Below are 71,630 nucleotides of genomic sequence, written 5' to 3' on the forward strand. Positions count from 1 at the left end.
CAGCAGCCTTTACCCTTTTCCTGTTTCTGGCAACATGGACTTTTGGGGCGCTGGCTGTGTCACAAGGCCACTTCCTGGACATGATCTTCAGCTGCCTTTACGGTGCCTTCTCCGTCACCCTTGGCCTCTTCATCCTCATCCATCACTGTGCAAAACGTGATGATGTCTGGCATTGCTGGTGTTCCTGTTGTCCCGGGCGGCGCACTAATGCTTGCTCCGGTGCCCATGGGTCTGCTCAGGCACGGCCCAAGGTCAACGTGAATGGAGATACTCCCGGGCATGGCCATGGTCACAGCCATTGCCACCATGACTCACCGTGTCAGGGTAAAGCAGTGATGAGCTGCAATCACAGCAGTTTAGGTCACTGTAAACACGCTGCCCTTCCATCTTCTCAAAATCATGTGACATGCTTGGCACCGGTGACGCCGTGCTGTGCTGCTCTGCATAGCCAGCAGCTCATGGAAGAGGAACCTGCGGCTACTCATGTGCTGCTACATGCTGACCCAGAGGGTTACCGCCCAGGGATCCAGTTGCACCCGTGCTTAAAAAGTGCAACCAGGACTAAAGGACGTCACGTAAGCCGCAGGGCTGGCGCCAGTGCTTGCGGAGCAGGAAGTGAGAGGGAGTACGCTTATCACATCCCCTCCAGCGTGGATGGAGGGAGTGTGCACAGCTCACACACTGACAGCCCCCACAGCACACACGAGCGTCACGCCCACATCTGTCCACATCTGGCCCACGAAGGCCACCATGATGGGCATCACACATGCCACGCTGCTGCAGCCACCACACACGAGGCCCTGGCATGCCATAACCCCTGCCACCGGCATATCTGCTGTGCCAAGGCAGACCTTTTCCCTTCTCTGTGCCCGGCAGAGGCAGCAGAGACGGGGATTTTCCTGTGTGGCTGTGGCAAAGTGGCTGAGGAGGACCCAGTGGCGGCACATCACCATCTGGAGATGCACGCCCCGCGCAGACAATCCTACCCCCAGAATCCGCCCAATCAGAATGGGATTCTAAAGGGGGGCCTGCACGAAGGACTCCTGTACACCTCAGACAGCACAGGGAATATACGCACTGGACCCTGGAAGAATGAAACTACTGTGTAGTGTGGGAAGGAAAAACAGGAGACAGGCAGCACTCTTGCCTCATCCCGCCAAAATAAACCCCTCACCTCCCTTTCTAGAATAAAAAAAAAATGATTGAATAGCATTTTCAACATCACAATCAGCGTGGGATATTTTTATTTTGATGTTGTCATGATTTCCCGTGTGCTGTTTTACTGTACAGAAACCTGATCTCATGTAAATGCTCCCTGCAGAGCATCCATAACTAGAACAGGATCTCTTCCACCAAGAAGATTTGTGAAATGTGTGTCATCATACCATCAGATGTAATTGAAGGTATTTCCATATTACTACAGACCGCTTCATACATATATATATATATATATATATATACATATATATATACAAGAAAATGAATGGTTGTATGTATGAATATGTGTGTTAGTGCTCAAAGACAAACACGCTGCAAGATTTTTTTACACTTTGAATCTGAACCCATCAAATAGCCTACGATGACAGTGAATCTCCAGTACTTTGAAGAACTCTTGGCATCCATGTTTTAGACAACTAAACCAGCAATTTTAGTTAAATTATTTAAGTTAGTGCAACTGAATCTTTTTTTAAATATTTCATTTGTTTCATAAATGCTCCAAAGCGCGCATGCCTTGTTGTATGTCACTATGTGCTATATTTTATGACCATTTATGACCATACATTGCCTCAACCTCGACTGCTGCGGCTCGCCATGCATCATTCGTGTCAGACTCTTGAATAAAAACCAGGTCCCAGCAAATACTATATTATTCCCCACCGGTAATCTCCATTTAACCAGCCTTATCCTAGAATCCGGTCCAAAAATCTAATGCTCCTGGTTCTGCTTTGGTAGATAACTTGTGTCAGGAGAGGCTGAGGTTGAAGTATGGATTGTTTTGTTGTTACCGTGAAGGTCACATTCTCTTTGAAGAATTGCCACTCAGAAGAAAAGGCAAAAGAGGCTGTGTATTGATTTGGACACGCGTGTTTGTTTTCTGAATGATGATTTTCAGTATGATACTGACAAAACCGGTCATACATTTCATCAGAAAAAAGCTGAACTTTAAAAAGTGTTCACCCAAGCAGCGAATATAATCTCACAGCGACCCTGCTCTAGCATGCACACGCCATCTCTTTATCCATGTCGTGCACTCTTGTCTGTGTATATATCGGTTTCTGACGAATTATTTTACATGAGATTTAAGATATTTAAAGAATAAAATAAGTCTATATGTAAGGAAAGTTGTATGGGGAAAAAACAGACCTCTCAATGTTAATACTCAGTATCTGAGTTTAGAAATGTCCTTTGTTGTTTTCAAATGCCTTTTACTGTTGCATTTTTAGTTGACTTCATAAAGTATGCAGACTCGCCACGTGTTGTGAGACTTATCCTGTCATATCAGAAATAGAAATGCACTACCCATAATAATGTTTGACCTGCCACAATAGAATCTGCCACATTCAGTATGTTTATTATAGAAATATTTGTTCAGACAGAAATGTTTAAATTTAAAAAGTGACTTTTGCAGAAAAGAGAAGAGAAACATTATGATAGTCCCTTTTTTTTGGAACGCCAGGCTTTGAGTAGTGAAAGGAGGCCGTGGTAGACATCAGAGATGATGCATGAACCTCATAACTTTGCACAGGGCCAATGGAGTTATTTCCAGCGTCTGGGACAAAATGGAACATTATGGGCTCAACTTATGAGTTATAAAACACTGGCCCACGATTGATCGTACAAGAGAAGCTCCTGTGAGCTGCCTTGGATGTGGCCAGTCATTGGCCCTGGCTTTATAGTTATTGGAATGGGATTTGTAACAGTATCACAACAAAACATTTGAAGTCAACCTCTCCTGCTACCCCCTTATTAAACTCAGAGAACATGTGGTCTAGGTTAATTGCTGTACAACATGTGTATTTGCTGGTGGTGTGTCTTAGGAGCAGCCTAAGCTTTTGAGTGTCAGTGAGACGATGTGTTTGGTATCATAGGCCACCTTCTCTTTTGTCAATAGCAGATTTACTGCCCTCAACAAGCTTGCTCCCTTTGTTTCGGCTCACCAGGCGGCTACTGGAGTTTTCACCTGTGGTACTGTGACAAAACCTAAAGCCAGTTTTCACTTTTTTCTACATTGACACAGATTCCAATAAATGTATTTTTTCACCATGCAACTGATGAGAGCATCTTTGGCTTCGTGTCTGTTTGTGTCCGCAGCGCGTGTGCATTTATCTTCCATGCCAATGAGTGGGAATGAAAGAACCGGCCTGTTCCTTCTTCTCAGTTCTCATCGCACTGTTTATTTCCTCTGACAGCGCGGTGGAGATTGAGATGTCTTACGGAGCCACCACAGGGGAGGAATTCAAATGATAGCAGGCTTGACTGCTGCTGTGCGTTTGTGTGTTTGTGTGTGTGTGTGTGTGTGTGTGTGTGTGTGTGTGTGTGTGTGTGTGTGTGTGTGATACCCAGTCGTTTTACACATACATGCACAACCACATGTGCACACATCACCCAGGAAATGAGACAGTGTGTCTTCCATGCGTCACAAATCACACTCAGGTTTGACAGGCCATGAAACGCCTGAGCACATTTAATATGCAGCTGGATTTTCTTTTTCTTTTCCAAGGCCACATGGCTCTGTCGCGTCACCCCACCCCACCCCTCCGACCACATCAGATTATTTGTCTGACTGAAAGCCATGTAAAATGTCACACCCCATCTCTCCCTCCCTGTCTGATGTGAAGGTTCGGGCGGAACACGAGTACTCCAGGGTGTCCGCGAACGGTGAGTCATGGACGTCTGCCATAATATAGACAATGAGTTTTAGGCTATGATGACTTTAATTACCACGAGTCAATCTGAATCAATATGTGTGTTTTTAAAGGAAGTGCTGCTGCTTTCTGCTCACCACAGAGTCATTAAAGCAAAGGGATGCTTCACCGCGTCGCTGTGAGACTGCAGCCCGCACTATGTTGAACTCAGTGGTTGGCCAAGGGAGAAATTGGACCTGGATGGCATCTGTTTCATTAAAAATTAATCTGGTTTTAGTAACACAGATGTGTGTTTATGATACAATTAACTGTGTTTTAATTTCCTGTGGTAATAAATAGGTTCATAAATAGGAGCATGTGCAGTGGGGAGTGATCAGACGTGGAATAACAAGGATTCACACAGGCGGTCAGATCTGATTTCACTGAGGGTTTCATACAATCATGTAGGAGCTGTACATGTGATTTTTTAGTCTCTTTGTAGGCCTGTCTCCTGACACCGACACAAAATGACTTTGTCTGTCTTGAAGAGGCCGGGCTTCTATCCGTGTGTAGATTAAGCCTACCACATATAGGATGACGGATTTTGCTTTTCTGTAATGAGGACATATGTATGCCTTGTCTCATGTAATCACAAATCATCTTTGATTTCTCACAGGTCATGTTATACTGCGCCTATATGCGTTCAGCTCCCCCTGACTCCCCCCGCTTCGACTTGACTCCCCGCATGTTTCGCTAATAACAAAGCCCCCCCAGCCCCAGCCTCGGCAGACAAGACCTGCGATAGAAGGCTGTGATCGTCATGCTAATGCCATCCTTGACTTAAATAACAGACCCGAGACTCTCGGGGTGGGAGAGCAAAGCCGAGCTGCAGTGGAGAGGGAGGTGTAGGGAGGGAGCAGGGGATTTGGTGAATAGTTTGAGGCATAGGTGAAGAAAGGAATAGAGAGAGAGCGAGTTGGAGAGATCAAAGAGGAAGCGAAGACAGAAAGGGGTGGGCAAAACTTCTTATTAGATCTCATCACTTGGTTTCTTGGACTCTGCATTTCTGATTGGGAGTGCGTGGATTCATGAAATGTCTGCATTGTTTTGGGATGTGTGAATCACTCAGTGTGTGTAGAAAGCTGCTGCAGCAATGAAAATGATCTGTTTTCATACAGTTACTCTTCATAAGCTCTTGGTTAGTAGCCACAACTCAGTGAAAACAGTACTTTCTTCATGGACAGCTTGTATGACAAACTGTTGGCCTGTAGTTCTGCTTCAGGTTTAGGATTCTGGCACGGTACACACGGTCACACTGTCACATTGTGATGATTTACTAGGATGCACGAGGAGAACAGAACCACTGCTAATGTTTAAAGTAACACCTGCGATCTTCCTACAGTGACAAAGGTCGATGCAGAGCTGAAATGAAGCTGGAACGTAAGAGTTACTTTTGAAACTGTGCTGACATAAAACTTTCATGTTTCCATTTGGCAGCCACATGGTAGCATTATTACTTGGAAATGCGTTTCTGACCACTTGACAAATTAAAGTCCAGTATTTCTACTTTCCAGCTCGTTTGGCAGGAAGCGGACAGCAGTTTGTGCTTTAAACATAAATAAAAATATATAATAAAAACTGGCCTACAAGCCCTTTTCATGTTAATATACACTTTACATCCATCAACATAGCAACTATTGATTAGAGCAACAGCTTTAACATCTGAAAACATCTGAACACGTACAGATTGGATTTGGATCTTAATGAAAGTGATGACACAGTAAGCAGATAGTGACGTGCATTGTATACTGTACACCAACAAAGCATGTTGCTCTGTCATCCTCCATTATTCACTTGGTAAAAAAACCGCCTGCTTCCCTACACACAGCCTCGTGCTGTAGTTGTTTGCCTGACGGGCAAATGATAGGATGTATGCTAATTCACAGCACAGGGGCTCCAGACATGGGAATACAAAAACATAACTCTATTGGTTTTTTTGGTTGTCATAGCTATGTTTTGCCTCAGTATAGGTCTCCCTGTGTAGAAGTTGCCTTCCAGCCTATTGCTTTCTCTCTCAGCCTCCCCCTAGAAGACCTCTGAACACTTACATCCTCCCTCTGAGCACATGAAAGTAATGAACAAAAACCCCAACCTATTTTACCAAGCTCAACCCCATTCTGCTATTTCACAGTGGCTTACTGTCAACACAGACGCACCTGAATTTCAGTCTGTGATGTGACAATCCGGAGAAGCTTCTCATTCTGAGAATAAAAAAAAAAAAAAAAGACTTTGACGTGCCGGTGACTGATGCGTCTGAATATTCCCTTTAACTTGTTTTCTTGTCACTGCCGTTGGCCCCTGCTGTGCTGCCGAGTTTCTTTATGCATCAAATCCTTTGTGAGTATTGTGATGCATGCCAAAGACTAAGTCAGATAAGTGTGAATATTACTGCGCTCTCTAACTCAAAGATGTGTGTTGGCTTTGGGAGGGAACCAGTAGCTGCCAATCTGTGTTGTTCTGTGTGTTTGACAGTCCTCCTCATACCCCTGCAGCCCTTCTTTGTTATTTATAGCTTCCTCTAATGGTGACGCAACGTGGTAAAACTGCAAGAGAGCAAAGAATCTTGTGATGGTTTTAATGCAACAATCCAGTGGATTATGAGGCTGCTACTGCAGTCTGTAACATCAACAGGCAGGCAGGCAGGGCTGGAGCCAGCCAGCTCCCTCCCCTCCTCTTGCCTCTTCCTCCCCCCCCCTTCCGTGAAAAGAGAACAGGACAGCTGGGGATGGCATGGTGGGCAAAGGACCAGGGAGCAGGGTGGAGAACTGAGAGGATGGAGAGGGAGGAGTGAAGCCAGAAGATTTTGCTACAGTAGCTGTGTGTTAAGGGTGTAAATCACACACAGCTGCCAAAAACCGGTGCTCGTCTCCGCTATGTACAGAAAATGAAGGTTTGTTCTGTAAACTGAAGAGTCGTTTGACAAAATACACATGTAAACACAACGTGTGAACCACATCGGGCTTGTAAAGTACAGCAACAGCTAAAAACACCCTGATGTCATGACCTGTCCAATTTTAAATCAACCGTATCTTTTTTATTTTTATTTTCTAACATTCTACAATTTTTAAAATGTTACAATAGACTATGGTTGGGCCAACAAATGAAAACATAAATACAGATTAATAATACATAAATACAGATACAGAGTTAGCAATTTACTCTGTGAATTCTATGTATGTACATATATGCTGAGGGGCAAGAAAAAGTATGTGAACCTTTTGGAATTTCATGGTTTTCTGCGTTAATTTTGTCATAAAATGTGAATGAAACATCTGTAAAAAAAATGTATTTTAACTAAATTCTTAAATGGTTAAAAGAAACAACATCTTTTAAATACTTGAAGATTAATAAATTACAAACTAATTTGTTTTACTCTTCTGTTTATTTATTTGTCATTCAGCACACATTTGATTATTTTTCTATTTTCTAATTCAGGTTAGATTAAACGTATGCACAATAACATCAGTGATGCAGGTGATTCTACTTCGCTGCAGCTAACTTTCAACTACACTGAAGAGAGCAGGGATGTTAATATGTATACAAACTGTGTCTCCAAAAAGTGTAACTCTCATTCTCCTCTCACTTCATGGTATCCATCTGCTGTTGCTATCGAGTGATGGAATGAAATGCCCCAAAAAATTATAATTTAGCCTCTGTAGTCCCTTAGTAGGATTCATAGCACCAACTGTATGTTGCAGAATGTCAATCTGTCATCGGTTTCATCTGTTTTCACCAGATGAGCCCTGGGAATGTCAGATTTCTGGGTTTTCTCAGTGCTTTTTTTTTTTTCTTTGGCCTATTCAGAAATTTGCACTTGTCTGTTAAAGGCTGTAAGTGTGTGGCCAAATGTGCAAATGTGGATTCTAAAGTGGAGAAGCAATCTGAGAGCTGGGCTCCACTGGGGCTTTTCCTCTCAGTGTGACAGAAATCACATCTTACTAAAATAAATGTTGTGAGTTGGGAAGAGCCACGAAAACCACTGCCGCCGTTCGCCCACTATATGTAGACAGACAGTGATGTTAATGCGTGGTGTAAGATAGCTGGTAGTCGATTTTCAACAGCACAGACACACTGAAACATCTAATTGCCGGTCCTGTCCTTGGTTTCAGAGTTCCTCTCTTGTCTGCGCTCTATACAGCAATGCCATCTAGTGGTTACAAGTGGTGAGTTTAGGTGTTAAATGTCTGTGAATAGCCTTTATGTACAGCAACAGCACCTCACCTAGAGAAGTGATATAGAAATGAGTTTGCACAGAGGTCAACAGGCAGGTTCATGCATGGGAACCCAGCACATGCATGAACCTTCACAGAGGCTACTCGCAGTCTGCTACTGAAATGACCAGGCTAAGAAAAAAATACCACCCGACTGTCAAGACACGAGTCGATTGTAAACATTCACATGTATGAAAGTTTAATTACGAGACTGGTGTGCTAGGCACGAAAACCCATCCAGGCCAAGTGTGGCACAAACACTGGGGCATTGATCCAAGCTCTCTGAATCACGTCTTGCCCGTACCCAGACAGGCCAATTTAATAGACTTTTATTAAGTGAAAGATTATCCAGCTGAAGTAATTAAGTGTTCAGATGGAGGTGAAAAATGGGCCCCCCCCCCCGCTGAACTCCAGCTCCAAACCAAATGCAAATGCTTACACTCGAACTCTTTCCTTTCTCTCTTCCTGTGACACGTCGTCACGTGGCGCGTCCACGGGGTGAGTTCAGAAATGTTTGTCCCGCTGTAACGCAGCAAGTCTTTCTGCAGCTGTTTAGCAGTCATTGCGGAGATTATGCCAGTACATTGTTTTGTCTGCAAGGCCTAATGAATATGCATCTATTTCCCTCCCCGACGTTCATGCCCAAGTGCTTCCTCTCCGCTCACACAAGCACAGACATACGCACAAACACGGACATGGACACGCTGGTGCAGAACCCAAACTCACATGCGTGTGATGGTTGTTGCATACAGATCAGTTTGATAAGTACTGCATTCAGGAAAAGGAAAGTACATATATGATAGGGTAGAACCATGAGCTCAGTGAATTAGCTGTGCTCTAAACACCATAGACCGCATTTGTTAGCATTTCTGTTGCCAGCGAGGCCTGCTGAAGTCTCCTACACACAGTGCCTGTGCACACTGGTTTCTATCTTGTTTTATTCAACGACGCAGCGCCACAGTGTAGGATAACCACAGGTCACAGGTCTTTAACGACACGGTATGTTTGCCAGCACAGTCAAGCAACTAAAGGTTAAAACTTTGAGTCGCTGCAGTCTGAGTCACTGACTTTAAAATGTGTATTTAAAGATTTTGCAGAACGGTTGGTAGATTGTGCTGCACCAGCTGTTCTAGGGGTGACACAACAGAGACCTAAAGGATCTCCTCTGCTGGTTTTAGTCTTGTGCTTAGAAATAGCTCTATATACCTAATACAGTATAACAGCTAGAGCAATCAAGTCTCTTTCCATTTATTTTCTCCTGCCAATGTTTGATTATGTAATCCCCCAGATATAACTGTAGGTCTGCCCACAGAAAGCTTGTCACACTAAATGAAATTGGAAAACTTAGACAGTGAGCATAGTTGCCTTGTAGCATGTGTGTGTGTGTGTGTGTGTGTGTGTGTGTGTGTGTGTGTGTGTGTGTGTGTGTGTGTGTGTGTCTTCACAGTGTTTAGATAGAAAGGGGCCAAAAAGCTTTTTCCTTTAGTTGAGGTTTTTGGAAACAGATCATTCTGCAGGTGAGGAGATGAGTGTGAACCTGTAAAGCTGCTCATCACTTACACACCAAAGACAGCTAATTAACTAATTTGAATATTAGAAACAAAAGTTCAACAGTGGCGAGACCTAACACTGGGTCTACATGTCATATTACAGTAGTATTGACCACTCCTATCTCTCCAGACTGTCTCCATTTGTGGGACTAGATGTGGATTTCCAGTAGACGCCTTGTCTCGCCCTTGTCTCGTCCGTTAGTTTTTGCTTTCCCTGCCCTCTCTGTCTGTCTCCCTCTCACATTTACCTGGATCAGCTCTCGCTGTTTACTCTCTCTGCTCACTCCCCTCGGTCCACACCATTTTGCCAGTTTGTTTGTTTTCACTTTCATTACCGTGTAACAGTCCAGCTCTTTGCTTTTGCTTCCACTGGTATAAACCAGTGACATAAAAGACAATGAGGAGTCTACATTTACATATTCTGAGCATACAAATCAATATTACATGATACTAAATGTGGTTCCATCTGGTTCTGCACATCACTTGTGCTCATTTAAACACAGCGCTTCAGTAGACTCCCTGCACACCACAACATCCCGAAGCTTTTCTGGCTGCTTTGCTAAGTCTCATATTCTCACAGGAGCTTCCCCGCTGAGACAGCATCGTGCTGGAGCTGTTGAGTCTAGGAACTTTTGACACCTCCGATTTCTTTTTTTTTTTTCAGGTGCACATATGCCAGTGTTCATCATTTCCCAGAGGACTGACAACTGTCCACATGCATGCTACGAGCGCCGTCATGGTCCTGCTCTGTAACAGTGCTGTTCAGACTGCACAGAGCAGTCAGACTAGGAGACACCTGGGATCACACAGAATCATAGGTCACAGCGCTGTGTGCGTGAGTGTTTTGTGCCTGGTAATGCAATTTCCAGCCAGTGTGTTTTTTAAATATATGAGTAAATAGAGAATAGCAGAGCAACTTCAGTTCTTACAGTAGGTTTATTTTGTGCTGTGTAATACAGGCAATTTAAATGATTGAGAGAAGCACCATTTAATCATGCAATAATATTCCTGGACTCAAATAAAGATAGCAAACAACACAACATGTTCATTCTCAGTCGCACGCGGACAAAAAAATACAATCACACACTAATGAAGCAACACGAATAAGAACAGGAGGAAGAAGTGTCAGCGAGGGCTTGTGTCAAAGAAATTAGAATAGACAAAAGTGAGCGGTCGTAATAGTATCAGTTAGGAATGTTAAGCTCATTCCTGCCAAGTGCTGCTTCACTGTAAATGATTCAGCTGTTCCCAGCGGCAAGGAGCTGTGCAGCATTTCCACATTAGGAGCTAATCCTTTTGAAGATGAAATACCTTCTGAATGTGCCTCTCGCTTGGCTACTGTACAATGCCAACAAGCATCAAACAGACTGCCTTGTTCTCAAGTAATAAGTCACCGAGGGGATATGCCAGAATATGTGTGATCACATTAATTGCCTGGCTGCTAAAGTAAATGTATTTCCCTCTATTACCTCAACATGCCAGAACGCTGAGCAATCAACAAATCTAATTGTGGCTCCCCTCCGCCCGGCCAGAGACGCCTCTCTATCACTGCTCGGCAGCCACAGGCCACCGCCGGCATAGCAGCAATCTCATTCTCTGCCACCTCAGGCTCAGCTGGCTCCCTAACAGGCTTTCCATCATCAGCTTGGATGCAGGGTAAGATGTTGTTCAAATGGAGAGGGAAATTAAGACGAGGGAGAGCGCACAAATAGCATCGAGCTCATCAAACAGTGCATATGCAGGCAAGCAAGCGTTCCTCGGGGCTTCACAGGCCAGATACTGTCACTAGAAACTACTGGTTTTCATGTTTCTACCATTCCAGCAAAATGAGTTACATGTGTAGGATGCTACTGCAGTCGCACATGTGGAAGTGGTTTATTACACATGAGGTGGTTTTTCCCAAACATGAAGACTTTGCTTCCAAAGTAGGTCAGCATGTAACAGTTGGTACAGTTAAAAACAAGTGTTTGTACAAGTCAAGGTCCACTCATGGGCTTTTTCTGCAGGCTGACAGGTTTCGATCAGTAGATGAGCTGTCAGAAAGATGGCTCTGCCTTAATCCAGATCTGGAGTTGTTTCCCAAACTGGTATTTCTATCTGTAGTAGTATCTGTCATTTTTATCTTTGATCCAACACAGATGCTATGGTTGGATGAAGATAACTCCACACACTAATGAAACCTGTGGCTATTAGAGGCATTCTTTTACAAGACATTCCCCCATTTGCTATTTTTGATGTTGGTGGTGGAGAGAGCTGTGCAGCATGAAGTTACAAACCTCACTGTCATTTCTAATTCTACAGTGGCAAACATGAGTTCATGTGCAAAAGGTTTGAAGGGCCCAAGGTAAATAAATCAGATAATGCTTATGTGATGATACATTAATTCATGTTGTGCCATATTAGAGACCCCAACAGTAAATCTTTATCTTCATAACAGGACAGTTTGTGTGGATTTGTTTAGATTGTCACACGTCAGCACAGGATGGAAACGTTTCAGTGTGCAGTGCTGGCCTGATTATAATGAGGGGGAACAGGTCTTTCAGCTAAGGATGGATCTCCAGAGTGTGATGGCGTTTTTGAGGTAACTTTAAAGCAGGTTGAGCACAAAGTGTTACAGCAGGGACTCCATCTGTGCAGTAATCCAACTCTCTCCACATATTAATGGCATGAGAGCGAAGGCAGATCACAGGAATAAGATGCGATAATAAAAACTAAGTGAGGAATATGAGTCACTGGAAAAAAAACACACTGCGCTGTGAACGGAGGCGTTGAGCCAACTGTAGCGTGCAGCCAGCAGCTCTCTCCACTGTGCCAGCCCCGGCTCCTCCACCGGGGAGGGGAGGATTCACAAAGAAAAAGCGTGCAGCTCATGCTCGCCTCGACTGTGTCGCCCGTTTCTGTGGAGGTGTAGTAGTCATGACAGCCTCAGACACCGGCCAGCAACCTCCAGCACCGCCTCCGCCCCCCTCTCAGCGCGCGGCGGACGCGCGATCCAGGCGCACATCGCCGCGCTTTCTCGCGGCGGCTTCTTTCCGTTTGCAGTGTCCCGCAGTGGACGCAGACTGTCAGGCGGACTGCAGCAAGTAGTCGATCCCCCCCCCCCCACCTCAGTTTGTGTGCAGTGGAAGCTGAAGGATTCAAAGTTGCCGCAATGGAGACTTCGGGGAGTGAAGCGGCTCACGCGTACTACTTGGGCAAAGCCGAGGACAGGGACGGATTTTATGATGTGGAGCATCTGCCTCCTCTGCTGGAGGATGAGGTGAGAAGTTCCCATTGCAGTTTATTAAAGATAATAACCACGTACGACTGACTTGAACTGATGATGTAGGGCAGCTGAGTCATGGAGAAAAACAGAACAGTTGAATGAAGAGCAGAGAAAACAGCTTGTGGAGACTGACTTCAGGGTTGTTGCATGATGAGTTCAATGTGGGGAGACTGTTTTCAGAAATAGGCCATGAAGGGGACGATGCTCAGTCAAAGTGGTGAGGGGTTTAAGTAAGTTGTCTTAGACTTATGTAGACTGTCCAACAGCACCAGTCCAGCATGTGGACACACCTACTCATCCAGATGTTTTCCTTTGTCTCTTTTGGACTGATGCTGAAGACATTTTAAACTTTAGGTTCTTCAAAGCAGCCCCATTGTTGCCTTGATCACACGTGTGCACAGTCTCTCAACCAGCATTGGGTGGAAGTCGCCTCACCTGCAGTAATCTGTCTTTAAAGTTCCCACTTGTGCTGAACAGCTGCTTTTTCCTTCACTCTGCAGTTCAACTCAATCCAGAGCACCTCAGTTGGGTTTGGGTCAGGTGGCTGCGTGGGCCACATCCTCTGATGAAGCGCTTCACCAGCTCTGTGTTGTTGTCCTGTTGAAGAACAAATGATGGGCCGTCACCAAACGGCGTGGTGTGTCACTTCAGGATAAAGATTGATGCGCTTGGCTTTTATTTCATGTACCTTGGTGGCGTACAAATACTAATCCATAAAGAAAAACAGAAATCCAATCTAATATGAGCACAGGGAGCCCTGGCACACTGTGCCACTGTTAATCTCTGCTCTGGAGTGCGGTAACAGGAAAGACACCACCAGTCTCATTAGAACCAGCTGAGAGGCAAACTTATGTAGGACAGCAGATTTAACTTACGTAGGGGGGGTGAGAGAGGGACTTTTAGCATTCCCCTGCACTGTTCTCAGGGGAAACTGTCTATTTATGGGGCTGGTGCTGCTCTTACTGCTGCTGCTTTTTCCTGCCCTGTAATTGTGCTCCACCGTACTAGATCACATTGATATGCTTAGTTCACAATCTGCTGCGACTCTCCTGAAGCAAAACAGGTTGGAGCAAAACAGACGGACACCTGCGGTCTGTCAGAGACAGTGCAGCTGTTGAATGTCAGAGTGATTACATGAATAAAGAGTTCCCCTGTTACAGCGTAAAGTTCCCACTGAGAGCGAGAAACTAAACTACGTTTATGGTAATTAAACTTCTGGACATAGTGTTTGACAGTTGCTTCTTTGTAATGCCCCCACATCCCACACTTTCACCCCTCTATCTGAGTTAAAGGCAGCTTCTGTGTTAACTGGCGACCCGGACACTGTAGACCCTGTAATAATCAGACTGCAGCATTATGCTGGGAGCTGTGTGGTATCTGAGATCACTGTGTCTACCAGGATAAAGAGGGGGAATTTGGTAATGGTGGATCACAGATGATGCAGTGTGTCTGTGTGGGTGAGTAGCATCAGTCCATGGCATAAAAAGTGATGTCATCAACGTCAAACGGATTTCCTGTCGTTAGTGTCAGTATTAGGGCATCCTGATACCACGATACCTTCAAATACAGTCATTACAAAACCAGGACTGGTTTCTCACCATGGATTTATTGTTGAATATGTAAAGATCTGTTAGTCAGACGTGTAGTGAAATCAAGACTGTAGCTGTGTCACAAACACGAGACCACATCAATGGGCCTGCTCCCCTGGTCCGGACAGTCTCTGGATATCAGTAGCAGCTTCATGACATGAAATCTGGGATTTCCCCACTTCTTGTCTTGAGAGGACCTAGCTCCTGCCTTTGTGCATGTTTAGAACGTAAAGCATGAACTGTCTGATAGCAGTAACTCTGATGCAGTGCATTTGAGGCATTCAGGTACAGTACAGGTCATCTGTGTGTTCAAACTGAACCATGGATTATTAGAAACAAGCATCTCCGTCAGGGACGACCAATGAATGATTTGATGAACACAAAGTCCCAGAAGCTTTTAAACCTTTCTTTTGTCTTTATTTTCAACATAAAGACAAACATGCTGCTGGTTCCCCTGCACACAAACCAAACACCAAATGAATGAAACAATAAGTGGAAATATTGCCTAGTCGTGCTACTTAGTAAATACAAGAAAACAGACATATCCAGTGCATGGAACATTAATATTCATGAGAACCAGGAAGTAGACCTAGATAGAAACGGTGATTAGAAATCAGAGCAACAAAAACTGATTAATGAATACTTAAATACTTAATCAGCTAAAGTGGATCCTGACTTTAGATAATGAAACATGTGTTACTTAACCAAAAGCAAATATTAACTGAACTAATTACTGAGTGAAGATCTTTGATTTTTTTTTTTTTTTTTTCTGGCAAAGGCTGGAAAATCAGAGGCTTTTTATTTAAATAACAGTGATTTAGTAAATCAGTTTCACATGAACTCACTAAAATGCTTTGAGAGAAAATTAAATGAAGGAACACTGTAAGCAGGCAGACTAACTGGGAGGAGAAAAAAATATCACTGTGATGAATAAATTTGATAAAGATTATGAATTTTATGAAAACACAACACACAGCTGCAACTAACAACAAGTAACAAACCCTCAAATTTAGAAAAGACTTTAACAGAGCGCTGCAAAGCAGGAACTAACAAAGTGCTGCAAGGATGAATGAACTAACAAACAATCAAACTGAAGAAACAAACAAACAAACTATTTTAGATATTTTACTTACAAACCGTGGATTATAAAAGCTAGAGGTCGGGAACAGGTAAGAGTCGTCACTACTGTATATTCAAAAAATACTGTATAGCTAAATCCCACTATTGAAAGGACCGCCTAGGATTGACTTTCCTTTTAGTTTCTCCGTCAGGTACAGCTCTAATTAGTTAAGTTCGTTGTTGCTTTCCGCCTCCTTCTGTCCTCCAGTTGACCCATCTAGCTGGCTACAAGCTAATAATGGAGAAATATGACAAACGGGTGAATTATGCTCAAGGCAGGTAATTAGAAAAGCTCAAAGAGAGTTCCTCATTAACATTTGCGAGGTACACCAACCCCTGGAAATCCAAACAGCCTAGTGCGCTTGTTAAAAACCTCTTTTAGTATAAACGGTGTCTAAACCGTGTGTATGCCGTACTTGTGTGTCCACACAGGAGAACGTGTCTCTGGCAGACATCCTTTCTTTGCGGGACAGCTGTCTGTCTGAGGAGGAGGTGTGGGCGGTGTGTGCAGAGTGTGTTGTGGCCCTGCAGAGCATCAGACCCTCCCATCTCTTCCACACCCTGTGTATCACGCCAGACACTCTGGCCTTCAACGCCCATGGGAACGTTTGCTTCATGGAGCAGCTCAGTGGTGAGTCCACAGCACAGACACACCGTGGCTGACATATTAGCACACAGAAACCCTTTCAGAACGTTTCCCATTCTTCGGGTTAACTTACTATAATAACACACACTCTTTTGATTCATTACTGTTTGCCTGGCACTTGGTCTATTGTGTTGTGATACCAACGCAGGTACATTTTTACAACACGAGTCTAGAGCAGATCAGATCAGCACTGCATTGCAGGGTTTAATTGTGAGGTCGTCCTTTAGTAACAACAGATTAAGCTCCGTGTTTGACTCACAGGAGCCCCTTTTTTCTTCAGTGATTTGTTGCCTTGATGTGTATCAGTTTCAATTTGCAGATTCCTGCTTGAAAAACCATATCAGTGTCCCACTGGGTCTGTCGGGCTTTGCCAAGGTCTGCAGGTCCGCTCTCATTTGCACAGACACTAACTTTCTCCTTCACAGTGCATCAAATTGGAAATATCCTATCAAGAGTTATTATCCCTCCTTCTCTTTCCTTTTCCTCTGGCTGCTATTCTCCATTTTTCTTATCCCTCTTTCTATCTCGTTCCCTCTTGTACACAAATATGCATGCGTGCACGCACAGTTAGCAGCACACACTTATTCCATGCCCCGATGCCAAACGGCACAAGTTGATAAGAATTGATTAGATCAGCCGTGTTAGTTGCCAGAGGGATTGTTGTTGTGGTAACCGCTTGTGTAGCCTATCAGCAGTCAACCTAGCTGCTGGCGCACGCATACACACTTGCACACGCACACACTCACACACGTTACGCAGCCAGCACGGCATCCTTTTAAAGTGTTGCATCCATTTTTTAGCTCCACAAAGATGTTCAGTCAGTAACAGAGATGCTTTGAAGTGATGGTTTGATCACTCTCTTGGTTACAATCCTCTGCAGCCTCATTTGTTGTCGTGCTTTATTGGATTGCATTCAGTCCATCAGTTATAAATCATCCTGCGGACAGAGCGAGGAACCCTTTCTGTGCCGGTTGCTCACACTGAACACAGCATCTCCTGCATACCATTAATCATAGCACTGCGCTCTCCACTTTACTTGCTGCACTGTTTCCCCATTGTTTCCATTTAACTGAGCTGTTTGTGCGACCAAAAAATTCACGCTGACGCACGCTTCAATGGCCGATCCCACCCTCCCACACAAACAGGCCATTATTGTAGCGTGACCTTGAGGGCTGTGGTGATGAATCTCGGTGAGAACAGCTGCCGCCAACCACGACTCATCGATAGGTTTCATTTCGGCTAATTAATTACTGCAATAATAACAGGAAGGCAGTTGTACGTGAGTGTGGGTGATGTGGTGGTGTCGGCGACGCCAGCCAGAGTAACAAAATGTCCTCTAATGGTCTTCATACAGCGATGACTAAGAGAAACTGCTAATATTCCCACAAGGTTTAGCACCGCAAGCTGTTCCATTTGTGATAAAAGGAGACCGGCTGTGCTCAGTGGGAAATACAATTGGCCCATTTGAAGAACGTGTTGAATCGTTGATACTGCTCAGCTCATGCTACCTGTTGTGCTAAAATGCTGTGGGCATAAATGACTCACCAAGCTCTCACCATCACCCTGCAGTCAACTGCGTCACTGACAGCCGCTGTCTTTTCTCCCTCTTACTCAGCGCCTGTTTCACTGTGTTGCACTTTTTCCCGACCTCAAGGACTTTAAGAGGGGAGGAGGGTAAGGAGCGAAGGCGGTATGTGAGGAGAGGAGAGGCAACAGGAAAGGAGACAAGAGAATGGACGTGACGGAAAGAAGGAGAGTAAAAGGAAGGCAAAGAGGCGAGGAGATGAAAAAGGAAAGGAGAGAAAAAAAAGGAGAGGGAAGGAAAGGAAATGAGGGATGGATAGGGGAACAAAGGGAAGGAAAAGTGAATGTTAAAGTGACTCTAACATTCATGCAGATGTTAATAATAACTGCCTCAACACTGCATTTAATTCACTGCTAGACTCCAAATGTAAATAAACCCACTCACACGTTAAATCACACCCTTGATCTTGTTTTGACATTTAGTGTTGATAATTGAATAGTTCTTCCCCCAAAACCTGATTCACAAATCCGTAGCTTGAAGCAGAGATCAAAGGAAAGGAGGTGGCGTTCCACTAATTTAGACCAATCTCGTCTGTAAATAGTATGTAAAGCTGGAACCACATATCATTAGCATTTAATAATCAGGCTCCATCTTATCTTAAAGACCTCATAGTTCCATATTTTCCCAGCAGAACTCTACGTTCTCAGGCTGCAGGTTTACTTGTGGTTCCTAGAGTTTCCAAATGTAGAATAGGAGGCAGAGCCTTTAGCTACCAAGCCCCTCTCCTGTGGAACCAGCTCCCAGTTCAGGTTCAGGAGGCAGACACCCTCTCTACATTTAAAGAAAGCTTACAGTGACTCTGAACCATCTCTTAGTTATGCTGTTATAGGTTAGTCTGCTGGGGGGGGCTCTACTGATACACTGAGCTGAGCTCCTCTCCTCTCCTCTCCTCTCCTCTCCTCTCCTCTCCTCTCCTCTCCTCTCCTCTCCTCTCTCCTCTCCTCATGCCACCATTGCATGTCATTAACTTTGGGTCTTTTCTCTCCTGTAGTTGTGTTTCCTCGTCTCTGTCTCCCTCTCTCTCTCTGTACTTTTCCTCAGAGCTGTATATTTCCAGAGTATGAGATTGAAATAAGGCTAAAGAAGAGAAGAAGTTCGAGGGAAAGACAGGAAAGGAGAGAGGAGAAAAATGGAGATCGGCCTCACGGCACCTGGGAGGGGATATCTTAAGTCCAGGAGGCAAACCCAGATCTGTCATGACCTACTTTCCTTCCTCTAGTTCTATACACCTCTCTCCCTCTCCTGCCTTTAGTCCAGTTGTACAGTATGTTTATAGTGATGCTTCAACAGATGTGCATCTTGCTTGTATTCATCCTCCAGAGCTGAGAAGGTCTGCAGATAGCTCCTGTCCTGTTCGGCTCTGACACACAAATTATGCAAATGAAGGGAAACAACTACGCCAGCTCACTGGACTGTCGTGGTTTAGCATGCGGGATACGTATTCCTGTGAAATGTGTCTCGACTACAGTACAGAATAGCCGTGCCTGTGCATACAGAGTGTTCCCATCATGTGACAAAAACACTGTTCTCCTTTGACGACATTATGATGTATTGCTTTTCATACGAGCTTAATGGTGCGGCTAATCGGGATGTTTTTGACCTGCAGATGATCCAGAAGGCTCCTTTGTACCTCCTGAGTTTGACAACACAGGCAGCACGTTTGAGGTGAGAAATTCCCAGTCTTCATACAGATTTTAATCTGGTCACAGTTGCATGCAGTCACTCCTGTGAGTTTCTCAGTACACCTTGTCAATATATACTCAGGAAGAGGAGAGGGTTGCTTGTTCTCTTTTCTTCACCTAAACTGCCACATATATCTGTAATAATAGCATTGTGTTGAAGTGAATTCCTTAAGCCGCATCACTTAACATATAATTAACTCAACAGCTGCTGGTTTAATGGTGTGGTGGACATGGCTCCGTGATGGCACTCTGTTCAGTCTAGGCCACAAAACCCCGTATGCAGCAAGCTGTGATGCACTGTGCGTTCTGACACCTGCTCATCATGACCAGCATTCAATTAGAAACATGCTCAGCCCTGTCCACCTCCACTTTAAATGTTGTTCTGTTGTTCTCACCTAATAGTGTAAGTAGTTGCCTATAAAATTAGTACCACTTCAAAATTAGACTGTGGGCAATTACTTTAATTAAGTTTATTGATATAGTATATGGCACAGCTGGTTAAGAAATCCTTTTAAGTTTTTACTACAAGAAGTGTTTGCATTGGGAAGGAAGCTCGGTTCAACAGTTTTAGTTTACAGCCCATGTAATCATCTATAGTTCTTACCAAGCAATATTCTAATGTAGTGTAAATGTGAAATTATAACACCGTCACTGAGTGGTGTCACTTTTCTCCCAATGGTATGAATACATTTACAGCAGATTAATGCTACAGAATCTACAGAAAGCAGGATCAAAACTTTCCTGTCTTTCAACAATTCTCCATCCTTTCTTGTGCTTTTCTCAAGAGAGACATTACGCACAGTCAGGCATGAGCAAAACACGGCTTAAGGCCGGCTGTGTGTTTTCTCTTCTATTTTTGCGAGCCACACTGGGATCCGCCTCGCACATGTGCGTACCACATAAGTATGGGTATGGTCCACTTCAATTGTTGGGAGTGATCGTTATGTTTGGGATGTGAACTCGAAAGCACCTGTTTCAAATCCGCTGCTGGCAAAGAGGTGACCATAATAACTACTGTCAGTGTAGCAAAGCAAAACAGAAGCTGTGTCATAAATATATACAGGACATGACAGTTGAAAACCGGCGAGAGCGTCATATGTTGTCGTACTCAGAGTTTACCGTACTGTTCTTTTTAAAGTGTATTTTATTCTCATTTATCCCCTGCTGCAGGGCCATGTCTACTCTCTGGGGTCAACCCTTTCTGCCGCGCTGAACTTCGTCATCGAGCCCGAGCTGGAGGTCGAGCTGGGAGAAAAAATCCAGAAGCTGTTGGAGCAGATGCAGGAGGAGAAACCTGAGGACAGGCCTCTGCTCCAGGTATTAAAACCCTGCTGTCTGTTCCACACTAGATAGATTTGAGTCATGGTTTCGCCATTGTCAGCAACATTTAGTTAATAATAACTGTTGTTTCACTTGAATTGTCAATGTTTTAACTGCCACAATTCTCCAATAGCCCATGCTGAAAAAAAAACCCAATGAAATGATAGAGACTGCTCCACAGCATGCGTGTGGTCAGTGTAGATAATGTCCTTAACAAGTAGAATCACATGGGTCCTTCAGGAGAGGTAAATGTGTTTCCAGTAATTATAGCTGTATCATTAATTATAGTTTATTTCTCTCAACACTTGTTTCACAGACTAAACTGTGCACACTGCCAACTGTGCTCTTGGGCAGCATCAAGTGGAAACGCTGTGTCAGTGCAAACTAGGAGTTTCTTCACAGTCAGTCTGTCACAACAGTAAAACACAAAGTAGAAGTAAAAAATGTTTAGACAAGTTGTTATTAAGAACAGTAAAATGTAGTATCTTACAAAATAAAAAGAATTAACAGGATGTCATGGATTGTTGTACAAACAGTATTTCAGTAGATACATTCTTTAGTGTGTAGAGAGAAGGAATTTATCAAACGCTCAATTATAAAGAAGCTGTGATCTTTACACACCTGTGCATAGGTACTGTAGATGGTACACAGGAGAACAAGTGATAAATCAAAGTGACAAGAATCAGCTCCCGCACGCGGGTGACACCTCCTGTAAATTAACTGCACTGACCTTCGTCAGGAATTTCATATGATAAACGACAGCAAGCCGGTGGGTACAGTGTGTGCGTTACAATGCCTACATATTCACAAACAAACCACCAATCCGAGATACCAGGCAATAGCTTATCCATAAAAAAACACATGGGTTTCTCATAACAAACCCAGTAAAAGACAGTAAAAGGGCACCTATGGACATGAATAACACACAAATTACAAACCCTCTAGTGGAACCCACATTATAGAAAACCTAAATTGTCATTATGACAAATGGGTCACTACTCTTTGCACTATACGGTGCAATAATATATAATAAAATGTCGAAAAGAAGTGGCATGTCTTTGTTGAATATTGCAAACCTACTAGTTTAATACTCCCACAGGACATCCTGTCTCTGGCTGAAGCACAGCTGTCTCAGACCTCCTCTGCAGCTGTGTGCAGGAAACTGTCTTCAGTTGGGCGACGGGTGCTCTCCATTGAATCAGTTTCAAACTTTCAAGGTCATTATATCAGATATTATTTTTGACATGTCACTGTTTGGTCTCTGATGCGATTTTTTCAGGTGCTAATTGCCTTCTTTGTAAACCCGCAGATGGACAGGCTTGCTCCTGGGAGGCAAGATGGCAGCATCCCAAATCCAGATGTCTGCTTAAGAGACTGAGCTCGGATGACAGCTCCAAAGACGTGCGCGGTGACTGTTCAATTAAAGCTAATGGTGTGTCCAGGCAGCAGGTGTGTGACAGTGAGGAGAGCTGATAAAACCAGCAAACTAAAATGCTCAGCAAACCAAGTGTTGTTTTAGAAGAGTGATACAAGCACATGCAGCAAGTGCACAGGAATGTGTTTCTATAATTTCTTCACAGCTTGTTTATTTTCAGTGTGTAGACGTAATGCAACATTTTAGAAACCAATAAATTAACATCCTGGAGTTAAGTGTGTGAGCAGCACTCGTCCTCACATGGGTTGGCCCGTACAGTACTATGTTATTGTTTTAGTAGTAGTAGCATCATTTTTCTTATATTACTATACTATTGCACACCCTTATCTCTATTATTGATGTGACTTGATTATCAGTATTAATAATTATTATAAGATTATACTAGATTGTGAAATTCTATAGATTAACATATAGTTATATATGTTATATAAGGTTTTCATTTCATATTATACAGTTTTATATGTACCCATACTCTAATCTGCACAACTGCAGTTTTTTATTATCCCATTTTATAACAGTACACTTCATGTTTCCTTCAACCCTATAAACACAATTGCAAATTTTAACAGAGCCATACAAGAAGTAAAATATAAACCTGGTTAATTGAAAAAAGCTTTGAATGTACAATATAGCAGTGAAGAATACATAGGTGATCAGAAACTAGACGACGTAGAACGTCTGGGATAATTAACTCATAATTAACATTATTATCTGTTTGCCATCAGAACAAAATACCAGATTCTGGAAATTGCTACGTCTTTATGTGAGATGTCATAATATTAGATAATAGCTTGACTTAATAAGCATGATCAAAAAAGCAGTGTGGGCTGCCTTCCTTTGTTTATAACAGCTTCTCTCCCGGCTTTTTTTTTTTTTTTTTTGCTGGAGGAGAGGTTTCTGTGTTTGATATTGAACATTTTCCATCCATTACTTTTGCCATTTGTTCACATTATGACATATAAAGATGCTGATGTGCCCATTAGTTCTCCGTCATTCTGGTTTATGATTCACAGACTGCATTTTGAAATGATTACTTATGAAATCAAACCAAGATTCCTTTATTTCCACTTGAGTTTTGCTGTAATCTGTTAATAATAATAATAATAATTGTTTCTGCATCTGAACAGCTGAAAACAAATGACTAAATAAATAATAATAAAATCTGAAAAATTGCAATCTGCAGATATGTGGAGCCTGGGATTCCTCTCTCTGGGCTGAGGATATGGACGGCAGTGAAGGAGACGGCATGATCTTGGCAGATGAGATGGACTTCAGATCCCACAACAGCTCCCCAGTGAGGCGGAGAGCTCAGCAGAGGCTGAACAGGGTGAGGGGGGCTCTCAACCGCTCCTGTTCTGTCCCAGACTCCAACAACCCCCCCTCTCTTTCCCCTCCAACACATGGAGATATCAGCGTACCTGTGTCCGACCTCACCGAGATAGGAGCGGATGAACACTTGAGCTACAACTCGATGTGGAGTAACAAGTTTCAGAGACTCAACCGGGGGAGGTCCTGTGAATCCTATCCACACAGCAGCCCCGAGGATTATATGAACTCAGTTGTGGATAATCAGACATCACAAGAACACAAGGAGGCTGCTGAAACTTTATGCAGCGGAGACACAAACATTCAGGAGTGCCGTGAAAGTGACTCTAAGCAGTGCATCCAGGATTTGTCCTATACTTCCTGTGAGCACCCGGAAAGGGAACAGGACTCTCCTGCAGACCAGAGCTCACTGAACCACAGCTTCTACATTCCTAATAACCACATGACCAAAAGCATGCTGTGCCTGAATGAAGAATCTCAGGATGAGGTTAGCCCTTGACATAGTCATCATCAAAGTGATATCATTTTATAGATCCACTGGAGGATTAGGTGTATTCAGTGATTCTGTCAGAACGGTCCTCTGTGTGAATTAATTTACTGGGTTATGTAACATTTTCAGAGGGAAGTGTTCACTCTCGAAGAGACAAATGGGCCAAAGTAATGCATGGGAACCATAAAACAAATTGTTACTTAGGGTTGAAAGAGCCAAAGTCAAGTGAGGGCTTACGTCAGCGTGAGTTAATTAGTCCTACTGAGATATCAACTGAAGCTTCTAAGTCTGTGAGTGATATGTTGTAAACGTGAGTTTGATCTTTGTTTTCTATCCAGTGGATTTCTCTAAGAGAATTACTCACTCGTTGTGGACGTAGGCTGACAATTAATGAGCTGTGGGCTCTGTGTTATACCTGCCTGTCCTCACTGCAGACCTACATCGACTTTCCAGGTGATTTGACCTACATTTCCCAGACATTTCAGAATGAATATATCTTCTTATTTCTTTTTTGTCCTGTTTGGCCAACTCGTACAATAACGATGGGCCAGTGCTAGTGCAATAAAAACGATGGGAATTATTCGACATGGTTTTTGCACGATGTGACATTTTGTTGATCACAATTGTTCTGTGCAGCTGATTTCTCTCTCTTCCGTCAGCCTATTTATGCCTGGACACAGTGCACGTGGGCTGTGAGGGAGAGGTGCTCTTCCTGAAACCTAAAAACATAGGTAGGTTCACTGTAGTATTACAGTATGTGCTTCAGCCTCTTGAAGTATCTCTTCACTTGCTGATACTCGTCATGTTGTAGACTTCAGTAACCCACTTTCAGAACGTTATTTTGCAGGATCCCGAGATGAATTTTATCTTGCTCCTGAATATCAAGAACATGGAATCGTTACTGAGAAGGTACTGTTTTCATTACTTTGGTAATAGTTTGGCTGGCTTGTGTTTGTGTCGGTGATTGATTCTTCTCTGTATTGGCTCAGGTTTGTGTTTACGGGGTTGCTGCTATTCTCTGGGCTGCAGCCAAGTTCAGTTTATCACCAAATCAAAAACTGGCAATGCCTCGCAAACTGAAGAGACTCCTCCTAGAGATGGCAAAGAGGACGCCTATTGAGAGACCTACCATCGTCAGGGCTAAGAAAGTATTACTTTACCATTTTCTTGAACCATATATTATCTTATATATAGTTATATATTATATAATATATTATATTATATATGATTCCTTTGTGGCACCATTTTGATTTGGAAATTGTTTATTGTCTTTTGTTGCAAACCAAGTCTTTCTACCTGACACTGACAGCTCATTCTTCATACACGGCCTCCCATTATTGTTTTTACTATTGTTTTACTCGGCACAAAGTCTGCAATTTCCCACTGCAGTGGCCTGAAATTGATTATTTGTTTACCATTACACTGATTTCAGCCAACCTATCACTTTTCCACTAAAGTCGCACTTCCCCCTCTGACAATTTCTATTTTCAGCCCCCTGTTCTTTCAGTGGTCCAAACAAATGACATTAGAAGAATGACACCTTGACTCTGTAGTCAAGTTGCCATGATTAGTTCCCTGTCTCTTACTGATGGTTTCATTCAAGAAACAGAAACTGGTGATGGGACTGCTGATATTTATACAGGGGGGCTGAAGTCGAGGCTGCTTCGCGTTAGGGCTTCGTGTCGAGGCAGCTTCATGGCAGCTTTGTCTTCCCAGTTCCTGGTGCTTGTTAGTATTAGATAGTCCATGAGACCTGAGACTGGGGTCATGGTTCACCTTTCACCTTACAATGATCCAAACATGCAGCCAAGACAACGCGGGTGTAGCTTCAGGACAATGACTGTCCTTGAGTGGCCAACATAAAGTGTAGAGTTAAACCCTGTTAAAAATATATGGACAGAACTGAAGATGGCATTTCACAGACACGTCCTATCCTGCATAACAAAGTTTGACAACATCTGTAAAGAAGAATGGGATGAACTCCTTAAATGCGCGTGTGAGAAGAAGATTCAGAGCTGTAATTACTGCCCGGTGCCAAAGAGACTTCTACAGCCCCTATAAATGTTTTCACTTTATCATGATGGGTTATTCTGTGAAGATCAGTGGGTGAAATTAGCATTTTTCTCTATTTTCAAATACATTTAAAATGTAGTATAATGTGCAAATCATCAACCAGTCTTTATTCTGCAACGCTGACATATTTTATGTCTCGCTCTGGATAAATAAAGCTTGATTTAATTTTACATATCCTTTGAAGAAAATCTCACTTGTAAATTACATGCGGAAAATACAATTTGTAAAAGTGCTTTGTCATTTTGTCAGCAAAAAAATACCATCTCTTACTTTTATTCTTATGCTGTCAGTCATTTTGTAAAAGTAGCTGTTATTTTTCCAAATACTGGATGTTTTATTTTTAATCAAACACTTCAGTTATGTCAGGGCAGAATTCATTCTGACATTAATGGGCTCTGTGTGTGTGTGTGTGAGGCGTTATCACACTTGTTTTCACGTGGGTCTGTTCCAGTGCTGCCGTGACTACTTATCACTTCAAGGGACAAATGCTGAGACGGTGTGGAACAACCTCATCACCAGAGTTCACCCGGTAAACGCTCCTTTTGTTTTTCGCCACAGATGCATTTACACGTTACTGTCTCAGTTGCAGAGTATGTTTGTTTCTGTCTGTTCCGTCCCTTTTTAATGTCACTGTAATGACAGGCTGTTTCTCTGCTGTAATGAATCTATTCTACTCTCTATCAGCCGGCCTCAAAATCCAGTGATGCAGAAGATTTGAGTGCATTTGAGCCTCATCAAAGCTCATGTGAAAAGCCTCCAAAAAGCAGCAGTGGTAGGACAGCTTCACTCTACTCCACATGTCTGTCCTGCTGTATGCAGATGGGTGACAAATTAAAGGAAAACACAATGAAGTGTGCGTCCACACACTACACAAAGAGTCGCTGAGTGGTTTAATGAATGTGAACATGTGAATCATGCTGTATGTGCGGCCACCGTATCTGAACCACATCGATCATCTATGGGAGATTTTGGACCAACATGTTAGACAGCGCTCCCCACCACCACATTCAAATCACACAGCACACACATTGAGGCTGTTTTGGGGGCACACGGTGGCCCAACACCTTACCTTATGTTCGTTTTTCCTCAAATGTGTCACCCTTTAGCCTTACTTGAAATGTACAGTATATTATACACCAAATGTGCCACATGTTGGGAAGATCCTTCCAATTTATGCTGGTTTGAAAAATCCCACTGTTTTTAAATCTAGCATCCACGACTGAGGAAGATTCAGCTAAACTCAATGACAACACGAAGGCGTTTTAACTCAGATGCTGTCGTGGTAGCAGGTCCTCCTGATGTTTTGCACATTTTGTGTAACTGCATGAGAGAATATCACTGAGACTGCACCTGGCATTGTTGTAACTGTGTGTAGGCTTTGTTCCCATGGCCACTGAGAGCCGATTGGCTCCTGTGCCTGGCCCTGTTCCCCACAGTTATCCAGTCGACAAGGAACTCCAGCTCCCAGAGGCCTTCACTTCCACCTCCACACACTTCACCCCCATCATCCTGACCAGTGAAGCAGACTCAGAGGAGGAGAGTCACAACATCGGAGCTGTCGTTGAAGGGTACGATGTGTCAGGAAAGAAAAAACATTTATTACCAGTGCTAAATAATGGTGTTGCAAAAAACTATTCGTAACATAAAAGCGTCTTTGTTTATCTCTTTGGACATTTTTAGCAATACACTCTCTTATCCATACTTGAATGAACTATTGTTATACACACGCCAGTGTACACATTGCTCCACAGCTTTAAAATGACACTTTTTGGGTGGTTGTTTATTTTACAGGACCCTGGATGAATTCACAAATAGCAGTGAACGCATCGAAGAAAGGGATCTTGACTATGCGCCACTCTCCGAGTGCACGTATCCTGCACAGACTGAACCCGGTCTGCTTAGACAAAAGGTGCCAGTTAATCAGGCCGCTGTGGCTCCAGCTTCAGTGGCTTCCAGTGAGGAGATGCTGGTCAGCTCTCCTTTTACACTCCCGGATATTTCCCATCTTGAAGTTTCTCTTTCGCAGCCTTTATCTTCTAACATCCGTGGTTGTGGCGTTTTCAACAATTACCTTTTTCGTCAGGATCCCTCAACAGGACACCTTTCTTTAGTGCCTGTGCAGGTCAGGGCTCCAGACTCCCTTCTTGGATTGGACATAAATCTCTCCCTGATCCCGCAGCCTTTGCAAGAACTAATCACAGCTCCGGAGATCACAGATGCTCCGTTTATTAACCGTCTGAATGTGCCTGTGAGGCCTGAACCCCAGGATTATAGCCCGCTGTCATCCTATTTCAATGGAAGCGCTCTCGTTTCTGACAGTGTGCCCCGAGCTTCCAATGGACAAACCAATCACAAGATGACACAAGGTGAGAATTTGTCTCCCCCGGTGTCCATCTCCTCCACAGTCCTCCCTCCATTACAGGAGGTGATTGACTTGCTTAAGGGAGAGTTTTCACTTGATGCGTATGTGGACAATGAGCAAGAGGACATTGCCATGGGTATGTATCTTCAGGTGACTGTGATTTATGTCTCACTTTCTTAATACGTAATTAGCATTTTCTAGAGCTCTGGATGATATGCACAGTTCATAATAAACATTTTTACTTTGGAAACAGAAATACACTTGTTTGTTTTCTTGCCATGTGTTAGATGATGCTAAATAAGAAGGCAGCGACAGGAGCCTGTTACCTCTCTCTCTGTTTTTGTAATATAACTGAACTATACTGTGATATCATATTACTGTCACTTAAAACCACAGCGTGCTCCTGTGAGGTTTCTTTGTTTGAAAATACTTTCCTGGGAATGTTCAAATGTGATTCACTAGATCCAAGAAGAACACAAGAAAGCTTCTAGACAACATTTTCTTCATCTGCAGGGAACGTGCTGTAATATTCTGTCCTTTGTTCAACAGTCCTCCGGAGAGCACGCTCCACTATTCCTTGAAGGTGTCTGTGCAGTGTTCAAGTAGCATTTAAATAATGTATCTGGCTGGTTACACTACTTGTTTCCTGATGCCCTATTGCACTGTCCTGTAGTACACAGCAGGTTTATTTGGATCTCTGTAACTTCTCTAGGATTGATCAGTCAATCTTAGATACTCTGAGTGCACTAACTTGTCCCACTGTATTATCTTAAGTTGTTCAGACATTTATTTTGAATTTCAACTTTTTCTCTTTTCCGAGGGGAGTACATCTTCTCTTTGAAGGACCTTCAGTTCCACACGTTTGCTAGAGTGGTGAAGGAAAGGTTCAGTGATCTGTACTGGGAAGACGACCTGCTGGGTGTATTGCACTGCCTGGTCAACTACAGCCCATCCACGCTGTGAGTAGTTATCTTCTTCTTAAACTCATTGAGTTTAATGATGTTCTAGTTGTGTCTGAGTTATATTGTTAGTTAACTAAGCTTTGGGTTTAGCAAATTAAAAAATGTCATCTAGACCATTAGCTCAGTAACTGGAAAACACATAATAACCCATAGTTAAAGGCATAATCCGTACATCATATTGTTGAAATAACCTGCAGCCTTACAGAATGCATTAGCCTGGTGTCACCCATCAATTCCTGTCCACATCTCATCATATTTTTGGAGTCAGATTATAATTAAGTGAAAATAAAATTTCAATTCAGTATAATTACCTGTGCCTGATATTGTCAATATAGTCATTTTAGAACTGAGCCCGAGTGGTGGAAAGGACCTGTCTGACACCATATTTTCGCACATCACAATTAACTTACCTGCATGAGGTCAGCTGGCTCACACTGTGCCATAGAGTAGCACTTGAATTCTTCGATCCTGTAAAGTGATAAGCGTCCGTGCATCTCCCTGCTGCAGTTCCACTATCGACTCATGTGAAACTACCAAACTGGGAGATGTCACTTTCCAGTTTTAATGACTAAATCATTCACAGCACAGTTCGGATTCTGCAATCAGTTACTTTTAATCATGATGCATCAGTTTTTAATCCTTTTAATGTGGGAGTGTTTTTCAGGGACTTGTCTAATGAATCAAATCACCACAATTAGCCTCCATTACAAATTAAAGAGATTATCTGTGGTGTCAGGATAATTATCCTAAATTGAAAAACGATATCTTGTTAATAACAAACCAGGCAGTTCTGATTCCATCTTAACAGAAAGACGGCCTGGCTGCCTGTGTTCACATCGTTAATGTATTCCTATGTGGGCTCTGAATAATAAGGCGCACAGAATGATCAGGCGTCTCTGAACGTTGACCTCTCCTCCTTTGAACCCAGCCATACACAGCATTTAAATGAGCGTTAATACAGGATGCACTTCATGCGTCACCTTTAGCCTGCAGTTTCAACGGTTCCTATGGTGACAGCTTCACAGCATGTTTGTGTTTACATGAAAGACTTTTTTTTGTTTAACCTAATATACTGACAAGTAGGCTTCACACGTCTGTCTTCATTTATATGTGAGCTATAGACAGAGTAGATGGATGAGCCTGTCACTTCTCCCAGACATCTTTTTATCCAGGCGTTGCCGTGCTCTCGCGCTCTGGGCAAAATGTGGAGAGGCCCTTTAATCTGCAGTGGAAGGCAGACATCACAGCTTTGCACAAGGGTACAGCAGATACTTTTCCTTCGGCTGCTCACAGGGCTCAGCTGTGGAGGGCTATATTTTTCCCACTGTTTCTGTGTCGGGGTTGAGAGAGAACTATCTTCTCTCTGTTGACACATGGTCTGTTCTAACTCTGACACAGACGGGAGTGGATGGTGTCGTGGTCTGGACAAAATACAATTTTATCCATCGATTGGTGTGACTTGCAGTAGCATCTAATCTTCTACAAGTGGTTTGTTTTGGCAACAGTGCTTTTTTAATGGCTTATTGTCATTATATTTTTAATATATACTTTGCATACTGTGTTGACAGTGCGTGTTTTCTTTCTCCTACAGTGCCCCATGCAGCAGATCTAATGAGCAGCCTCCATCAAAGGCTGTGAAAAGGGCAACGCTCACCCCACCCCTTACAGCCACTGCCTGGAGAGGGAAGAGAGAAGATTCCCTGCACGGCCATCTTGATCTAAATGGAAACATCCACATGTCCAGTCCCGCTGCTGTGGACTCTTGGGAAGAAACTGAGGCCCAGTCCTGTCCTGGAGAAGATGAGGCCGCGTTTGAAGATCTGGAATTAGGATCGGAGCAGAGTCAACACTGTATGAGTCAAGGTAGGAGGAAGACTCGGATGCTCGGTTCTGTTCTGGCTGTTTTGATAAAGATCTTGGTCAGGAGAAGGTACATCTGTAGGGTCGGGGATCTGACAGCTGCTTCAATTTGGGATCTAATCCACATGGTTATACAGTGTCAATACAAAAAAAGTCACACACTAAGCTTAGTTCATCCTTTGGGCACATAACATTACTGAATCTAGACCTGGCCAACTGCAGCAGCCCCAGATCCCCTTGTACGATAGACACTAGACATGATAGTTGCATCACTTCTCCGGCCTCTCTTTTTACCCTGATGCTCCCATCACTCTGGAACAGGGTAAATCTGGACTCATCAGACCACATGACCTTCAACTGCTTTAGAGTCCAATCTTTCTGCTCCTTAGCAAATTGAAGCCTTTTTTCCAATTAGCCTCAGTGACAAGTGGTTTTCTTAAAGCTGCGCAGCTGTTTAGTCCTAATCCCGTACTATGTCGTACTTGAAGATGATGGTTCCCCACTATCCTTCCAGCTTTTAATAATGCGTTGGACAGTTCTTAACCCAGTTTAAATAGTTTAATCAATCTCCTTAGATGTTTTCTTCGCTTGACGCATGACAGTAATTTGAGAGGGGGGCAGTGTGTTGTGATCAGCATCTAATAAATGTAATAGTTTTCTTTGCTAATTTTATTTTCCTCATTGTTCTCCCATTTTAATATGTGGATGATACATGATATAATATTTTGGATGAAAAATCTTAAAATTACAACTCTGATTATTTAATTTAACTGAAAATCAGTGCTGTATATGCTGTGGGGTAATAATATTATTTAGAAAATGCTGATGAATATGTCTCCATTGGTATCAACAACATACAGCATGGGACACAATGTTAGTTGGCCACGATTGACAGGTGTGAGAACACACAGTGCATTGCAGCATTAACACCAGCAGGTGGTGTTAATGCTGTGTGATCAGTGTGTTGGTTATGTGACATCAGAAGGAGTAAGGCAGCTGTTTTGAGGGTTGTGCCAGTGCCAGGCTCAAGGTGGAGGTGATGTGTCAGGATGGTCAGATCAGGAGCACAGTGTAGTCTAGGGAAATATAGACAGTAAGAGGTAGGGGGAAGCACATATGGGACACTCAGAGAGGACAACAGGGTGGTCAGGTAGAAAAGGCTCCAGACTTTGAGCATGAAGTGACACAATCTGGCGAGTATGTGAGAGCTGCAGACCTGCTTATGAAGGGAAAGGTGAGCACAGGTAAATCAAATCAGGGTAATCAGAGCAGAGCGGAGCAGAGGCACAGACAGAGAGCATTAAATGAACCATGAACGATCATAGCAGGAAGTGAGACTAGAGACACTGACACCTGTTCTAGTTTTATGGCTCTGAAAAGCACTGTGTTACCTGCTGTAGCACAATAGAAGTTTACAATCACTGGAAAAGACTCAAGCAATATAAATGCATCAAATGTGCAACCTAACACTGTAAATGTACTTCAAGTGTCTGTTCTTTAAACAGATTTTAGAGGATTTGCATTTAATAAACATATACTGTACAATAATAGTGGTCATATTTAAAAAAAATACTATTGATGCCCAGCTCCTGTGTGATGTTTTGATATATTTCTCTTTATTTGGCAGTTGGCTCAAGTCATAAGGGCCATGACTGGCTGTTGGATGCTCTTCTTAAGACTGCAGCACAGTCAGAAGTGTCAACGGCATGCTAATAAACTCTGGACATTGCTTTTCCTCTGGAACTCATTTCTGGCCAGTGACAAACACAAACAGCGTTGCGCCTGTGTGCGGTTCAAACATGCCACACACAGAATCTTGATTCCAAACAGGCACCAGATAAACAAGATATGCAAGATTAAAAAGATAGAGATGGAGCAAGTTGAGCTTGAATTGCCTTTAGGCTCATCTGTTTAACAGGAGATGCATTGTGCAGCAACAAATGCCCACAGCACCAGACTTGGATCTCTCTGTTTTCTTCACAGATACCTTTTTTTTTTTGCTCTCCATGTGATTTAGTCCTTCTCTCTCTCCACATTTTCTGTTTTCTGGTCGAGGCGTGAGCACTGACAGTTCAGACGCAGGGGTCATGGAGGGAGGAGATCATTCTGCAGGGGGCAGCGATCAAAGCCCCTCTGAAGCGGAGTTTCTGCCGGGGAGAGAGGAAGTGCTGACGGGAGCCCACGACAAGCAGATGAGCCCAGACTGCTCGGAGGACATGGAGGACAGCGACTCCTTGGTGTCAGAGCGGCTCCTCTCACCTGGATCCAGAGCAGAGGCGCTGGGCCTCGGCTTCGGGCCGGCTTGGGCCTTGGCTTTCTTTGGAGAAGACTGTTTTAGCTCAGAGGTGGTGGAGTATTCAGTGAATCTGGGGCAGCACGCAGGATCGTCATGTCTGGAATTGAAAACACAGGTGAGTGCTTAACAGCTGCTACCTGTGAGTCATTGGTGACCTTAACCCTGTGTGTTTGAACGGACAGCAGCCTGGACAGAGGGACTGGTTTATTAATCAGCTTCTATTATATGCTACACACTGAAATGTACTGTATATAAAGTGATGCATACAAAGGGAGAGCTACAAATATTGTACGTTAAAGCTGATTTTCTTAGTGTGTTTATAAACTTAAAAATGACAAACTATAAAAAAAAGAGTTCAGAGTTTGCACTTCCATTCATTATGCATTATCTCCATGCATTATATGATATTTAAGTGCTTATTGAATCCAGATTCATTCTCTAGATTCATTCAGCAACTTCACCAGGGTCGAGTTTATGAATTATTATAGGCATTATTTTCTATCTGGAATGAAGTGGGGCACGGTCAGGCTTTGAGGTAAATAGGACGAGAGCATGTGGGGGACTTTAAGATAATTGGCATATTATTCTCCCCAAACTAGATGTGAATATTAATATGCTGGACTTAGCCCCTGTTTTCATTTGCAAAGGAATATTAATGGATAGTCTTTGTGTTTGCACACTGTAATGGTGCAGCAGAAATAACACACCTTAAGAGTCGTGTCTTCTGTGACTTCTCACTCATTCGACTTCTAAAGAGCTGTTTCATTCTGTTGCTTGGAAAGAATGCTGCCCCATATGCTTTGGAAAACTCCCACCTTTTTTTCATTGAAAGGCTCGTGGTGTTATTTCAGGAGCATTGTGTGATTTCGTGTGCTCTCCTTTGAACAGGAACTGCAGCAGCAGCTGATAATTGAAACTCGGAATCTGAGGAAAACAAGAACTTTCTACCAGAAGCTGATTCAACAAGAGAGAAAAAATAAAGGTTTGGTTCCCATATCATTACATTACTAGTGTAGAAAAAGTGTGTGGCCAGCCTCCTGTATAACAGTCTATGTGCTGTATGTTAAAGGTAATGAGAACAAACTTATGCTGTCCAAACTGAAGCTGCAGCTTGAAGAGCTCAGATCCAAAGTGGTCTTCCTGGATTGTGTGAAGAAATACCTAGAGGTACTAACATAAAGAACTACAACTCCCAGCACTGCTGTGTTCGTGCATTCGTTTCATGCCTTCCCCCAACAATCTGTCTCTTCCACCCAATGATACAAGTTCCTGTTGATTCCCTGTATTTGTGCAGATTCTGAGTGTTGACCAGTGGGGTTTGGAAGTCTCATTGTTACCCTCTGTGGCCGTCTGTGGACTTGGCTCTCTGGACCTCCAGTCCTCTGAAGACCCTTCTGTTCTGAGCTTTGGCACCAGCAAAGGGAAGAGCACTCTGCAGGCTGGGTCTCCTCTGGGCCTCATGGCTTATCTTTACGCCCGGTATTATTGAACCGAGACTTGCTTTTCATGTATCATGTGTCAAAGTGTTGGGCAGACTCTATGATCCAAAGTCCTTGGTTTCATTATTTATCTTACCAGCAACTTTTGATGTGTTAAAGAAAAGGATTTCACAATGATCTGTGTCAGGGCAGCAGGGTGGTGTAGTGATTAGCTATGTCAAAGCACAGGGTTCGCTCTTTCTGTGTGGTGTTTTCATGTTTAAAGTAATGAATCTTTCTAAATTAGTTAATAAAAAAAAACTAAATCTTCTAAAAACATTCTTAAACTGTCTCAGCAGCTTTTAACAAACATTACTGAGGCAGGCGTAGTGTTGGATTGGGACTATTTTCAGTGGCACAGTAATTCACATTTGGCATTTATTTGGCACATTTATTTGGAGCAGCAGGGCAGTGTGTGGGATTGAATTAAAATTGTGTGCATGTGTGAATATGTGTGTGTTGTGGGTGTGTGTGTGTGTGTGCGCGTTCATGATAATGAAGGAACATGTGAAAAGTTAAAGTGTGGCTCACTCTGTGTGTGGAACAGTGCTCAGTAGAAGTCTAGCTACAGTGTGTGGATCATTGCATGGAGTGATGCCTCCTTATATTTAGAACCGTCCACAGATTCACACAAAACAGCCTGTGGACATGTAAACAAGTCAGTTTCTACCTTGTAGGCCTGTTGTTATATTCAGTTTGTGCTGTGAAAAGCTTCTGCCTGCCTGTCAGTCCCCGAAAAAACCAAACAAACAAAAATATCTTCTGTCACTACACAGTTAATATCTGTGAGCCATGCTTCCAAAATACATCAGGGGTAGAGGAGAAATCTGATTGCTTATCTCCTCCTGCATCTAGTGCACATACTCTATATGTGGGTGTAAATAACCAGGCTACAACAGAACATGTGAGCGTGTTCCCTGATGACCTATGGCGCCTGATTTGTCTGCACAGCTGCACTGAAGCACATGTAAACGCACTAGTTTCTGCTGCTCTGAAGTCTGATGTCTCAGTATAAGCTTTGTTCTGTCTCTGTTGCTACGGGAAACTGCATCAACAATGAGAGAAACAAGGTCACACCTCATACATTTTTTAGCCATTTTTAGTTTATGCTGCTTCAAGCACAAGTTGCCTTTACTCTAAAGGCACTGATAACATCTGGTTTCAGTTTGTCCTGAGTGAATGTTAGTGTTTGTGTCAAACTACAGAAGCAGTTACTGTGAGTTGAACATACTGTACATGTATGTACTGTAGGCAAGTGTTGAATTTCCACTGGAGATGAGATGAGATTGAAAATCCTGGTGGATTTTGTCCTCTCTTCCAGCAAACTGTGTTATTAAACCAAGTGTGACTATTTTCCTTTTTGTCATAGGAATGCTGCCAAGGAGGGCTACATCCAGCAGTTCTTGTACACCTATCGCTTCTTCTGCACTCCTGAGCAGTTACTGCAGTTCATAATGGATAAATTCATCAGTGCTGCAAGGTACAGTGTGTCTGATAGCTAGTTATTACACACACACAACTGTTAGAATTAAAAAACAACCTGTGAGAACTATCAGTCCATCTTTTCCTCTACACTATTAAACATTGTGTATTATAGCACACAGTACGAAACATTTTGGTTATGTTTGTTTTTTTCATGCCAGAGAAGGTCCAGACATGTCAGGAGACAGTGAAAAGATCTTCCATCGCAGCTTAGACGTGCTTCACTTCTGGATCACAGACTGTAAAAGGGTGGACTTCACACCAAAGTCCAGACTCATGGATATGTTAGAAAACTTCCTTAACATTGAGGTAAATGACCGCTTACTATCTATTATAATTACTGTATAATAATATTATAGGACTACGTTGTGACATGCTGCATTCCTCCTGTTGTCATTTTCTGTCTAAAGTTTGAATTCCTGAACTACTTACTAGAATCAAACATCACTTTCTGTGTGTCAACAGATTTTATGTTGAAGGATTTATTATGTTACAACATCAATAAAAGTAAAAAAAAGAATAATTACTTAAATGGGATGGGATTTGGTTTTCAGACATGCTTGTTATGTTTTGAAGCCTCTTCATCAGTGACACAAAGTCCACATCCAGTAGTTTCCACCTTTTGTCTGCAGGTGATTCCTGTAGACAGCCGTGGGGACGCACTTCTTACTGCTCTTCACAGCTCAGGTACAATTCAGAGCCAGGGGAGAGGCAGCCGAAATAACATTGAGGAAGACGATGACTCTGTGAGTCGGCATTCATCTACTGAGGACCTTGGAAGACAGGTTAGTATAATAATGACAATTTAAGCCACATTATGTTTCTTTTTTCTTTTCTTTTTTCTTGCAACTTAAAGTATCCTGAAAACAGTATGTTTGTTTTCAACACTACCACCATGTCATCCAATTATTAATTTATTGATTCTATAGTGTCTCGCTGCTTTTGAACACTTCCTTTTAAGTGCATTTCTGAATATTTCAGTGGAAGATCTCAAGAGTGGTGGAGCCCTCCGCATCCCTGCATAAAGACAAGGCCTTCTCCATAGCTGCGGCGCTGCCTATGCCTTGCTATGGCTCCCTGGTGGACGATCTGTCAAACGCCTGCCTGCACAGTGAGGAGCGACTCCCCTTCAGCCAGACTGAAACGAGCCCGCAGCACATTGCCCAACAGCTCACCCTCCTGCAGCAGGTGAACACATCCTCTGTGGATTTAGTGCACCACTTTATTCTAGTGTTGTTGTTGTTGTTTGCTCTTTTGACCACTAGAGGGAGGCATGTTTCCAATAATGCAAAGACAGGCCCTGAATACTCAGCTTATGATTTAACCTCTGTAATGCAGGAAATCTTCCAAGGATGCCATCCAGTTCATTTTCTTAACTCCAGAGTACAAGGAGTCAGGGATAAACTGTCAACCCCAAACAAGTGAGTACAATCCTCTGACATCCCAGTAGAGACAGGTGGGTGACAAATCAAAGTAAAAAACATAAAACGCCGAGTGTTACCCCTTGGCGTAGATTAGAAGACTCTGGCAGAGATTCTACTTTCAGTGATGCAGTACATCATGTTACTCTCTCTGAACACCACACTGTGGTCCTTTTTATCTGACAGTGTGTGCTGCCAAGCCGGGGAATGAACAGTGAACTATTCTGGATCTGCAGTAGTAAGAATGCAGTGAAATGCAGACTTACTGCAATATAGGGTCATGTTTGTTTGTGCAGGCTCAAAGTAGTTAATATAAAAAATATCTGACACCTAATGAAAGCTAAATAGTTGCAGTGTAAGCACCTTCCTACCTCTCTGTTGTCCCTGCAACAGGAATCTGTCTCACCACCTCCCACCAGCAGAGGGCAGCGATCAGCTTGTTTGCGAGGGGACACCATCTGACAGCTACCTCCAGCAGCTGCTCACATATGCTGAAAGTGTCACTAACTGGATCTCTGCGGAAATAGTCATCTGCGACTCCATCAAGGTGAGACCAGACGTAACTCATGGAAGTAACCGGTTCAGCTGGGAAATAAAGTCGGCCATTACTGACACAGCCTGTGCTGTGATTTCCTGTCAGACTCCGCGTGGCTGTCACAGAATTGTCCCATATAGTGCTTTGTGTTTCTTCTCTGGTCTCGTGGCTCAATGGGTTAGATGTGCAGGTGCAGGTGAGGACATATGGGTCTGAAACCTGAAGCGCTTTTTTATTAAATGGTTGCATAAGCTGCCATTTGTGTTTTACAGAATGCCGATTCTCCCTTTGTGCTTTGGCTACTTCCTCATTTTTCATCTAGGCGCTACATGTTCACATTAGGTCATCTAACCTAACCATCTATTCATTCAGATTTTGGATTCGTCACATTAACATAAACATTAACATTCTCTCTTTCTCCCACCACTATCATTCTTTTTATTTCATCTTTAAATAACTGTAGAACTTCTTTTATTGTTTCTACTTTAGGCCAATTCATGTTCCCACTCTCCAATCAATAGACGCCCACTGTCAGTATGCATGCACACCCGCTGTGTACTACAAAATTTAAATGCAAATTCAAATGCCTACAACCAGGGATGCATACTCAAATTAAACTTGTCTGGTGCATGTATAGTTGGTGCTGTGACTGTGCAGTTAGTCTGCATGGACACACATTGTTTGGGCTGCACACAGACGTCTATAAAGAGTCTGCTCCGAACCTCCCAGACTTGGGAGGTGATTTACATCACAGGCGCCCTGGTGAGCACGCTGCCATGGAAAGTATGAATTGACCTTTTCAATGCTAAGATACACTGACATTAGGCTGCATTCACACAGACATTTGCCATACATTAAAACAATGGAGGAGCCTGGGGGGGAGCAGGTGTTGGGCTGCGTTGTTTCGTGCACTGGTCAGACAGTGAAATATGATCCAGCGTTTGCAGTTGGGTGGATGGATTTATGTGTTTATAGCTTATTAGATGCCAAAACACAAAGATGGAAACAACCACAGCTGTTTGATCTTCACTGGTGATGATGTAGCAGTGAACAGTAGAAACCCAGCGTTCACATTACCAGGTAGTGCACCAGGAACGTGTGGGTTATTGGCCAGTGTTTTACCAGTAGACATCCTATTCTGTTACAGAGCAAGATCAAACTATTTTTCCACATGCTGCATGTGGTACAGGTCCTTAGTGTCTTTTGTCTTGCTGACGTCCCAAGAGCCAGTGTAAAAAGCTTCTAGTTTCTAGAGTTGTGCCTTGTTTAGCATTTGTTCTCTCTCCCTCTCTTCCTCTCTCTCTCTGTCTCTCTCCTGCAGACACAAGTTGCTCTGCTGACCAAGTACCTGTGGATAGGAAAACACTGCTACGAATCGAGGAACTTTGCTACAGCCATGCAGGTCCTCGGAGGTCTGGAGAACGTGATTGTCAGGCAGTTACCAGTACGGCTGCATCTTCTAAACTGCCCCTCACACCAGTTCTGAGTTTGTGTGTGTGTAATAAGTCTAATGTCCTCGAGCTAAATGTTTTCTTCCGCTGTGATAGAACTTGGGTGGTGTTTAATTAGTTTGACAAATGAGAAATTACCATTAATGCATTCAAATAAGATGTAGAAACTGTGAGTGCAGTCAAGAGGAATGTGCCCCACAAAAGGAGTAATTAAAAACAAAAAAAGTGATTTCCATGAAATCTCCATATTCTCATCTAAAGGCAGGTTGTAGTCGTTGACTCTGATGTTGCATTAAAGCTGGAGCTGCTAAAGAAAACTTCCTCCTCTCTTGCCAGCAGGCTTGGAAACATCTGTCTTCCAAGGTGTGTGAGATCCTGGAGGAGCTACGAGCCGTGCAGGTGTGTGTGTGTGTGTGTGTGTGTGTGCGTGGGTGTGTTTTAGCAGGAACGCACGTATGGTGTTTGTAACTGCTAACGCTATGCTGCTCACATATTGTGGAACTGGGCTGCAGGGCAAACAGATCAATAGAAAAACAGCTTCAAGCAACTTGCCTGTGTGCTGTGAGCTTACAGCTGGCTCTGCTTCTGAAAGTGCCCTTAAAAAACGGATGCATGAGGACATTTCCTATTGAACTGTATTAAATTGTAAATTGGAAGTTGTCTCAGTTTTGAATTGTCAAAGGGGTTAAGTTTGTTGTTGTTGACAATTCTGTTAGTCTTTGAGTCCTATTACACCATTACATTATCACCGCATCAAGCACCTTTGGCTTAATTGGCAATTTTCCCAATGTTACATTCCATTAAGAACCCATTTGTTTACTGTGCTGATAAATTGCTATCTCCTCAGGTGTTTCTGAAGAGCGACGATCTGTGTCTGATGGGTGGAGAACACTCGAGGAGGAGGCCCACCCTGCCGTCGGCGCATATCCTGGCCATGCACGTCCAGCAGCTGGAGATCGGAGCCTTCACGCTCACTACAGGAGCTTACAAGTGGACCAAGCTCAAGTGAGGGAAATTCATTTGCAGCTATAATAAACTACAATATAGCTCCTGATATTTTTTTTGCTCAATTACAAAATCTGCTGAAGTGCAGATGATGAATGGATGGATGGACATCAACAAAATCCTAAATGGAAAATCAAACAAACAATCACTAGAGTAGCACATTTTTGCTTTGTTGGTTTGATTATATATTTAAAACATCAATGAAATGATATTGACTTATGAAAGTGACCCTATGAATAACAAAAACTCAGCTAAATCAGCTCAATTCAAAATAATTAGTCCTGCTCTGTTGATGTCGTTTGACAGTTGTCCAAAGTGTAGCTTAACAAGAAATGACCAAACCAGTCTCCACTCTACATTCTGTTTGTATGAAGAAATGCTTAAATGATGTTATTGGCACAAGTTGACCAATCACAATGACTATAATAACAGTAAGATTGTCATTTAGGCCTTGCTCTTAATAGATACGTATAAGAAAACATACAGTGGTTCATAGGAGCACTAACATGTCAGGAGCACAACCTACTGCATAACCAGTTTTTCCAAGATAAAGGGGTGATGTTCTGTGACGTGACATCATTATAATTACTGGATTTATATGTGATCCAACAGCAGAAATAGGGCGGTTTGGCAGTTTTTCAGTCGAGCTTTCTAGATAAATAACATACAGTGCAACATGACTAGCTGCTTCTGGCACTGTGTGGGTGAAATGATCTAATTAGCGCCACTACATCTGCTACTAGTCCCTGTATCTATAAAGCTGCCATGAAGGAAAGACTCGATTTCTTTCTGTGCTTGTGGTCTGTGACTCTATATGTTAGGATGTAAAACTCATCAGTGTAAATAGTGCTTCCTCGCTGCCCAGTTTCAACAAAACATCCACGCTGTGAAGCACAACCAATGATTTCACTGTGTTAATGATTAGAGGTGGGATGTTGGTGGAGCAGTCATTCAGCCAGTAAAATTAGTCTAATATCTATCCTTGTAGTGACACAAAGTATGAGCAGTTAATGTCATTAGCTGAAAATTAGCTCTCTCTCCCCACATCACATGAGTGTCTATCTATGGCAAAGTTGGCCAACTCTCTACGAGGATGCATTTTCCTATGTCCTTCTCCTTCACTCCAATATGGCTGACCAGATGCTGAGGTCACAACAAGTGGCGGTTCGATGGTAATGGCACAGCTGCTGAATTTGGGTTGTTGGTAGAGGTGCCAGTGTTGCACCAGATGGTGCCCGTGGGATGGGGTTTGATTAGAAAAGAGGTTTTGGGCCAGATGCTGAGAGGCTAGCGGGTGTAGCCAGATGTTGAGGTCAGAAGATCTAGCAGGGGGAGGCAGACTTACAGCTGGTTGCTGGGGACTGTTCTCTGCAAATCGGGTCACAGACAAAGCTAAAACGAAGAAGCAACTAGAATCTGCAGCTAGATATGTCTTTTCTTCATGATTAACTCTTACTTTGTTCCTCTTTTCCCACCCCACTTCTGTCTGCTTATCAATCCATTCTTCTGTGTTACTAGGAGAATAGCAAAGGTCGTGAGTCAGGTGCACGCCTTCCAGGAGGCAGCGTACTCCTACAGCCCAGACCGGGAGTTGCAGGCCTACCTGCGTCGCCGCATTGCCCGGCTCGCCACCTCCGACATCCACCTCTTGGCCGCTGACAGCGATGCCAACTTCCAGCAGTCCAGCGAGCGGCGAACGCGGAGGATCCAGGACACACTGAGAAGGGTAAAGGCCACTTTCCAGTGAGCACTGCCCCAGTCACCTCTCACGGCCCAGAACGAGACACCACCACCAGGTTTAACATCTCCAAGCCCAGACTGAGGCTCCACACACAGCCGTGCAGCACAGCCTGTAATATGTCCACTATGTATTAAGCACTCCCTCAATTGAAGTCAGTAATACCAGTTTAGACTCAGAGACCAACTATATTTATAACTCTCCAACCTGTGCAGGTTTTGATAGCACCATTGATCTTCAACAAAGGCAAAATAATGACTGATTTTATTTGCGATGATAATTCCTCACCTCACATACTCACATTGTTATTTTTGCATTTACTTTGTGAACCGGCTTTGCACAGAGATAGAATCAGATGTGGACAGCAAACAGAAGCAGTGCAGTATGTATACCCAACATCAAAGTGACAAATTGGGAGACTGCACTGCACTAAGACCCCCAGAGACCCTTAACAAGCCACAGCTTCACTTGTTAGCAAAGTGACAATAATGACACAATATGATTTGTTTGAGAATATGCACCACTAAAGCACAACACTAACTTAAGTCAGTGAAATGTCTCAACTACTTACAGATGCTCATGTCACCCACTGGATGAACTATAGAAACGTTGGTTGCTGTATACATTTTCCATCTAGTGTTATGATCAGGTCCATTTTTACATAATTAGTACTTTTAAAGCATTTAAGCATAAACTGTTGATCTGGCAACACACTGAGATTGATGGTCAACAATATTGTCATTGTGAGCATGTTAGCATGCTTATGTTTGCATTTTCCTCAATGCATTACTGTGTATAACCTCACAGATCTGCTAGTATGGCTGTAGACTCTTAGTGCTGGCTAATGCTAGAAAAAAAACATCTCTGTTGTCTTTTCAATTCCTTTTGACCTTCACATATTTGTTGGACATTGTGTGTCTCAGTGAACTTACATAAAGTGAGTTTAAATGCTGCTGCACCTTTTACACCATCCTGATATAGTCTCACATGTCATCCTGAATCAAACGACTGAACCTTTGGAAAGTACTATTTCCAGAGCAGAGCCTTTTTGGAGAGCCCACAAACTCAGCTTAAAACATTGTTCTTGCAGCGCAAATGTAGGTCAAGGACCTGAGTTCCTGAAAAAAAAAAGTCTCTGTCTCCTGGAAACGTTCCTGCAGGTAAAACAGACATGCAGAGAGAGAGGCGAGGTGCATCTTTCGAGTGTGGGAATAACAGTGCACACTTTGAGTCTTTCCTGGAAGGCATTCATTCTGTTTTTCACTACAGGGGCAGAAATGCAAAAAAATAAAAATAAAATAAAGGTTGTTTCTCCATGCCTGGTTAGTAACTCCAAGGTGTTAGCATGCTGGATAGACAATTCTGGAAAGAGTTAACAGGGAGGGGTTCTGATGACGTATACTGGTGACTTGCTACCTAATTATGAGGCTGTGTCTTTTACGACCATCATTATTTTTGCTGCTGCTGTGCCTACGAAGTGCATATTCCTAAATCGTATTTTATTTAATGAACTCATCACACAGCAAACCTGGGACTGTGCATCTTTGCAGCGGCTGAATCCTGTGCATATTACCCAGAAATGAGAAGACAAAGGGGGGTAAAAAGATGGCCCAGCTGTTAATGTTTTACTTTGGACTCTGTGGCAGGTTCATGCAACAATGTTGAACGCACTAATAAATTCTATATGATGTTACACAGGGTAGGTACTGAGCAGTTTACTGATCATATATACATATACAGGTAGATCTGTTCATTCACCAACTGGCAGTTTATCAAATGAGGTTTATATGACTAGATTGGTAAATTAATAACTTAACGAAACAGCACAATGTGCTGTTATATTAAATAACTGGATATATATTTTCAATCATGTGTCGTGAAGGGCAAATCTGCCACAGCAATACTTTACCATTACAGAGAACATAATGCGATGTGAGTGTGGAAAATGTTATTTGAGGATTGATGTTTAGCCGGTGTCTGTTTTCCTATTTTCCTGCCCACTCTCTCGCCTCCATGGTCCTCTGCTGTGAAACACGGCGTGGAGATGAAATGTGATGCGCTGCGAAGATTTGGTTAATTTAGCCAAATAAATGAGATTTTATAAGCCGTCTCTTGCCAAAGCATATTATTGTCTGACCCTGTACGTGTTAGAACGGCTGCGTGGCAGCGCTACAGACGTGCTACATCTGTCACTGTGGGATTGTGGAATACAGTGGGACGATTAGAGCTCGGTTTTCTATCCTCATGTGGGGATTTACAGGATTCACACTCATCTTTATTATCACTGACACATGCTTAGCCCAATATGCAGAGCCTGACCGCAAGGTTTTTGTCTTTTCTTTCAGTCTTATTAAAACCTAGTGTGTGGAAAACTGTTCATTTGGGAGCTCTTCTGTTTGCCCCAAGCTGAATTTGCATATTTGATGAAGAAGAACACTGAAATGACAATAAAACATTGTTATTATTATTATTACCAGATTAATAGTTCATGTTGATTTGTGATGCACAGGCAAGTATACACTTTATCACCTTTTGTCATCACAAAACAGCACAGTATGCTATCATATACAGTACAGTTATATTTACGTTTGGGCCAGTTAGATCACACACACACACACACGTCTTGTGAAGAAACTAAATCCAAATAGGTTTCTTTGGGGTTGTGGGGAGGTAGAGTGGCATCGAACGCACAGTGTGTCAGCTCCAGTCATATATATAGCACATATTAAAATCCATTTATGTTGTTTATTTAATGTTTCTTTATATCATCTGTTCACAATCAGACTCTGAAGCACTTGTACATTTAGACAAAGTGCTGAAGTATAAAGGTGGAGAAACAGTGTTTTTGATTGGTTCACATGTGTCCAGCACAGCTCTGTGACTTTATACTTTCACTTCTCTACACTTCAGGGAAGATTTTTCTACTTTTTACTCAACTGCATTTGTGTTGACAGAATGACTGTACCTACTTATCCTGATATAAATTTGATATTAAAACTTTAGGGGCAGTTTGGAGTGCTAGACTTTTACTTGTAATGGGATATTTTGATGATGTGGTGTTGCTACTGCTACTGCCTGCTGTCGTTTTCTTCGAAGTCTCTCTAATTATCATATGTAGAAACATGGAATTAACGGTTTATAACAGACTGTAATGTAATACTAGGCTGATCCAAGTGTTTATTAATGTGCTTGTAAACAAATTTAACTCCTCCTGTAGACACACATAAGGTTGGTACATTGTAATCACATATTACCAAATACTAAAATACTAAAGGTTCAGTGAAAAAGTGAATATAGTTGTGAAAATATGAGTTCTAATTGTTAACAGATAATAAGCACTGATAGAAACGTACATAATTAACTTTATATCTGGTGACCACTACATTGTGATATGTCATAAACCACTGATTGCATGTTATCATGCTGCTTTTAAATGTTAAGTAGGGAGATTTAAAGTAAAGTGTTGCTTTTGTGTGTGTGTGTGTGTGGGGGGGGGGGGGGGGGGTGCCTGGAGGCCTACAGGACAGTAAATACTTGTATTAGTGACCTGAAAAGACTCCAATAGATTCTAATAGAAATTCAAATATGTATTTATGGATTCCAGGCCTAGTGGGTGATTTGCTTTGTCCAGGCTGTGGGACACCAGTACAGATCAGAATACAGTGAGTGTGTCCTGTCCTCTGGGACAGACACAGCTCCACGCAGGCAGAGCTGAGGAAATAGGCGCAGTGTGAAGGCGGCGTCCCGGGCGCTTTTTATTGTTATCTAACGGGATCAGGGCGCATCTTCAAAGCACTGGAGATAAAGAGCCCCCAGAAGGCTGAAGGGACTCCTGCCTCCACAGCGACAGATCACCGATAAAGGAGACAACTCGGCCCAGCCTCTTATCTGCATTGTCATATAACTAAACGATCAGTTTAGTGGCTTTGTCCCCGAGTGGTCGCACGCAGAGATCTCTCACGGGAGGGTCGTAAATCGCACAGGCTGGCGCTGTCTGTTGGAAAGTGGTCTCTGGATTTCTTTGGCACCATGTAAACATGATTTGATACCGTCAGCAATCGTGTTAACAGTTTACAGCCAGGAGAGAAGGCTGGGTGTCCAACCTTTATTAAACATACACTGTCCTGATTCCTTATTTATCACCAGTGTCATATTTACCATTTAGAGCCTTTTGTATGTTCAGGATTACTTGCATTCCTCTCTGTGGCCCTGTTTGCTCTCAGAGGGCTTTCCCAGCTTCCTCGCAGCTTGTTTTAGCATATTTACATTTGAACGGCCCGACAATCAAGCGTAATTGTGTCGCTACTGTAATACCTTTGATCTGGAATGTTTGAAGCGCCTGTGCCAAATGCTGGCTCTTCGGGTCGCCGGCGCCAGCAGCTCACCGGGGTATCAAAGACATGTCAATACAGAAACTACTGTCGATTGCTTGTGTTCCCCCATTTGATTGCACAAGCGAGTGGAAGCTTTCACAGGCGAAATGTGTCGGGGGTTTTCGTGAGGCACTTTAAAATGCGCTCTGACGTCGCCATTTACGCGCACATTCAGTTTCCTTATTAAACCATTAATTCCCTTGTTGCCACAGTTTTTTTTTATATAATTGTTTGTGCTTCCATCATGAGAGGCAGCTAATTAATGATGGAGCTTCAATTCACTGCATCAGCTTTAGCCAGAGGCCAAACGACACATTCTGAGACCAAATTTAACTAGAATTAATTTCTACACCAGACTCGTTTGTTTGGTTCTTGTGCATTATCTGCACTGAAGCAGAAAGTATTTACTGTAGCACACACCAGGTCTCACAGATCACTTAAACCCAATGGATCAGTATGATGGGGATTAAGGGGTAATACTTAGAGCTGCTCCCATGTATGTAATTGCTGAAGATATAACATAGGAAAGTCTAATGGAATTACTCAAGTGCAGATACCTAGATAGAAGTGTGTCTTTACTAAGTTATTTATTCACTATGTTTCCGTCATTTGCATTCCTTAATCAGTATTTTTGGCTGTGTATAATATTATGGATCTTCTTATCTTCTATAGGTGAAAGCTTCATAAGCCAGAGTGGGAGACATTGAGAGGAATGATAATATAATAAAATGAGAGAAGCGACAGACAGAGAGGTTTTATTCCTCTATTCACAAATCAAATTAAACCGTGTTTAAACTTAGAGAAAGTTGATTTGACTATAAATCAGAACAACAGCGAAATGCGTCGGTTGAACATTGTTCATTGTTTATTTGTGTGTTGAAAGGGAGACCTTTAACTTGTCCTTGTGACACTTTCCCTCTGATGCTACTGTATGCAGCAGCAGCAGCAGCAGTAACATGAAAGTGCGCGACGGTCTCCACCCCTGCGGGGGGGGGGGGGGGGGGGGGGGGGTACAGCTGTAGCCCAGTTTCTGTCGGGGAAGACAGATGTATGAGCTTAGGAGGGTTCTCACAGACTCTGTGGCGCCAGGTCTTCACACACTCACAGGATATGTAAAGACTTCAATAACGAGCCATTAACCCCTAATCATCGGGAACGATCAGGCGTTAACAAGGGCCTCTACATATGCAAATTGAGGCGAGGGCCAGAGCCCTATAAAGGCTGACCCTGGACAGGAGCTGCCACCACACACTCCCTTTGACAACTGCCGGAATTACAGGTCACCGAGCAGCACTGTGAACATGGTGAAATACTTTTCTGTGGACTGGCTGGCCCAGAGCCATCACGACAGCGCACAGACCGAGGAGTACGGAGCTGCCATTGACACTGCGCCAACTTGCAAACCGCACATTCCCTGCATGGTGCAGCCGAGTCGTCCGACCTTTGGCAAGGGTTACCTGCAGCTGAAACCCAAACCATCAAAGGCCGTGGATCACACGGAGTCAGTGGAGAGCAGTGCGCATCAGGGCTCCAGCCCGTGCTCGCTCTCGCATCCAGCCAACTGCGCTTCACCATGTAAGTAGCACATAACTCCAAACCTTTGAACAACAAACCAGCTCTTGTCCTAGTGCACAAACAGTGTTGTAACCTTTCCTCCTTACTTCAGTTTCAGAGATCAGCGGGTATTCTTCCGGGTACGAGAGCGAGGCGGCGTCCTCGGAGTGTCTCTCTGTGGATGAAGGAAGCGAGGTGGACAAAGACGCACCGCAGCGCCGTGTGCGCACCAAGTTCACCCCCGAGCAGATCAACAAACTGGAGAAGATCTTCAGCAAGCACAAATATTTGGACGCTGGAGAGAGAGTGAAGACAGCGCAGAAGCTGAACCTCACAGAAACTCAGGTAAGAGGCGACTCTCAGTGCAGACAAACCTGTTTAATGGCATGTAATGACTGAATTAACCTCACGCACTCCACTGGGTACTAACATGGTTTATTTTTTGCTTCCTCTCAGGTACGAACGTGGTTTCAGAACAGGAGGATGAAGTTGAAACGGGAGGTGCAGGACTACCTCGCCCCTCAAGTTGCACCGGTGATGTTCCAGCCTTTGCCCCCGGTTCATTACCACAGCATGGCCGGACAGCAACACCACTTCCCGGCGAGTGGCCCGGCCTTTTACCCGCTCCCCGTCCCGCAGATGGTCCTCCAGCAGCAGATGCCCGCGCGTCACCCTCCTCATCCCATGATCCATAACCGACACTTGTACTGAAGAAACTTACAAAACAAAGACTTTTCCCACTGAAACACTTACATTTAAAAAAAAAAGTGCAATCCAGAGTTGTTTTATATGATGTGTGATTTAATTATATGTGAGATAGAAGTTGTACATAATTTACAGGAAAGTCTATTTATCTTTAAATAAAGTCTATCTTCTATGACACAGGACTGGGATCTGAATTACCTTTGCTTCACTCACACTTAGATATCATGTCAACGTCTGGTGCCATCATTTGACAGCTTAAGCAGAGTCCAGATAATGATATTATCTAGATGTTAGGATCAGCTCCATTTAAATAGATCATCCTGTCTTTCATCTTCACAAGAGTAGGAGGTTTGGAGAGACGAGCTGATAAAGAAGGCAGTTTAAAGGTTGTTATCACAGCTCACTGTGTGGATCTCCTGATTTGATTCAGTCATAAACTCCATGTGACACTTCAGGTCAGACTAATTTATTGTAAACGAATCAAAATAAATTAAATCACTGATCATAGTGGAGACAGTAACAACAACACTTTAGTCTATAACGCAATACATTAAGTGCATAATACGTGTATTAACTAAAAGTGACTCTGCTTTCATGTGCGTCCTTAGTGTCAACTAACGGACAGATCATGGTCAACAATTAACCCTAATTAAGCAGCTCAGCGAGATGTTTACACTTACCACAGGAGCCCGGCTCCAGAGAGTCTCAGGTTGTGTTGGTTTGAAGTCTGAGGCCCGAGGTGAAAACCTGATTGTGTGAAGAGATTTGGAGATTCACATCAACTTTATTCAAAAAGCAGTATATTTGAAGTTTATTTCAACTGTTTGAGTTAGAAAACAGTGTTAATGACGCAACTTTGCTGTAAATGATGAATGTTTTGAATAATGAACCTGTAGTGGATGTCAGGCTACGTTTCAGAACAAACTGCTGTGTATGTGTGTAAATTATGTAAACACACACACCAAAAAAGAAAAAGGTTTATTAAATGTACTGAAATACTGTACTTAAGTACACATTGAGGGTACTTTAGTATTTAAATTGTAACTCCACCACAATATAAAAGGACACAGTGTTTTATACAGTAAATAGCTATGATCAACTTATAAAATATAACTGTTATTGATTAAAGTACCAATCAGTACATAAAGTAATTAAACCAGCTCCACCCTAAGCAGCATTTATTTCATCTGATCCGTGCATTTGAATATTTCTGTACTTTAAGGTTTTTGACTGCAGGGTCTTTGTTTTGTAACATTTTATTTCTACACTGTGCCAGTGATACCTTCACTGAAGTTCACGCTCTGACTGCTTCTCCCACCGCTGGCTACCGTGTGTATGAGAGTTTGAAGATGCCCAGAGGCCCTTGAGCAAATGTCTCATTCAAACAGGTCAGTGAAGATCAAAGGGGGACTTTGTCACTTTCCGTGGATGCGTTCTGGCTGCAGACACTCCCGCCCTGTCCCACCCTCACAAAGGCTTCATCAGCAGGTTTCTTGATGCGCAGACAGCTCGGCGCTTCTGTCTGCAGCTCTGTAAGTCAGTCGCAGCACTGGCAGCCTGGAAACAACTCAAACGTATCATCTACAGGGGTCAGACTGTACTTTTGACCCGTGTTTGATTTTTGTTTGGACGATTTCTGTGTCCACTAAAAGAATTGACTGCTCAGACAGAATGCACTGTTATCTGAGACATTATGTCACTGTATGGAGTGAGTAGTGTTTCAATTAACAATGTATTAGGGAAAAGACACAGTAGGAGCCGACACCTACTATAAGCAGTCCTTTAACCGGGCTATACATCCGGCGTTTTAGTTAAAAGACTCACATTCAGTGAGGATACAGTCCTGAATCACTTTATGCAGAGATCATTTATCCTGAGATGCCAGGTAACTGATACTCAGACTTACTGGCGCCAGAGCACCTCAGCCAGCCATGAAGGTGCGAAAACCCACAGGCCAGCCTCTATTAACCTCAATTACAACGACCATCAAGTTTCTATCGTTCCGTTGAGATCTCTTTGCATATGCAAATAAACAAGTGTGGCCCTCCTATATGAGGCCAAGAGTCACCCAAGGGACACAAACGCACATCTTGACACTACAGCTTGGGTTCAACATGGCAAACTTCTCTGTGGAGTGGCTTTCCAAAAGTTATTATGAAGAGATCACTGTGCCGGCCAAAAGTGCCGCGCTTCATTCAAAGGTCCATAGTGAAAATGAGGAATTTACCAAGGACTCGAGAAGCCAATACTCTCCGACCTCTCCAAACAGTAAGTGTGTTGATAAACTCTGTCTGAAGAGCGGGGATCGACAGCTCTTTGTCTAGGTATTGATTTCGACTAAATTAATTAACCACTGTGTTCTTCCACCCAGATAGTTGCGGTTACACGTCGGGGTCTGAGAGCGAGGTGGGGGACGACAGCGAAGGCGAAGCCACACAGCAGCGAAGGCTGAGGACCAAGTTCACCTCCGACCAAATCAGCAAGCTGGAGGGCACCTTCAGCAAGCACAAGTACCTGGGAGCTACTCAGAGGAGGAAGATAGCTGAGAAGCTGAACCTCTCCGAAACTCAGGTTGGTTTGAGTTGTGTTGTGTGTGTGTGTGTGTGTGTGTGTGTGTGTGTGTGTGTGTGTGTGTGTGTGTGTGTGTGTGTGTCCCTCCACAGATCTTCAACAAACTCAAGTTCGGATTTAAATGGTTCATACGTGCGTCTTTGCGCAGGAGCTAATGACTGTGTTTCTCCTTTTCAGGTGAAAACGTGGTTTCAGAACAGAAGGATGAAGCTGAAACGGGAGGTCCAGGACCTGCGCCCGGAGTTTCTCGCGCTCCCCACAGCTCTGCTGCCGCCTGTGCTGTTTCAGCACCCCGTCCTGAGTGGACAGCTCCCCGCCGGCAGCGCCTTCTACCCGCAGCTGCAGCCGCTGCACGGGACGGTGCTCCACCCAGCTCCCCTCCACCAGCACCGCTCCCAGCCCGTCATCCTGCCCCCACGCTTCTACTGAACTCTCCCTGAGATGTTCAAGCTAATCCCTGTCTAGAATCTAGATATGTTTCCCATTGCTCTCTCTAAAAGAGGGGTTGTGAATGTAATTTAACTTTAATATATTGGAGCACTACAGTATGTTTTAATGTAACTTGAATGAATGATTGAAGTAATGTAAATATATCTATCTCAAATAAAACAGTTACACGTTGCCTTTGGGTCAGAACTGTCATTACTATGAGTCTAACACCATCATGACATATAAAAAGCACATGCAGAGGGATGTTTGTGTCATATGTTTAAATCGAGGGGCATTAATACGCAAAACTAAAATTGGAGATTTGGTTTGGGACATGTCCACACTGTGATGAAAACACATGCGTAACAATGAACTGTTGGGTAATAACAAGGCCACGCAGTCATCTGGACTTCCAGTTTGTTGCCATCTGTGTGCAGAGTTGATGTTAACAGCAACAAAAGGAACAAATGTTGCAGTCTAGTGTTCCTGTTTCCACCAAACTGTGATCACTCTGGGCTTTATTCTCCCACATCCTGTCTCTTTGCAGGCTGGTCACTGTCAAAATATCTACATGCACACATCGAGCAGAAAAGGCTGAGTCGGGTGGGGCAACACCAAACCCCAGTTCAGCCCGTTTCAGACCTGTGGAGCGGTTCAAAGGACGCTGCGGGCAAATGTTTTCATTTGGAGACCGGTGGTACTGCTCCGAGCTGTGATCGTCCTCTGCTCGTTGAAGATTTGCATCTTCAAAGGGACTTCAAAGAGGAAGTAACTGCTAGATCATTGAGATCCATTGAGCTCTATTGTTTCCCTATTGAACAATTCGCACTTAGTCGAAAGACGCGGAGAGACGGCGCCCCCGAGTCTGCCCAAGGTGTATATTGCCTCACGTTAAAGTCATTAGGTGGCACCAGCTAAATAGGTGACTGACTGAGTCCCTCTGTCGTGTCGTGGGGTGACTGTGCTTGTTCACTCGTGAGTTTGCAGTTTGGTTAAAGAATAGAAAACACCCTCTGTTGGAGAGAGTGTAGTTCTGATCCAGAGGATGTCTGCGGCCATTCAGCGGGACCCCGGTCAAATACTGACACCTCCCACCAGGAGGCACACTTATCAAAGGAGATGGTTCAAATTCCATGCATCAATAACTACTATCATGAGAAGAACAGTATTAATTTATTGGACCATACATTCATTTATGCAGCGCCTCCATACAAACCTCCAGACAGTGCTAGGCCACAGTCTGCAGCATCAACTGGGATAGCGCTGATGGCAACCTGAGCATCAATAAATGATCCATTATGTGAGAGGGCAAAGTACTGTTGAGCTGAATGACAATGAACGTTACACTGATCCTTTTTGAATCAGGTGAGTGGGCAGGTGAGGAGGTGCTAACAGTCCCACTAAAGCTGCAGCTGGATGGCAACAGACAGACTGGAGCCAAAGCAGGGACAAGAGGGGTAAAGCTTGTTTACAAGTTCAGTGAGAGGCCTGTTAATGAGATCTACAGCATCATCTGGTGATTATGGTGATGGAATTAAGTTTACAGTACACTGTAGGACTCCCCGGGGAGTGATGGTAGAATTAGCCTTTGGATTTTGGTAGAAAAGTCTTTTTTTTTTTTTTTTTTTTTGCTCTTATGTTTTAGAAAGAGTCGACTTGTTTACTTGTAACCGCTTCCAAAAAAAGCAGAGTGTGGTGAGGTGAAACTCTCATTTAAATAAAAAGTCTCATATACTTTAATTTAAATCACAGTCTTAGGACACAACATAGTCATTATAACCATGGAGACGTGTTTCAAAATAAAAGTAAGTGCAATACAAATGGATGTTTTTCTTCCCATACTCTGTTAATCATTTCACATCAACCAGAGACCAACCCCATCAGCTCTGGAAAAGTACATTTACTATGAGTACTAAAGTACTAAAGTATACTTTACTTTAGTATTTCCATGATCCGTCATTGTATACTTCCACTACACAGAATGGCCACATTCTTTTTTATCTAAGTGAATTTACATGACACAGGTAGGTACTTTACTTTGTAGATATAGTTTTACAACACGCTGCAATAAATCGCTCAAGATTCAATCAGCGGTTCCCAACTTTGTGACCTCGTGTGGCCTCTTACAAAACAGTGTGTCTTTGTGGATCTTTGTCATGTTGTTTATGAGTTTCATTTTTTTCTGCAGGAGAGTCAACGTCGCTCTAAATGTCACTGTTGATTTCATTCATTTAACTTATCTGGGCCCAGATGGGTCAAATCATCCAAAACAAAAAAACCCAACAAAGATTAAATGCAAAGTCTGTACAAATCTATGGTGACAGAACAGAATGAGCTGACTACACACATTAATTAAAATCATCTCCACCTTAACCTGCAGTAAAATGCAGTGATGTATGTAGCCTACAGTCTAATAATGTAATGCACAATGAAAGCCATAAAGGCTATGTAATACAGAACAAGTCATTTTACTCTGGATATTTTAAGTATTTATATTTTTGAGGTTAATACTTGAGTATGTAGCAGAAAGAATTCAAATGCTCTAAAATGTCTTGTTTTATGGAATTAAAGCAGCAATACTGAGGCAATTTCTTGGACACTGTTGCTCATCAGAGTTGCCCAAAAAATTGCCTAGTGTATCACCACCCTATAATTTAAGTGCAGGTGAAAGTACGAAAAATGTGGCCTCCTTAAATTAAAGTCAGACTGCATAATCCGGTATTTAATGTCAAGTTGTCTTTATTCAAATACAACAGCAAGGAAATTAAAGGTGAACAGATATTTTAAATGAATACTTATGCAGTAAAAAAAAAAAGAAATGTCACCACACCACACACGCAATGTCACCAAGAATGAAAGCCGCTATGATAAAATAAGGGAGTTAGGATGTTGCATAAAAAACACATCACAGAGATACAAAAAGCATCTGTTGTCAGTGTGGCAGAGTTTGTGGTTTCCCATTTTCCCCTCTAAGTGGATATGAACGTGTGTTTGTGTGTGTGTGTGTGTGTGTGTGTGCTTTGAGGTCAGCTGTCACACAGAGAGAGGATGATGAAATGGCTGTCCGCCTGGTGGAATACCTCTGCAGCCCCATTTTCCCATGCCCTATGCCTCTTTAAAGTTACATCTCAAAGAGGTATATGCATAGGAAAAAGGAACAGCGAGTGCTGCCTTGCTGCCCTGTTCGCTGCGCGCTGGAGCCTGGAGGGCAGGAAGGACAAAAGCCGGTCAGTTGCATGACTGCACGGACAACAGAAGTAATAACTCACATATGCTTTAGCTCGCTGTTGTCTGGCTGAGACTGCCTGACATCTATATAGGTAAAATGCATTGGTTGTTAAATATAAAATAATAATGCAAAAAAAGCTTAATCTGTCTTTAAAAACTACTGGTGCTGAATGTTTCCACCTTTTGTTTTATTAAGTAAATGAATCAGTTCATGAAATTGAATGAACAATGAAGAGGACTTACCGCGTAAAGCTCCAGATGAGTCTCTCCTGGGAAAGCACCTCCTGTTGGCCATTTATCCCTCCACGGGGACCTTGAAGATGTTTGAGAAAGACAGAGTAGCTGTTGTCTGTGCTCACTCAGCACTTGCCCGCCCTCCTTGGTTTCCAGCCATGGCAACACACCTGTGGATGTGACAGATGCCTCTGGAGAAGAGCAACAAAACAAAACAAAACAAAACAAAACAGCTCCCTGCGCTGATACACGCTCCGCGGATATCTGTGCAAAGTTCATTGTCTGTTGTGACCAAATCAGCCTATTTAACGGTGAACTTGTTACAGTTATTATCTCCTATCTGACACATGCTGCAGATGTCAGGCGCAGAGCACAGTAGATGGGAAATGTTCAGGACAGCTCGTTCCTGCCAGTGGAAAAGTTCTTATCTGTCTGTTCAGGGTTTTTTTTTTTTTTTTTTGCTCCCTTACTCTCTCCCAGAACAGGGGGCCCCCATGCTTTTTAGCACTCAAGGTCTCTAGACAAGGACTCTCAGGGTGTGTTGAAGTGAGACACAGACACACACGCGCACATATACACGCCTGCCGTGCACTGTAGTGTGTAGCAGAGGGAGTGCTGTGGCATGTCAAGGCCAGTGCAACCAGCCGAAGACGAAACTGTGCTCTTTTCTCGGAACCTCTGAGTTTGCACCGTTAAGAGCAGCAGTCATACATCACAGGGTTTCTCGAAGGAAGATCTATCTCAGATGAGCATGTTGGCCCACTTCAGGTCATCTCATATCACACTGTAGCAGGAAAAATGTCTGGCCTAAAGATGCCAATGATGAGCACCACAAGGAGAGCTGCACGGAATAAGGTCTCTCCGTCAGGGTCAGGGGGCTGTGTTGTGCTTTGGTCAACACTCATGTTTGGTTTACTTAGTTTTTATTGCAAACGTCAAATCACACATGAATCAGCACTAATGTGTGGACTCCTCTGTATCTACAGAAATAAGCTGTGTTCAAGTCTTCTACTTGTTTTGAGGAAAACTGTTATGAGAACATGTTTTTATTTTTCAAAACCGAACATAAGGATGGCTGTTAAACAAATTCACGGCCCTGAATCCTATGTTACATCTTGCTTAGTATGTGGAGACCAGCCAGCGATCTTTAGCTGCATGGCTGAAATTCAAATGCAGAAATATTCAAGGAGAAATGAGAGTTATTATTAGGGAGAAGTGGAGTGGAGAGTGAGAGCAATTATCTTTTATAAAGTGCAAACTATGATTACTTCAGAGTTTCAGTTTTCCATGAGATGGAGCAACATAACCCTGAAATTTCAGATAAATGTATGTTGGAATAATTGAGTGGTTGAGTTCAATGGTTCGATTTTAATGCATATGAGTTTGCTAACCATTTCTCAAAAGGCTGGAAAAGAAATCAGACAGACTATTTAATTAGTATAATTTTACAGTACATCACACATGTGATCTGTGCATCTTGCTGTAGACCCAAAGCTCTGAAAACAACTCTTTATTTGTGGTTATTGTTCTAAAATCTACATCCAGCCCTCCATCACACTCTGATTTGTGTCTTATTAAATCTAGTGGAAAGCAGAACTAAATTGCATTATTATGTGTGTATTATTGCATATTAGCTTTTCTCCCTGCAATAAACATAAATCCAGTAAACCACCACTTGGTGGCAGCAGTTTCAGCCGCTAACAGATCAAACACTCTTCGTATACAGTACATTGTGATAGCATAGGTCTATATATATTCTAATGTACTCAGAATAACATTTAGCTAAGGGGTGACACTACAGTGAGCTGTAACACTGACTGCAGGGAGTCAGATCCTCAGGCGTGCACTTTTTTATTGAGACTAACACAAAAGTATTTGATCAAGGTCTGATAAGCAGTGGCATGTTTGTGCTCTGACTGTGGAGTATGCAGTGGAGAGCCTGTGTTTACTCTTATCAATATATGCTCTACTGATAAAGCAAATCCAGCGTGCAGCATCCTCCATTCTGTCCTCTTCTGGGCACATTTTTTGCAAAGCAAATGGCTTAAAAAAAAAAAAAGAAAGAGCCAAAATAAAACGACAAGTGTAGTCTACTACAGCAGTTCCCCCCCCAACATGAAAACGTTGGACTCATTTCCTCTACGTCTCACGAGGGACTGCTTTTAATTGGGTACACCTTAACATGCAGCTTTTAAAATCCACTCTTGTTTTTCCTGCAGAGTGTTTCATTTGAATGGGCCAAATATGCAGAGTTAAGCAGAAATGCCTCACTCTGCAGAAAAAAAAAAAAAAAAAAGGCAACAAAAGCTGCTTGTTCATCTAAACACACCAGCCAGGAACTCAAAGCGAGTGCACTCAGCACCACATGTCAGAGGTAAGAAATGTAGTTTAAGCATTTGACACTTTGACAGGATGGAGGTATCATATTTTATGAATCACAACACAACAAACACCTGTAGTTGTCTTTAGGCTGGAATTGGCAATTTGGGGAATCTGTCCTGCTCATTAGCAACAAACAGAAGTTCAGTGTTTCCAGTAAACACTGTCTTTGACTCAACAATACCTGCTGTGCAGTTTAGCATATAGAAGACAGTGAGGTACAAATTACTGTAGATTTATGGTTCAGCAAGTCGCTGTGAGCAAGTTATTATTTGCCATTTGCCATTCGATTTGGTCAAACAGTCCAGCCTAATGTTTCAATATCTCTATAGTTTGTAGTGCAAAATCGACATTAAATATTTCGACTAAGGCCATCTATTGTATTTCTTAACGTGGCAGGGCTCAGTATGACTGATGCTGACTGATGCAAACCTGTCACTCAGCCTCAGGATGGTTTCTTTGGGAACATGAAAATGACAGATGCTTTAATCTTAGTGCCACGTGTTTCCAATAGATTACAGTGTTTTCAGGTTTTGAAGGCGATATTCCAGAAATGCCCGGAGGGAATTAAGTGGGGAAAAAAAAAAACAAAAGTTAAAAAGGTCACTGTGACTTCATGTTCATCACAAGGAACACCAGGAGAGAATTTCTTTACATTTAGTGTCCACTTGAACTCAGGGATGAACTGGTTAGATTTCAAAGGTCAAACGTTGAGGTCACCACAGCCTCATGCCTGTCCCGTTCTCATGACCCGCTGATCAGATTTTGGTGGTCAAAGGTTGATTATTCTGAAACTTAACATCAGTTTAAAATATCTTTGAAATGCTGACTCCTGGGCAAATTGTCTATTATTTGGTTTGTTCCCCACTATGTGTTTGTGTACTTTGTGCTGTACTTTGCATCTTTATTAAAATAGTGAATTTAACAGCAAATGGTGAAGGATTAAAAACAACTTATTTCTAATAACTGTAAGTGTGTTCATAGATCTAATAGACTGCTAAATATCTGTTTTGGGGCCTTTATCTCTCTTACAGCGTGGCGTGTACAGAGTGGCTGCTGACATCAGTCTTGTTTTGGCTTAAAGCCGCCCTGGAGTCACGGGTTCAAATGTTACAGTATGTTTTGTTAGGGGGAAAAGTAACATAATAATGTTGTCCTAATCTCATATTTGTCCAAGGTTATTTAGATATAAAGAATACTTGCAATATCTAAGCCCATGCTAGCACTCAGCAGTTAGTGAGTTTAAACTTCCCCACCCCCCACCCCCCATTTCCTTGTTATGTTTTACTGTGTGCAGGATGCTGGAGATGCAGTTAAACAGATGGAGGAGAGTTGCTGCAAGGGGGGGCTTCCTAGGCCCCCTATGTAAGGGCCAATCTGCATCAGGCAGGAGGGCTGACAGAATAAGGCCATGGGTTGGTGAGACAAGCACCTGAGCCAGGTCCTCTGGGGAGTCGGGCCACCATGCTGCTACCTGGATCCCAGTGGGGGGAATTCAAGCAACCAGAGGCTAAAAGTTGTTGTTACCTCTGAGCAAGCATAAGCTGGTTTGTGTATGTTTGTGTGTGTGTGTGTGTGTGTGAGTAGGATGAGGATGATGAGGAGCAGTTCGCTAAGACGATAATTACACGAGGTCACATGGATCAGTGAACCCTAAAATCAGGCTCTGCGGCTGCTACATAAAACTCAACAGATGCTGGTAAAAGCTAAGACCACCCCGCCACTTTTGTGGTAGCACAAACATTTAGAGAGCATCTCCTAATTTTACTTTTAAATGAATGTCTCCGGCTTCATTTTATTGCTCGTATATTTGCACATTGTCTTTCGCTGCTCTCTGCAGCGTACAGGATAGTATTTGTGGGCCGCAGCCGGCTGTTGCGGAAACCAGGCAGTGCTCTGGCTCTACTTCGTGTGCTCCTTGTCTGTTACTCTGCACACAAACAGAATCTAGAAATGGATAGCATGTTCTTTTGAGTTTGGGATTTAACATACTTTATGTAAAGATCATACCCCTAAAACAACTCATATGCACTCAGTGGTACCTTTGCTACCACTGCTGTCGCTAACAGAGATTCTTAATAAAAAAACAACACTGTGATTGTCTCTTCTTCCTGCCCTTGTAACTCTCGCTGTCTCGATGTCTTTTCTCCCTGTCTTTCTCCCTGTCTCTATCCTTGAAGGTGGCTCAATCAGACGACAATGGTGGCTGTCTGTTGCTGTCAAAAGACATTTCAATTTGGCAACCCTCCCTCGGGTCTGGGCAAATTACCACTTCAAAAGGCTGCGAGTCCCCAGGTCCCTCCCAGTGGGGTCGGCCCTGTATGCTTTCTCTCTCTCTCTCTCCCTCCCTCCTGCTCAGCAATGCTGATGAGGGCCCCCTTGAGCATGCTTGTCCCTTCATACTAAACAAAACTCTCTCCAGGAGAACAGGGAGCATGCTCATTATCCTGCATGAGTACAGTAATGTCTTGAAATCATGTGAGGTGCAGTGTGTTCCTACCTTTTTGACCATCATCATCGTTTTTTACACAATATACATTCACACGTAGCCTAAATTTGAGGGTTTGCTGACTCTTGCTTTATTTTTAGCATAGACAGGAGCAACTCTGTCCTCTGAAAATGACATTTCTGTGCAACTCAACCACAAATGCAATGGTTATGTTGTGATGGAGCTACATTTGTTAATGGAAAGAGAGTCACAGCGAGGTAGTTTAGGAGGATGGAGGACATGGAATGTGCAGGACAGACAAACCGCAGACCCAAGTCTGAGTCTCGATTGAGGTTGGGTTAAGGCAAGAAATGCTCTTTGGTTACTGTTAGAGAAACGTTGTGGTTTGGTTTAATAAAGATGTTGTGTATAATGTTAATGTTACATGTTTTTTATTAAGGCTGCCCACCACTTTCCCTGACCTTAACCAAGTGCAGCCTGCAATTTAAGGTGCAATTTTGCTGTATGAATAAGATATGAGTAAAAGAAAATATTGATATTAAAGGTGTGGTTCGTGAGAACTATATGGAAAACAAGGGAGCAGCTGGGTATTTTAGAGGACAGGAGAAATGAACCGTTTTTTTGGGTAACTACAGTGAACACTGCACTGGGGAACAAGATTAAAGTTTGGAAAATGAAAACCATATTCTTGTGTAATTATACAGAAAACAACTGAGGGAACCCCCTCCTCCATTATATTACAGCCCATTTACTTTGTTCTTAACTTGTAATTAATTGAGTTAAAACAATAATTACTAAGTTCCTCGTTAAATATTAATGATTAGTCATATTTGAGCTAACAACTCTCTCCCTTAATTAATATGTGATCGTTTCCCCCCTCAGGTCACAATAGAAGCATCTAATAGCTGTTCAAAAATAAGAAATAGGTCCAATTTCTCACCTTGTCCTTTTCATCCCCAGATCATCCAGTGAAGTAGAAGACATGATAATAAATCCCAGTAGTGTGGGTGTAATGGGGCTCTGCTCTTTTTACACTGGTTCTCTGATTTGGTACACCACAATAGTATTTGTTAAAGAGTGAAACTACAAAGTGCACAGGATAAAGTATGTGGGTTGTAATATTTTGGGTGGCAGTTCTCTCCTTGTTTTTCATCAGATGGCACAGGACAGTATTTCATTAGTACCTTTTTCATTTAAAAACACTGGGAAATTGCCACACAAAGCATCGTAGGATAATTGCAAGCGGCTTATTGCACCTTTTATGAACCCTAATGGCCTCACCTGTGCAACTCCCTTCCTTTGTCAGTGCACGCTCTGTACTCTGCTGTCATCATTGTTCAAGCCTACTCATAGTGACACGTTACACATGTTTGCAGTTTCTCTCACCAAAGCACCTGCAACAGCTGACAAAAGCTATTAACCGGCATTCAGTCTAATAACACCCAGCAGTTGGTATTTTTTATAAACAGCTATCCATTTACTCTGTGGAATGAAAGCCTTTATTTTCATTTTCCGCAGCCTGTTTAGCGGCAACAGTGTTAAATGGTGTCAGTTATATAATTCTCTTGTTGTTTATAGGGGATGAGAGATCAGAGTTAAAAGTGCAAGAGAAGTCAATTTCACTTTATTTCTTTTTATTCCATCATACTGTCCCTTACATATTGAATCTAAATCATGAAAATAAAATACTTTCACACGTACACAAGTTACGTGCATGACAGTTATGTGTAGGACACTGAAATCCTACCTGCTCGCTCGCTGTTAGTCACTGTGCATAAAGACATTAGCTAATACTCTAAGCTGTGATATAAAATATTAAATAAGGTATTAACGACAGCACAAAGACATGGATTGAGGAACCAGCCTCCTTAAGCATCCAAGAGAGTGATTTGTGTTAACAGGGGTTTGAGTAATGGAAGAGTTGTTCCATTCTGTAAGTTTGCGTTTCCTTGCGTAAATGTGCGCGCTGTGCAGCTTCCATGCAGTGTTGGACAGATTGTAATCAGCCATGCATAAAGCAGATGCGTAAAGCAGACATCACAGAACGTGGCAGGGAGCTGACAGAGGGAGTGAAGGTGCACTGCTGTCTGAGTTGACTGACGCCCTCCGTGCATCACCACCACTTTAATGTGGTGCGCTGATGTTGAGTGACTGTCTGATCGGGGATAATGGGGCACTAATATGGTAATTAAAGATCAAACGCTTTGTTCTGGGTTGCATGTCTGGGCCTGTGACTCTTCCCTTGCAAAGTATTTTACAGCAGGTTTAAAGAAATGCTGACGGCACGTTGCCCTTGTAATTAAATGAAATGAGCAGCTGTATCAAATTTGACATTTATGTAGTTGTTACATAATTGACAGGTGCAAAATGCAATCTGGTTACAAAGTTAGCATTTTCAAATGTGTTTGCAGGCAGGGCCAGGTTAACCCACCAGGAGCCCCTGGGGCAAAAAAACAGCTGTGGGCCCCTAATGATCTGGCAGACACACACATTTTCACAATTGCACTTTGCCCAGAGGCCCGAAAACCAAACAACAGTTCTGTATTGGAATACTGGTATGCCCCAAGTCATCAATTAGCTTGTGAACATAAATATGTATTGGAATATGCAGCAGTTGATTTTGGGTTAGATGTGTTATAAATACTATTTGAATTGTTGAAAGTTTGAAGACATTAATAATAATAAGAAATCAACATTTCAAATGACTGTTTAAACAAAAAGAAAAACTTTTTAAAATGCATTTTTATTTAAAGGATTCAAAGTTGGATAAACTAACTACAAGACACAATCAAACCAGATGAGAAGTGTACACCTTCATTTGTGAGCTGATGATTCAGCCACACATGCGCAGCCTTTGATATTGTTATAACAGACCTTTGGCAACTTTTCTGAGCAGAGGTAGAAAAAAAATGAACAGGGTGAGTTCATCCAAAATTCATAGAAAAGGTTGCTTTACTTCTTCTTCTTCTTCTTCTTCTTCTTCTTGCATTTATTTCAAACTTTTGTACCTGTCAGCACAGGGGGAGGGGGAAGCATTTTGATAAAAAAATAACTGGAACAAGAGGCCACAGTTGCCTTATGTCTTGCATCACTTTAATTATTACAGAGGTGAAAAATTACGGTCTGATGACAAATCTACAAGTTCCATATTCTCTTTTCTGTGGGGCAGAAATTACACATACTGTACTATATGCACACACACAAACACACACACACACACGCGGTACAGTATTCCTTCATGTGCTGCTAAATTAACAACATCTGAATGCTCACTTTAAGTGTGCGTAAAGCTATGATCCAACCCAGAAACAAATAGCAGTACAGTCGAGCTGCTGATGGTAATAGAAACGTGGAGCCCTGATGCCGTCTTTCCATGTTTAACCTTGTGTGGTGCTCTTGCTGTGCTGGGGTTGCAGAAGGGGAGATGTGAGGGTCGTCGAGTTTGGAGTTTTTGACATTTCTCCTGTTTCATCTCTCTCTTCCTCTTTGTGAATCTCCCACCCCAAGTGAAAAGACAGATATCACTCTCTCTCACACACTGTGTGCTGCGCCCTGGTGGGGCTGATGATCAGACACGGGCATGGGAAAGCGGGGCTGCGGCCTTGCACGGTAGGGGCTCTCACCTCCTACCTCCCCCCTCATCCTCCTCCCACCTCCTTCTCTCCCTTCTAGTCGAGTGATAAGAGTCGTATGAAAGACCTTGCTTTCCTCCGATGGTGGGAACTTGGAGATAAGGTGGGCGGCGGGGCGGCTGCTGGGCCTTCTCCAGGGAACAAGGAGTTCTCCGACTCCTGTGATACTGTTGTGCAGAGGAGATGAAGGTTATGTGGTGTGTACTTGTGTATAAGGTATTTGTGTTTTTCTTAGCTTGCACCCATGAATGCATGTGGCATTTCATGCAACATTGTCACAGCCTGTCAAAGTTTTTATCAAACAAATGTGAGATTCCAAAAAAAACATAACTATACATCCTGTCTGCCTCACACTATCTGCAACATCAGTGAAAATCATGTGGTGGCAGAACAACAGCTAATATCTGATGAAGGTTATCCAAAACACAGGTCAGGCCGACCCCACATGGAGGGAAACGTCTCATCCTTGAACTAAAGTCTCACTGTGGTGCTTAGATTTTCTGGGAAGAGCGAAAAAAAAAAGAACTGCTACTTCACATACATTCCCTAAGTCATAGAAGCAGTTAAATAAATTAATTAAGTCAGAGCGAGTGATAAATCAGATTAAAAAGAATTAAATCCTCCCTCCTACATGTGACCTTGAATATCTGAGTGGCTGTTAGAAGCTAAAAAGTTGCAGTGATCCCTTTTATGGTCTTATTAACAAAAAAAATAGAAGCTGTCATCAGAGGGTGTTCATTCAGTTTATCTTTTAGCACAAGAAAATTAAAGTTTCAGAACATGAAAGTCGGTACGATTACCTAATAAATGACTGCATACACATATTTTCCGCCTCTGTGCCCATGTTCGTTCTTGTCTTGAATGCAAAATCTGATTCCCCCAACTTTCCCTCTATTTTCCAAGGTTGTTGTCTGTGTTAAGGGGAGGGTAATGAGCTGTCAATCATATGACCAGGGTTTGATTCATGGTCAGCTTCTAGGGAGGACAGAGTCATTGCTGCAGCCACACCTGAGCTGCGATGACAGCTGATGCTCGCAGAAGGTGAAACAAACACGCGCATTTGCATCGCTGCCCTTTTGTTTTTTTAACGTCACCTATTCAGAATGAAAGAAAATCTCCTCCCTCTGTTGTTTACGGTAGGAAAAGGGAAACAACATGCGTGTGTGTGGTTAAGTTGGCAGTTCTTATACAACCCACCTCTGCTAGATGCACCTTGTGTGTCTCTGACACTTTCTCTCATTAATACATACACCGCTACCTGCTGGGAAGGCCAGGTGCTGCTGGGGCTGTCACATATACCCCCCCAATCAAGATGCCTCACACACAAAGAAACGCAAGCTCACACACACATAAAGCAAAGGAGGCTGTAGGAGAGGACAGATGTGTTGTATTTATTGGTGCATTGCTACTCCACAAAGAGGGGGTAGACTGTGGCCTGGAGAGAATTCAAACTTCAAGACCCATTTTTCCACTAATATGCGTCCAGTCTGTGTGAAATATCAAGATGATGAGTATTAAAGATGTAAAGAGTGTAGAGCTGTTCACCAGGTGTAGATCTGTACATACATATTTGGACAGTGATACACAGTAACAAAAAAAAGGAGTGCTTAAAATGTAAACTGTCAGGTTTAATTAGAGAGTTGAGTTAAAAATATTCACAGGTAGAGTTACAGAATTATAGCTAAAAATACAAAAGTAAAAACAGGACTGTACTGTACGGCGAGTTGAATTAGATTAGATGTTGATAGGCTGAATTCAGAACATCCCGTTTCACCTGGAGTTTGTTTAGCTGTCAGAGCACAGAACCAAGCAGAAGAGGTGTAATCAAAATGACACTGTAAGTTTCTGAAGGAGAGTAAAAATGACCTGTTTCCAGAGATTCCATTTCAGTTCTTTTACACGTGATTCACACATAACTTTCCACTTTGAGTGTCAGTATTATTTTTTAATTACAAACAATGCTATTCTTGTAAATCTGTCTACACAATGAGAAAGTGAAAACCTATATATGTGTTGAGACCCCTGCTGTGGCAGTCCAACTTGTGGGTAGGTGCATCCTGCTGGTTTTATTTTCCCCTGTGGTGAGTCTCGAATGTGACTGGAGTCTACCTCAAATCGAAGTGATTAGATATAGTTTAGAGAGGCACAGATCTGTATAGGTTTCCACTGCCTGCCAGGACAAAACTAAACCATGAAGTTCAACGCACTCTGTTCTGTTCCAGGATGTTCCACAACTGCACAAAGAGAGTTGTATGCAAATAATTGAATTAAAGGATACTTGTGTGAATGAACAATTTGCACAGTTAATAAAAAAGATGGTTTCACTTTTAGGTTATTAGGTACAGTTTGTGTTTTTAGGGTATAATTTTTAAAAAATAAAACATTTTTCAAATAAATTTACAATGCAGTAGAATGTGAAATAGTAAAAAGTGGTAAACATCTATTTTATCAGGTATTACACATGATAAACTATTTATATCACTTTATATTTATCTGAATTTAGTGTCACTCTCAGCTAAAATACGTCAAGAGAGATTCCCTAAACTACAACTGGAACTGCATCTAAAGGTCACATGAGACAGGTATTTGTGCACAGTGCCTCTACTGTGTAGATATTAAAATCATTCCCACATGGAGAACAGAGTATAAGGTCTTGTGTTTTATTTGAATACATTAGCTATCCATAAATGCTTTTGCTGACATAGTAGAATGTTTGTTATACTACATCATACTCAGACTAAAATCTTAAGCACATTGAGGAAATCAAAAGATGAAAAGATGAAGAATGTGTAATGTCTCGCAGACCCCTGACCTCCGGGGAGACTCTTTACTTTAGAGCCTTTGAGGATATAATTCTATCATTTCTATATAGCGTATCAGCACTGTAGAAGATTTGATTATAATAACCAACCCAAATAAGTTGAGGTTCAAATGTCCCTTTACAAGAGGATAAGTTCAGACATCTCCGATGGTCTCTGTGGGACTACACTGTTTGTACCAGAAGAGGCAGTGCCACACTCTTCCCACTGAAGTTGCTCTCTGTGTCATTATCAGTGTTTCAATTAAAATGTGCGTATTCTCATCTTCAGCACTGATACCAAATCTATTCCTTGCTTTCACCCCCTCCCCACTCTTTTCATTAACTTTCTTTTCAAGCCATTTGCCACCAAGGTTAGGGTTAATTCTTAATCTATTCTATTAATTCAAATTGTGGGGCAAAAGCTGACTTGGTAATTATAGGGCATTGATTATCTCTTATTCATTAATAGATTGACTATTACTGCTTCCTCATGCCAGAAAAGTCTTTTTAATATTCAAATTTTGAAGTGAATCTACTTCACAACCTCTTTCTAATTGAAAAAGACAGAAAAAGGTTCTGAAATATTGTCAGCCAATGAGCCTTTCGGAGGGGACACTGAAATAGGCAATATTCATTCAGCAAATTCCCTCTAAAATCTGCCTTTTGCAAAAGCTATACTATGGTAAAAGTATTCAAAAACATGCACATGTCAAACAGCATGAAAAAAGTTTAAGGTGAAAAGAATCACAGGCACATAGCCCTGTTAAAGTCACACATTGTATTTACCGGGTGAGTGGACAGATCAGGTGACATCACAAGTCTGACCATCATGAAGCAGGATTAGGAAGCTGGTTGTTGGTATGAGGTTACAGCAATATCAGTTCTTTTGATCTCAGCAAACAACAACTCAGTGAACTACGATCAAGCGGTGCCTGATTGCTTTATTATGTTCAACTAGAATCACCACGTTGTGGTTACAGGAGTCAAGTGAAGATCTGTGGTGGAGATAAGGAGGAATTTCTGAGCTAAAGTGTTGATGAGAATGGGAAATACATGATGCCACACTGACCTTGACCTTTGACCTGCAAAAGGGAATCTGTTCATTCTTGACTCCAAATAAATGCTGGTGCCACATATTAAGAAGTTCACGAGAATGGGATAGACCTGAGGTCAGTGATCTTGACCTTTGACCACCAAAATGTAGGTTCATTTTTGAGTCCAAGCGGACATTTGTAATGAAGTTGAAGAAAATCCCTCAAGGCACTGCTGAAATATCACGTTCACAGCAATGAGACAGATGGACGGACAAGCTGAAACCATATTGCCTCTGGCCACAGAGCTGAAGGTCTTGTTTTTGCTGCTTCTCTAGTGATGCTGTGACGAAGAAGTCTCCAAGTCTGTCTGTCTGCTTGTGACGTCGCTGCTGCTGTGCTCATGTGTGAAAAAGAGAGAAAAGTAAAACACAGCTGTCCAACTTGGTGTTAAATCACTCTTTAAAGTTCATGTGAAAATATATATGGACATATGGTCCAGACTGAAATATCTCAGCCAATACTAGATAGAACAGACACTCGTGTCCCCCTCAGGATGAATTGTAATAATTTTGTGTTCCCATGACTTTTCCAATAGTGCTGCCATCAGGTTAAAATATATGTCAAAAGAACTACAAAAGTTCCCGTCATCCTTAGATGTACTTTGTGTGTAGTGCTAAACAGCAAATGTTTAAGTGACACATGGTAAACACGATAGGATGCTCACCAGCTTCCGCTCAGTTCATCAGTTGTAAACCGTCACCGAAGGCATTCACATCATCAGCATCCCAACACAAGAAAGTACTTATCAGTACCATCATACTGTGTCATCTCACAAGAGAGCTGTCAGTTCACTGCAAAGTCTGTCTGGAATCACTGGAAACGTACAATTAAATAATAAAGTTAAAGTTAGAAAATGACGAGCAGCCCCCGTGTGACAGGGCAGATTTGTGCTAGTGCGGTAAACAGAGAATACCTCAGAGTACAACTTAGCAAACGCGGTCCCTCGATAACTTCGGTCCCTCTCAACAACAACGACAACATCAGCAAGAAAACATGTCTTGTCTTCGTCTGTCGCAGTAATTCAGCTAACAGTTTACCAGTGAGACTTTCACGAACACGACTCATCGGGCTTGAATAAAAGGGACATAACAAACTTCTTTTCTTTTTAACAGCAGACCATTTTCAATCAGTGCTTTAAAGTGCTTTACTCTCATTTTGCCACTTAAATATGATATTATATTCTGAGGAATGTCAATTACAAAAGTCAATTGTCAATTGACAAAAGAAGAAAATGGTGTAGTCACCTTTGTTATTAAAACCAAAGTTTGTAACCTTTTTTTTAACAACTAGCATGAGTCTCAAAAATCCATATTGATGCTGTGTCTGAGGCTGTATCTCAAGGTTTGCTGTCACGTCACATACAAAGTGAGGTTTAATCTTCTCTAAATGGTTAGGAGGGCGAGTCTCACACAAAAACTTTGAAGTGTTCTCTCTGCACTAGTGCGAGTTAGTGGACTTTAACAGCACCTCTCCACATGAGTCATTGAGTATATCAGTACTAAAAAAGTATAAACAAAGAGAAATACTGTAGCTTTAAACTACTTCTGATCATTTGCAGACACGTCAGTGAATTCTAGCCAATCAGAAGTTGGCAAAGCGTCTCGGTGTTGGTAAGGGGTCCAGGAATAAAAGTGATGCACCAGACTTGGTTTGGCTTCTTCGTAATTAGGTCAAACTCTTTAAATTGTTTCCTAACAGTGCCCTTGTTGCAAAATAAATGCTAGACCAGTGCTGCAAATAGCTGTGGCTATACGTAATATCATAAAGAAGTTATTGTGCATTGTTCAGAAGCTCGGACTGCCCCATCTAATCAAAACATTAAAGCAGAAAGTTAGAGGCCCTCCTTTAGGACAGGGCACAGAGCAGTGGTGTGATAAACAAAAGTGACTTGCCAGTGCCCTCTATGCCCATAAAGAGGACTAGCCTCCCTGTACACATCCACAGGCCAGCAATTACAGCTGAGTCTGACTGTTAGCTGCTTCATCTTTTTCTGCTCTATCGACATGTCAGTGCTGAAGTCTGAGAGGACGGAGGATGAAAGAACAGGCTGTGGACAGCTGGCAGACAGAAAGAGCAGCAGAGTTGGGATGGATCCACTTTTGTTTAGGTCACACGGGACATGGATTTTCTGCACAGTTCAAATATTGACTTTTTGGAGAAAGACACGGCAATCCAATTCAACTTACTGGCGAATAATTGAGAATTATTACTGCATTGTGAGAAATATATGTTTGCAAAGATTACACAGGGGGCAATAAACATTCCTCTCACACACCCTTTGCGTCATCTGACCGAGGAAGACACATGACAGATTTATTGCCTGATTGTTCATTCTGTCCAACTTGCCCTTTCCCTGGCCCTGAAGGTGTCACTGGATGCCACTGGTTGATAGAATTTAAAGTGCAGTACACGCAGCTCCATCAACTGAAGTGTGTGTTTTAGATTATCGCCCCAGTCATACAGTATTAAAAGCTGGCACCTTTAGCAATTTTGAGACTCGTTCCTCCCGAGGACTGGAGGAGACTGCCGAGCAAGTGTGAAATTGTAAATTGCAACAACTAGGCTTGATGTAAAATTCCACAGAAAACAGACGTAATCTTGGACTCGGACTTCTTTTCTTTCAGAGAGCCAGTGTTTGCCTATAAATAATCCCTGCACTCATTCGCTGAGGCTGCTCACTGCCTTGCAAGTGAAAACAGCTGCAAGGAGAAACAATTCTTTCCTCCCCGTTCCTTCTTTGTTTCTCTTTAATTGACTTTTTAACAAGGCTGCGTTCAAGTTGACCAGCTACACCCCTTCATTCCCGGCTACCGCTCACACACATATACAGTTCTTTCACTGGCTGAGGTGGGAAACTCATTAAAATTGTGTGTGTGTGTGTGTGTGTGTGTGTGTGTGTGTGTGTGCAATGCTCCCAATTTCTGAATCAATGAGCTGTGTGCAGAGGAGCATAAATGAACAACATGTTTATATGCATGATAATGTCGACCCCTTGGTTTCCGTCAGGGGGAGGTCAAACTAAATAATGTATTCCAGCCGGGATGAAAACACCCTCTCGGGTGGATTTGGAGCAAAATATTTCAAGCCATTGTCATAAGGTGGGAACCTGCACCAGGAGAATAATTAGGAACTGTAATCTACTAAACACAGGCCGCTTAGAACAGTAAATATAAAAGCCTTCTTCGATTGGGTGTAGATTGAATCACTATTTTATTCCATCACATGAGCAACAGGCAATAGTCAAATGACACTGGGGCAGTAATTTGACCAGAACAGCATTAACTCAAGGTCCTAAATATGGATCTATGTAGTGCTTGATGAGAACCAGGCAGTCTCCATGACAACTCAAAACACTTGTGTTGTCTTGTTTTAGAAAAATAAGGTTTATTTATTTAT

The 71,630-nt window shown here is 42.6% G+C and overlaps 4 protein-coding genes across 4 annotated transcripts in view; all 4 read left to right on the forward strand.

The window, feature by feature from the left end:
- LOC113159810 (adhesion G protein-coupled receptor A3) overlaps window positions 1–3,229 on the forward strand; it is a 168,792-nt gene extending 165,563 nt beyond the window's left edge. The window contains exon 19 of the mRNA XM_026356735.1: window positions 1–3,229. This exon is cut by the window's left edge and continues 320 nt beyond it. Coding sequence (XP_026212520.1) covers window positions 1–1,109 — 1,109 coding nt within the window. The 3' untranslated portion in view covers window positions 1,110–3,229.
- Window positions 3,230–12,817: 9,588 nt separating this feature from the next.
- Window positions 12,818–44,613, forward strand: LOC113159750 (kinase non-catalytic C-lobe domain-containing protein 1). Its single transcript, XM_026356629.1, has 31 exons — window positions 12,818–12,925; window positions 16,072–16,270; window positions 19,477–19,535; window positions 20,723–20,869; window positions 21,972–22,089; window positions 22,182–22,321; window positions 23,491–24,120; window positions 24,462–24,576; window positions 24,783–24,854; window positions 24,971–25,032; window positions 25,113–25,271; window positions 26,648–26,725; window positions 26,881–26,968; window positions 27,572–27,764; window positions 27,988–28,694; window positions 29,379–29,517; window positions 31,112–31,383; window positions 33,436–33,791; window positions 34,565–34,658; window positions 34,746–34,843; window positions 34,971–35,155; window positions 36,524–36,634; window positions 36,798–36,945; window positions 37,269–37,421; window positions 37,618–37,824; window positions 37,975–38,057; window positions 38,451–38,604; window positions 39,914–40,036; window positions 40,383–40,442; window positions 40,891–41,048; window positions 42,567–44,613. Exons 1-31 carry the CDS (start codon window positions 12,818–12,820, stop codon window positions 42,793–42,795), a joined length of 5,445 nt encoding a protein of 1,814 aa, XP_026212414.1. The 3' UTR covers window positions 42,796–44,613.
- Window positions 44,614–48,277: 3,664 nt separating this feature from the next.
- On the forward strand, window positions 48,278–49,487 carry vox (ventral homeobox). Its single transcript, XM_026356093.1, has 3 exons — window positions 48,278–48,734; window positions 48,826–49,058; window positions 49,170–49,487. Exons 1-3 carry the CDS (start codon window positions 48,461–48,463, stop codon window positions 49,422–49,424), a joined length of 762 nt encoding a protein of 253 aa, XP_026211878.1. The 5' UTR covers window positions 48,278–48,460; the 3' UTR covers window positions 49,425–49,487.
- A 2,045-nt stretch (window positions 49,488–51,532) lies between these two features.
- On the forward strand, window positions 51,533–52,418 carry vent (ventral expressed homeobox). Its single transcript, XM_026354260.1, has 3 exons — window positions 51,533–51,686; window positions 51,790–51,989; window positions 52,167–52,418. The coding sequence occupies exons 1-3, from the start codon at window positions 51,533–51,535 to the stop codon at window positions 52,416–52,418; spliced, it is 606 nt and encodes a 201-aa protein (XP_026210045.1).
- Window positions 52,419–71,630: the final 19,212 nt, after the last annotated feature.

The sequence above is a fragment of the Anabas testudineus genome, chromosome 15 (assembly GCF_900324465.2).
Source record: "Anabas testudineus chromosome 15, fAnaTes1.2, whole genome shotgun sequence".
In the NCBI taxonomy this organism is placed as follows: Eukaryota; Metazoa; Chordata; class Actinopteri; order Anabantiformes; family Anabantidae; genus Anabas; species Anabas testudineus.

Bases quoted from the DNA above. Each gene is read 5' to 3' on its own strand.
- LOC113159750 (XM_026356629.1), top strand. From the start codon at position 12,818: ATGGAGACTTCGGGGAGTGAAGCGGCTCACGCGTACTACTTGGGCAAA. The intron at 20,870-21,971 runs GTATTAAAACCC...ATACTCCCACAG, and splicing joins AGGACAGGCCTCTGCTCCAG to GACATCCTGTCTCTGGCTGA. The intron at 22,322-23,490 runs GTGTGTGACAGT...TGCAATCTGCAG, and splicing joins ATGGTGTGTCCAGGCAGCAG to ATATGTGGAGCCTGGGATTC.
- vox (XM_026356093.1), top strand. From the start codon at position 48,461: ATGGTGAAATACTTTTCTGTGGACTGGCTGGCCCAGAGCCATCACGAC. The intron at 48,735-48,825 runs GTAAGTAGCACA...TCCTTACTTCAG, and splicing joins AGCCAACTGCGCTTCACCAT to TTTCAGAGATCAGCGGGTAT. The intron at 49,059-49,169 runs GTAAGAGGCGAC...GCTTCCTCTCAG, and splicing joins TGAACCTCACAGAAACTCAG to GTACGAACGTGGTTTCAGAA.
- vent (XM_026354260.1), top strand. From the start codon at position 51,533: ATGGCAAACTTCTCTGTGGAGTGGCTTTCCAAAAGTTATTATGAAGAG. The intron at 51,687-51,789 runs GTAAGTGTGTTG...TCTTCCACCCAG, and splicing joins CTCTCCGACCTCTCCAAACA to ATAGTTGCGGTTACACGTCG. The intron at 51,990-52,166 runs GTTGGTTTGAGT...TCTCCTTTTCAG, and splicing joins TGAACCTCTCCGAAACTCAG to GTGAAAACGTGGTTTCAGAA.